We start from the raw sequence: 72089 nt of genomic DNA on the forward strand, positions 1-72089 counted from the left end.
TGCTCACGATGAAAATATATTGGATCTAATGGTAACAAATAGACTTGACCTCTTTGATGCTTCCCACATCGGAACGGGCATCAGCGACCATGAGGCGGCTGTGGCAACTATGATTATCAAAGTACAAAAGACAACTAAAACAAGCAGAAAGATACATCAGTGCCGTCTTGTCTCAATGAGGAACTTAAAACTTTCAGCACAGGGCAGGAAAATGTAGAGGACCTATGGCTCAATTTTAAAAGAATAATTGACCATGCACTGTTTGGACATGTACCCACTAAATCAGTTCATAATGGGAGGGACCCTCCATGGTAGACAGTCACTGCAACGAAACTTCTAAAGAAACAGAGATTACTGCATAATAGGTGTAAAACAAAGCATAGTGTGACCTGGTTGTCAGTCAAGGGAAGGCAGGATTCGGTTACGATTGTGGACGGGGCCGTAATCAGTTACTATTCGTTTCCTTTCACAGTTACACACATTTATTTTCAAAACAGTAATTCCAGGCCCAACAATAAATAAAAAAACCACACGTTATTAATGAAGGAATAAACAGCTGTGTAAATAATAGTGTTTTCAGTGCGTTCCAATGTAGCAAATCACCATAAAATACAGATAGAGATGTTGTTGTTGTTATGGTCTTCAGTCCTGAGACTGGTTTGATGCAGCTCTCCATGCTACTCTATCCTGTGCAAGCTTCTTCATCTCCCAGTACCTACTGCAACCTACATCCTTCTGAATCTGCTTAGTGTATTCATCTCTTGGTCTCCCCCTACGATTTTTACCCTCCACGCTGCCCTCCAATACTAAATTGGTGATCCCTTAATGCCTCAGAACATGTCCTACCAACCGATCCCTTCTTCTGGTCAAGTTGTGCCACAAACTTCTCTTCTCACCAATCCTATTCAATACTTCCTCATTAGTTATGTGATCTACCCATCTAATCTTCAGCATTCTTCTGTAGCACTACATTTCGAAAGCTTCTATTCTCTTTTTGTCCAAACTATTTACCGTCCATGTTTCACTTCCATACATGGCTACACTCCATACAAATACTTTCAGAAATGACTTCCTGACACTTAAATCTATACTCGATGTTAACAAATTTCTCTTCTTCAGAAACGCTTTCCTTGCCATTGCCAGTCTACATTTTATATCCTCTCTACTTCGACCATCATCAGTTATTTTGCTCCCCAAATAGCAAAACTCCTTTACTACTTTAAGTGTCTCATTTCCTAATCTAATACCCTCAACATCACCCGACTTAATTCGACTACATTCCATTATCCTCGTTTTGCTTTTGTTGATGTTCATCTTATATCCACCCTTCAAGACACCATCCATTCCATTCAACTACTCTTCCAAGTCCTTTGCTGTCTCTGACAGAATTAAAATGTCATCGGCGAACCTCAACGTTTTTATTTCTTCTCCATGGATTTTAATACCTACTCCCAACTTTTCTTTTGTTTCCTTTACTGCTTGCTCAATATACAGATTGAATAACATCGGGGAGAGGCTACAACCCTGTCTTACTCCCTTCCCAACCACTGCTTCCCTTTCATGTCCCTCGACTCTTATAACTGCCATCTGGTTTCTGTACAAATTGTAAATAGCCTTTCGCTCCCTGTATTTTACCCCTGCCACCTTTAGAATTTGAAAGAGAGTATTCCAGTCAACATTGTCAAAAGCTTTCTCTAAGTCTACAAATGCTAGAAACGTAGGTTTGCCTTTCCTTAATCTTTCTTCTAAGATAAGTCGTAAGGTCAGTATTGCCTCACGTGTTCCAACATTTCTACGGAATCCAAACTGATCTTCCCCGAGGTCGGCTTCTACCAGTTTTTCCATTCGTCTGTAAAGAATTCGTGTTAGTATTTTGCAGCTGTGGCTTATTAAACTGATTGTTCGGTAATTCTCACATCTGTCAACACCTGCTTTATTTGAGATTGGAATTATTATATTCTTCTTGAAGTCTGAGGGTATTTCGCCTGTCTCATACATCTTGCTCACCAGATGGTAGAGTTTTGTCAGGACTGGCTCTCCCAAGGCCGTCAGTAGTTCCAATGGAATGTTGTCTACTCCGGGGGCCTTGTTTCGACTCAGGTCTTTCAGTGCTCTGTCAAACTCTTCACGCAGTATCGTATCTCCCATTTCGTCTTCATCTATATCCTCTTCCATTTCCATAATATTGTCCTCAAGTTCATCGCCCTTGTATAGACCCTCTATATACTCCTTCCACCTTTCTGCTTTCCCTTCTTTGCTTAGAACTGGGTTTCCATCTGAGCTCTTGATGTTCATACAAGTGGTTGTTCTATCTCCAAAGGTCTCTTTAATTTTCCTGTAGGCAGTATCTATCTTACCCCTAGTGAGATAAGCCTCTACATCCTTACATTTGTCCTCCAGCCATCCCTGCTTAGCCATTTTGCACTTCCTGTCGATCTCATTTTTGAGACGTTTGTATTCCTTTTTGCCTGCTTCACTTACTGCATTTTTATATTTTCTCCTTTCATCAATTAAATTCAATATTTCTTCTGTTACCCAAGGATTTCTACTAGCCCTCATCTTTTTACCTACTTGATCCTCTGCTGCCTTCACTACTTCATCCCTCAAAGCTACCCATTCTTCTTCTACTGTATTTCTTTCCCCCATTCCTGTCAATTGTTCCCTTATGCTCTCCCTGAAACTCTGTACAACCTCTGGTTCTTTCAGTTTATCCAGGTCCCATCTCCTTAAATTCCCACCTTTTTGCAGTTTCTTCAGTTTTAATCTACAGTTCATAACCAATAGATTGTGGTCAGAGTCCACATCTGCCCCTGGAAATGTCTTACAATTTAAAACCTGGTTCCTAAATCTCTGTCTTACCATTATATAATCTATCTGATACCTTTTAGTATCTCCAGGGTTCTTCCATGTATACAACCTTCTATCATGATTCTTAAACCAAGTGTTAGCTATGATTAAGTTGTGCTCTGTGCAAAATTCTACCAGGCGGCTCCCTCTTTCATTTCTTAGCCCCAATCCATATTCACCTACTACGTTTCCTTCTCTCCCTTTTCCTACACTCGAATTCCAGTCACCCATGACTATTAAATTTTCGTCTCCCTTCACTATCTGAATAATTTCTTTTATTTCATCATACATTTCTTCAATTTCTTCGTCATCTGCAGAGCTAGTTGGCATATAAACTTGTACTACTGTAGTAGGTGTGGGCTTCGTATCTATCTTGGCCACAATAATGCGTTCACTATGCTGTTTGTAGTAGCTTACCCGCACTCTTATTTTCCTATTCATTATTAAACCTACTCCTGCATTACCCCTATTTGACTTTGTGTTTATAACCCTGTAGTCACCTGACCAGAAGTCTTGTTCCTCCTGCCACCGAACTTCACTAATTCCCACTATATCTAACTTTAACCTATCCATTTCCCTTTTTAAATTTTCTAACCTACCTGCCTGATTAAGGGATCTGACATTCCACGCTCCGATCCGTAGAACGCCAGTTTTCTTTCTCCTGATAATGACATCCTCTTGAGTAGTCCCCGCCCGGAGATCCGAATGGGGGACTATTTTACCTCCGGAATATTTTACCCAAGAGGACGCCATCATCATTTAATCATACAGTAAAGCTGCAGTAAAGCTGCATGCCCTCGGCAAAAATTACGGCCGTAGTTTCCCCTTGCTTTCAGCCGTTCGCAGTACCAGCACAGCAAGGCCGTTTTGGTTATTGTTACAAGGCCAGATCAGTCAATCATCCAGACTGTTGCCCTTGCAACTACTGAAAAGGCTGCTGCCCCTCTTCAGGAACCACACGTTTGTCTGGCCTCTCAACAGATACCCCTCCGTTGTGGTTGTACCTACGGTACGGCTATCTGTATCGCTGAGGCACGCAAGCCTCCCCACCAACGGCAAGGTCCATGGTTCATGGGGGGGGGGGGGGGGACAGATAGAGATAATGTTTACAAAAACAAGCCACTGTGATCACAGCAGAAGGCCTTACACGCCAAGAATGGCTATAAATTAATAATGTTTAAGAAGTCGCTGCAATTACAACTTACAGGTACTGAAATATTGAAAAGTAAGTGGCCACAAACACAGAAGAATGTATCAGACACCAGGAATGGCAGTAAATAAGGTTTTAAGGCTTACTGCTAAAATACAAATATCGAATTATTTTTCAAAGCAAATGACCACAATCACAGCTGAAGGCCTTTCACGCCAGGAACGGCAATTACATAAAAAATTTAGAAACCTGCTGTAAAACAGCAAATACAAGAAAATGTTAATTAAAAGAAAAAAGCAACTGATCCAGATGGTGCTCCAGTAATCGACCTCTGAGAAGGTCCGGCAACGATGAGATAGGCAGCCAAGAGTTGCATTCACTTCACAAGATGACAACTTAGACTAGCGGCAGTGAAACGAATGACTAATGATAATCTTGCTACAGCTGCCTGACGTCCTATAAACCAAATGCAACGATGGAACAATTCGCCAAAGCCAGAACCGACGGTCTGCACTACGTCCCAAGAATACTGTGTTTGCAGCGCCCAGAACGAGAAAGCAATCACTACCAGATTTCCATCCGATTCCACAAACCCGAAAATCTGGACAAACAAGTCACAGTACAGAACACCAGACAAACAAACAGTAACTAAAACTCCACTCGATTTGTATGCGAGGCAAAACCGAAATGTAACCAACCAGAATCAGCAACCACAAGTCATTGCGGAAACAACATTGCCAAAACCAAGTACCATACCAAATGAGTGACATCAAATTCATTAGGCACACAAACGCACACTAAACTCACTGTGACAACTCTGACGATGGTTGGCAGAATGAAACAAATCTCTTCACTCCTTTATTAATTCACAGTTGAGTAACCACACCGTCTAATCACTGAGCCACGTGTTTTTAACACAGTAGGTTCTTCAAGTACTAAGCAGTACGCAGATCCTCCAAACGGCACATGATGGGACGATGATAATCTGTCACAACATCACATACATACTACTGGGCCCAATTGGGGGACTGACTCCGCACTACTTGTACCGAAATGCACTCATCTTAAGGTTTGCAGGATCTGGTTTACGGCGAGGTCGTGCACCCTGGTGACCACAGCCCTTCCATCTGGCAGTCCATGCATGCCACCAGCGGTCCCGGCGTGTTTGCGCACTGCGCGGACCTGGCTCCTCCTGAGTCCCCAATCAAACTGCTACACTCACATGACACAGAAAAACAACGACGTCGCCCCAAAGATAGGACAACAGTTACTACATATCGGTAACCGCCGCTGCTGCCACTAGTGGACATGCAACGCTTGTGAAACCGATTGACGCCAGTCAACACGAGAAGGCAGAAACCTACAAACAGCACCAACGGGAGTCGCAGCACGGCTCACATAGTGCTATAAATAGATGTTGAATGAAACACATTTGGCTGTCAAGAGATCAATACGTGAAGAATTCAGTCACTACCGTAGCAGAATATTGTCAAATGACCTTTCACAAAACCCGAAGAAATTCTGGTCGTATATAAAGTTGGTGCCCAGTCCCTAATGAATGAGACGAGAACTTAAACTGGGGACAGCAAAGCAGAAGCTGAAATGCTTAACTCCGTTTTCAAATGTTCCTTTACAAAGAAAAACCCAAAAAAATTGCTCCAATTTAATCCTCGTACTAGTGTCAAAATGAATGAAATCAGTATTAGTGTCAATGATGTTGAGAAACGGGCAAAAACGTTTAACTTGGACAAAGCTCCAGAGCCCGACGGAGTCCCTATCAGAGTCTACACTGAATTTTCAGATGAGTTACCCCTACTTCTAACTGTAATTATCGTAGATCCCCCTAACAGAAAACAGTGCCCAGTTCTTGGAAGAAAGCACAAGTCACGCCACTTTACAACAAGGGTGGTAGAAGTGATCCACACAACTACCGACAAATATCCTTACATCTATTTGCTGTAGAATCTTAGAAAGTATTCTGAGCCCAAACGTAATGAGGTATTTCGAACAGAATGACCTCCTCGGTGCCAACCAGTATGGATTCCGAAAATATCGATCATATGAAACCCAACTCGCAGTTTTCTCACATGACATACCGAAAGTTTTGGATCAAGGCAGTCAGGTAGATACAGCATTTTTTGATTTCCGAAAAGCATTTGAATCAGTGCCACAACTACGCTCATTAACAAAAGTACGATCATATGGGTATCGAGTGAAATTTGTGACTGGATTGAAGAATTCTTTTTTTTTTTTTGGGGGGGGGGGGGGCGGATGGAGCATGTTGTCTTGGACGGAGGGTCGTCGTCAAAAGTAGAAGTAGCTTCAGGTGTTCTCCCAGGAAGTGTGTTGGGACCCTTGCTCTTCATGTTGCATATTAATGACCTTGCAGAAAATATTAACAGTAAAATCAGGCTTTTTGCAGACGATGCAATTATCAGTAATGATCTAAAAGAAGCTGCATAAATATTCAGTCAGATCTTGATTAGATTTCAAAGTAGTTCAGAGATTCGCAGCTTGCTTTAAATGCTCAAAAATGTAAAATTATGCACTTCATAAAACGAAATATATAGTATCCTTTAACTACAATATCAATGAGGTCTATGATGAACACTCGCCGTCAAAGACAACACAATGGGTACTGCTACTAAAGAAATCTTCGTGCCACTCGCATTACTGGGATCCTTTTCCATATGCTTGTACCTTCGGCAGTGTAGCACTATGTTAAATCCTTTAAGAAAATCTACAAATACGGAATCCGCCTGTTGCCCTTCATTCATGGTGCTCAGGATCTCACGTGAGAAAAGGGCAAGCTGAGTTACGCACTAGAGATACTTTCTAAAACCGTGCTGATTTGTGAACGGAAGCTTTCCCCTCTCAAGGAAATTTATTATATTCGAACTGAGTATATGTTCAAGGATTCTGCAACAAACGGATGTTAAAGGCATTGAGTTGTATTTTTCCGGGTCAATTATTTTGCCCTTATTACATATAGAAGCCATCTGCACTTCTTTCCAGTCACTTGGGACTTTGCGCTGGACGAGATATCAGCGATAAACACAAGCTAAGTAAGAAGTTTGTACTTTTTGTACAATCGAATTGGGGTTACATCAGGTTCTGGCGACTTATTTGCTTTTAATTTGCTTATTTGCTTGTCTCTCTACGCCAGCGATGCTAATTACTATGTCCTCCATACGGAAATCTGTGCGTTGGTCAACTGTCAGTATGTTTGTACGATTCTCCTGCGTGAACGATTTCTTACATGTTACATTTAAACTTCGGCTTTACTTTTGCTACCTTCTACGGCCACACCACAAGCCGTAGACCTACTTAGCGATTTTAGGTAGGACCAGAATTTACTCTGCTTCTCGACAAGATCAGTTGGTCAGGTACGACGGTGGCAGTTGTAGTAAGCTTCGCGCATCGATCGTTTTACAGATGCACGAATTTCAATTAGCTTTCGCCGGTCTTCATTTGCGCGTTCTCTTTTGGACCGAGAGTGAAGCAGCTTTTGCTTTCTCAGCTTCGTTGTACAAACACGGTGGGTCTTTTCCGTCCTTAATCCACTCAATCGGCACATACGTCTCCTATAATTTACAATACGTTTAAGTTTTGCCCATGATTCCTGTACGTCCATCATACTAGAACTAAATGATGTCAATTCATTGCGAAAGTGGGATGCTAAAAAATGTCTATGTGCTGTTTCTAACAGAATACTCTCCTAGTCTTCTTGACTGCTTCATTAACTTTAGAAACCAAAGTCGCTATGATGACAACATGGTCATAATCCCTTTCTCTATCCTGCCGCCGTAGATAAGGCCAAGGCCGCGCGGAGTGGCCGCGTGGTTAGAGGCGCCATGTCACGGATTGCGCGGCCCCTCCCGCCGGATTTCCCGAGTCCTCTCTCGACCATGGGTGTGTGTGTTGTTCTTAGCATAAGTTGGATTAAACTAGTTTAAGTAATGTGTTACGACTGATGACCTCAGCAGTTTGGTCCCTTAGGAATTCACACACATTTGAACATCTGATAAGTCAGGTGTGTTTGTAGCTACGAGGTGTAAAATATTTCCATTGCGTGTGGGCTATCGAACTAGCTGCTCCAGATAATTTTCGGAAAAACATCAAATATATCGGTATGCAATCGACCGTTGCTGAATAATAACTCGTATGATAATATTAACAATAAAACAGTTATAAAAAGAACAAATAGAAGCTCCAAAAATATTGCAATGTACACAATGTAATGAAATCGTAATCCTAATCACGTCATGCTGGTACTTGAGCACCAGGAATGAGCACCACAAGCGTGATCCTGATTAGAGAAACAATTAACTTCTTTCGCAACAAGCGGACGGACGGATGTAAAACGGTATGCTTGAAACAAATTAGAACGGTTGATAAAGTATCGATGTATCGATGTTTCTCCAAAACGTATCGACGTATATCAGCTATAATTTACCTGTATATAGATATACCGACATTGAAATGGAATATTTATTCAACAGTTTTCGGTAAATATCTAAGTTGTTCTTCTGAAATTGTAGTAGAACATAATTTTATTTACACTCTGTGAAGCTGTCTCACTACTTTTCGAGCTTTAATCACATCCAGTCTTTCTCTTTGATTGTGTGAAGCAATTATGTTGTGTTGTTGTTGTGGTCTTCAGTCCTGAGACTGGTTTGATACAGCTCTCCATGCTACTCAATCCTGTGCAAACTGCTTCATCTCCCAGTACCTACTGCAACCTCCATCCTTCTGAAACTGCTTAGTGTATTCATCTCTTGGTCTCCCTCTACAGTTTTAACCCTCCGCGCTGCCCTCCAATACTAAATTGGTGATCCCTTGGTGCCTCAGAACATGTCCTACCAACCGACCCCTTCTTCTAGTGAAGTTGTGCCACAAACTCCTCTTCTCCCCAATTCTATTCAATACCTCCTCATTAGTTATGTGATCTACCCATTTAATCTTCAGCATTCTTCTGTAGCACCACATTTCGAAAGCTTCTATTCTCTTCTTGTCCAAACTAGTTATCGTCCATGTTTCACTTCCATACATGGCTACACTCCATACAAATACTTTCAGAAACGACTTCCTGACACTTAAATCTATACTCGATGTTAACAAATTCCTCTTCTTGAGAAACGCTTTCCTTGCCATTGCCAGTCCACATTTTATATACTCTCTACTTCAACCATCATCAGTTATTTTGCTCCCCAAATAGCAAAACTCCTTTACTACTGTACGTGTCTCGTTTCCTAATTTAATTCCCTCAGTATCGCTCAATTTAATTCGACTTCATTCCATTATCCTCGTTTTGCTTTTGTTGATGTTCATCTTATACCCTCCTTTCAAGACACTGTCCATTCCGTTCAAGCGCTCTTCCAAGTCCTTTGCCGTCTCTGACAGAATTACAATGTCATTGGCGAACCTAGAGTTTTTATTTCTTCTCCATGGATTTTAATACCTATTCCGAATTTTTCTTTTGTTTCCTTCACTGCTTGCTCAATTTACTGATTGAATAACATTGGGGAGAGGCTACAACCTTGTCTCACTCCCTTCCCAACCACTGTTTCCCTCTCATGTCCATCGACAGTCAGCAGCTCGTGGTCGTGCGGTTGGGTTCCCGGGTTCGATTCCCGGCTGGGTCAGGGATTTTTTCTGCCTCATGATGACTGGGTGTTGTGTGATGTCCTCAGGTTAGTTAGGTTTAAGTTGTTCTAAGTTCTAGAGGACTGATGACCATAGATATTAAGTTCCATAGTGCTCAGAGCCATTTGAACCATTTGTCCCTCGACTCTTATACTTGCCATCTGGTTTCTGTACAAATTGTAAACACCCTTCCGCTCCCTGTATTTTACTCCTGCCACCTTCAGAGTTTGAAAGACAATATTCCTGTCAACATTGTCAAAAGCTTTCTCTAAGTCTACAAATGCTAGAAACGTAGGTTTGCCTTTCTTTAATCTATCTTCTAAGATAAGTCGTAGGGTCAGTATTCTTCTTGAAGCCTGAGGGTATTTCGCCTGTCTTATACATCTCGTTCACCGGATGGTAGAGTTTTGTCAGGACTGGCTGTCCCATGGCTGTCAGTAGTTCTAATGGAATGTTGTCTACTCCCGGGGCCTTGTTTCGACTTAGGTCTTTCTGTGCTCTATCAAGCAATTATAGGTGGCACAAAAGGAGAAGTCTTATTGCATTGTGGGGTGGCGGTGTGAATGGAATAACAGAATTTCCGATGTGAAGAAACAGCACACCAGCTGCGTTAAAAAATAATTTTAAGCACTTAGTGTGCTATTTCTTCACATCGGCATTTTTCAAAATTAGCTCCTGAAAATGATGAACAAAAATATAAATGACAATATTGGTTTTTGCAGAGTATGGAGACGTGTCAGGCGAAATTCTGACGTAACGGGCGCACGGCGCTACCAACAGAAACTGCAACGTTTAGTTTCACCTGTCAGGTCGCTGGGGTCGGCAAAAATGAAAAAAACAGGGAAGTCGACATGAAGTGCTACGGACAAATCCGACTTGTGACGAAACATAACGACGGACCCATCCTACACCTTTTTTGTGCCACTTACATGCAGTTACCAATATTAGGAATATGGTAATCGCTTAGAGTGAACGTGCATCCTCTTCCTTTCAATTCTTGCTCTAAGGAGGATAAGAAGCCTGGTAGCTTGTTGATGTACACAATATCTAATAATAATTCAATGCTTAAATACACTCCTGGAAATGGAAAAAAGAACACATTGACACCGGTGTGTCAGACCCACCATACTTGCTCCGGACACTGCGAGAGGGCTGTACAAGCAATGATCACACGCACGGCACAGCGGACACACCAGGAACCGCGGTGTTGGCCGTCGAATGGCGCTAGCTGCGCAGCATTTGTGCACCGCCGCCGTCAGTGTCAGCCAGTTTGCCGTGGCATACGGAGCTCCATCGCAGTCTTTAACACTGGTAGCATGCCGCGACAGCGTGGACGTGAACCGTATGTGCAGTTGACGGACTTCGAGCGAGGGCGTATAGTGGGCATGCGGGAGGCCGGGTGGACGTACCGCCGAATTGCTCAACACGTGGGGCGTGAGGTCTCCACAGTACATCGATGTTGCCGCCAGTGGTCGGCGGAAGGTGCACGTGCCCGTCGACCTGGGACCGGACCGCAGCGACGCACGGATGTACGCCAAGACCGTAGGATCCTACGCAGTGCCGTAGGGGACCGCACCGCCACTTGCCAGCAAATTAGGGACACTGTTGCTCCTGGGGTATCGGCGAGGACCATTCGCAACCGTCTCCATGAAGCTGGGCTACGGTCCCGCACACCGTTAGGCCGTCTTCCGCTCACGCCCCAACATCGTGCAGCCCGCCTCCAGTGGTGTCGCGACAGGCGTGAATGGAGGGACGAATGGAGACGTGTCGTCTTCAGCGATGACAGTCGCTTCTGCCTTGGTGCCAATGATGGTCGTATGCGTGTTTGGCGCCGTGCAGGTGAGCGCCACAATCAGGACTGCATACGACCGAGGCACACAGGGCCAACATCCGGCATCATGGTGTGGGGAGCGATCTCCTACACTGGCCGTACACCACTGGTGATCGTCGAGGGGACACTCAATAGTGCACGGTACATCCAAACCGTCATCGAACCCATCGTTCTACCATTCCTAGACCGGCAAGGGAACTTGCTGTTCCAACAGGACAATGCACGTCCGCATGTATCCCGTGCCACCCAATGTGCTCTAGAAGGTGTAAGTCAACTACCCTGGCCAGCAAGATCTCCGGATCTGTCCCCCATTGAGCATGTTTGGGACTGGATGAAGCGTCGTCTCACGCGGTCTGCACGTCCAGCACGAACGCTGGTCCAACTGAGGCGCCAGGTGGAAATGGCATGGCAAGCCGTTCCACAGGACTACATCCAGCATCTCTACGATCGTCTCCATGGGAGAATAGCAGCCTGCATTGCTGCGAAAGGTGGATATACACTGTACTAGTGCCGACGTTGTGCATGCTCTGTTGCCTGTGTCTATGTGCCTGTGGTTCTGTCAGTGTGATCATGTGATGTATCTGACCCCAGGAATGTGTCAATAAAGTTTCCCCTTCCTGGGACAATGAATTCACGGTGTTCTTATTTCAATTTCTAGGAGTGTATATAGCATTAAAAGCAGCAGTCTGTTTACGATGAGCACTCGATACTTTTCTAGGCCAGTATGTCGATATTTTTACCGTCCACGTACCAACAAATTTTTTCGATATCTCGAGAGCCGATAAGATATCGATATATCGGAGTCACGATATTTTTAAAAATATCAACTGTCCTAAAACACACATTTCGAATACGCCATAACGTTGGGAAATTAACGGCTTTTGATGCAAAACAGTTTGCACTTGCTAGAATTCCTTTCAAGGAACGTGATACGATGTCCACCTCAAGAAAAGGTAGAAGTGAATTTTACTTCATTTGTATATCAGCTCTTCAGATGAACAAAGTGTAGCCTACTGCTGTGAATTGCGCCGACATCACTCTTGTTTGACCAACTCTACGTACGTGCGAAATGCCTGTATTCGCCTGATCTTCTTCACGTTCGAACTTCATCATTTCCCCAAGAAAATTTTAATTTACTTACACATACGTCCAGTATGTGTATCAACAGCTCCATAGTGCCAGACCCCATTTTACTTTTACACTTTACGGAAAACATTCTAAAGATAGCCATAATAACATGCCCACAGAATGTAATTGAATATTAACACAATCTGACTTTATTATGGTTTGACTTACATACTGTCCTCGTGACCGAAGAAGGGGAAGCTTACTACATAGTCAGTCACACCAGGAGGTAATTAAAGCATAAACTTATATCAAAACAAGAGGTGCTGCCACTAATTTTAAGACGAAGCACCATACGCAGCCTGTATTATAAAAAGCAGATGTACAAATATTTGAAATCGTGCTGCTCTGAATGATGATTCATGTTGTTACTGATAGTTACGATTCTACAGGAAGGTATCTCATTTGTTTGATGATTGTAGTTGAACCTTATGCCGTAGTTTTTGGGGGGTGTAGAGGTATTGCCTGACATACATAAGGTGATCAGCTTCACGGGAACCAATTTCAAGTAACTTCGTCAGCTGTCAGCGGACACATGTAGCGTTTAGCCGATACACAAATTGTAGGATTCGCGGTTTCATTCGCTCACAAAAGCACTGAGAATTAAAATCAGAAGAATTGATCCTGGAAAAATCAAAGAAAGAAATAAACTTTGCTAAGGATGTGTTGTATCTGTAAGAAGCAGATCGCCAACAGCACATTATTATTACCTAGTGCTAAATAAAGTTGGACATTTGTCACAATGGGTCCAGTGTATTCAAAAAGAATCGCAAAATTTCAGCAAGGTAGTGTAAGGCATTATGTTTGTCATATGATGATGTCCTTCATTTAAAACACTATGCAAGCCCACATCAAATAAGATGGAGGGCTACTGGAGGTAAGTTATTTAATTTACTGAGAGTAGTTAGAAAGCATTCAATAATCACCGCAGGGGAATTCCTCGTCTTTTGACAGAGAAAGGAGTCCGCGTTATAAACTCACTGGGTAACTAGTTAAATCCCGATTTATTTCTTTTTCTGTGGATTGTTATGGGAATCATGCGGAGATACGTACTGAGTTGAGTCATAAATATTGTGTGTAAATTTTCACTTATGTGCAACTATAAAGGAGGAAACAGTTCACCTGCATACCAAATATAGACATTAAAATATAGGTGACGTTAATGTGTTTGTAAATCAGAGCACTCAGAACAGACTCAGAAACTGAACCGACCTGGAGGCTAGTACCTAGCTGGCCCGGCCATTATATTATGATCTGAAAAACTATAAACGCAAATAGCTGAGCTTCAGCCCTACTTTTTCGAAGAAAGGGAAGGAATAAGGTTTCAGCACCATTGTTCTTTGTGACTTTTCTGGTTTGTCTTCCTTTGTTGAGCGCGTCGCTTGCGACCGCCTCATTTCCGCGTATTCGTGGGTGTCGGGGAAGGGAGCTAGCGCTCGCCGCGCCGCCAATCAATAACAGCTCTCCTTTCCGCTAGCCTGCGCCACCGCCGCTGCGGCCGACTGAGCAACTCCGGCGGACTTTGACCGGCGGCTGTTCGATAGCGGCCGTTACACAACGGACGCAGCGATTGGCTGCTCTCCCATGGCTGTGTTGTCTCGCCGCACGCGATTGGTCACTGAGGCGCAAATATATACCAGGCTGCGCTGTTCGAATGCTCAGTTGTTGTCCAGAGATCTACCGTGAACCAGTAAGTACACTACGAATATCATTTGCTACATGGCAGCCCATATGAGCGCTGCAACACGCTTTTTCGCTAACAATAAGAGCTGCTTTATGAGACTGGATTCAGTAAATACTTCACTTACAATAAATAAAACGCTAGAAATTTGCCACGGTCGCTCTTTCATTTAACAAACTGTGATATAAGCCTGATTTTCTTTTTAACAGTTCTTGTGTACTGTCTTGCCAGCAACCAACGCTCAGTGTGTCTTTATATCTACAATCTAATTCGCGAAAACCTTAGACAGTCATGTTGCATTTTGATACGACCGGCACTTATAGTGGCGCGAGCAAGACTGTATTCACTAAAGGCAAATATTTTTCATTTATTTGTGAGGTATTATTATTTTTCATGTAGAAGACAGACTCTGGAAAGTATGATGTTCGCTTATCATCATATAAATGTAGATCTTATGCAAGTAGATTAGCGAAAGTGAACTTGTATGCTGACAGTATGATACAGTTTCCCACAAGATGTAGGAACTCAGTTTGTCAACTTTACGTGTGCCGGATTTACACTGCACCTCGTTAACTTTTTTCGCTGCCTCTTTTATAGGTAAAAGAAAACGGAATACTTGTTACAGTATTTCTGGTTTTCCCTTTCTGTTCTCGTAATCTTGCCGTTCCTCTTAAGAGGATATCTGAATTTATGGTTATTTATTATTATTTATTTCGCTTATATGGATAGCAGCGTGTGCAATATCCCTACGAAGTTCAGTTGCACACACTGTTCTGAATTAACTCTTCTTTTTGTGTTAAAGTGAGTACTCTATAGTTTTCTATGATTACTTTTAAAAGCATCTGAATGCAAAAAGAAAACCACTTTCATGAGTCTACAGTATCTACGCACATGTGTATTAGCACCAATCTGCCATTATGTGCTGTTAACGCCCACTAAAATAATGGTGATGGCAACGGAAATGTTCGGATGTTTATTGGAGAAGCGTATTCCTTAATATTAATGTATCTCAATTTCGTAAACCGGTCCTACTTTTCATTCATTTGGGTGAATAACCACCGCCACGACATAGAACGTAGTGCAAGCAAGAAACCAGAGGGCACCGGCATCAAAAATTTTGAACACGCCGCGCTAATGTGGGCGGTGCCCTGACGCAACCATTAGCTTCATTATCGAACCGCCTGCCTTGTCTGAGCGCTGGGAGTGACATGGCGTCTGCTGTTAGAAAGTAAAGAAAAGCGTATTGAAAACGGAAGGAAAAAGTTTGCGAGAGAGACAATCAAAAAAGGAACCGGTTGGCATGCTATGTGCTGTTATATAGCTCATATAGGTAGAGATAATGTGTCAATGGAAGGAGGGGGGAGCCAAAGAATACGAATATATAGCACTTGCTCCTAAGAACAATGGAGTTAGGTATACAGTGGCGAAGAGAGCGACAAAGGATTGAAAGTTATGAAAGATACCAACACTCATTGCGATTGTAAAAAAAAGGAAGAAGCACAGACATATGATAACACCAACGGAGAAATTATGTCAAAATTGCGTTCTGTCAATCTTTAAATTGCTTTTCACTTGCACATCTCGAGGTTGTTCGAAGTCATACCATGGTTTTAAGTGTAAACACTCTCCTAATTCTCTTAGGGTAAAACACTGCCTCTGTTCTGTGAATTTCTTTAGATACGGACTAACTTAATGTGTCTGGAAGATTGGAATAATATTACTAAAACAGTTTGCTTTTAAAGCATGGCCGATTTGATGCGACGTGCGTAATATTTGTTTCTTATGACCTACAAGTTTATTCATTATAAAATTACATCAATCTGTTGCTTTCTTTCAATAAATTAAGTCCAAATTTTTGTAATTGCCTTTGTCTTTAAGTCCAAGTGTAACTGATAAACATTCTAAGTTTGTTGTTTTGTGATGGAGTTGGTTGGCAGCGAAGCTAGTACGCCAGGTCCCTCACAATTACATGAATGAAAAATCTCTCTTCTTTGGTAATTACTTCAGTAGCTCAACGAGAGGGGCTATTTCCAATAGTTTCACTGACTCTTTTAGATGTGTCGAAGCGGGAAACACTCTTGCGTGTAGATTTATCTCAAATTTTTCCATGACGATTTTGTAAGACAGCAAGAAGTTAAAAACAAGCTAAACACGCACACACAATTACGTTCACTCCTGTCTACTTATATTGAAAATCTATTTCCAATTTAGAAGACTACCATTGAGAGATGTCAAAGGCAGAAAGTAGTAAATAACAGTAGTTTTGTGTTTGTGTCTGCACGTTTTTTTTTCCTACATACGATTTTTTTTGTAACAAAGAGCCTCATAAGAATACGTAAGCAGTTGTAGATCGTTTTCCAGAAGTGACAGCGTTGCAAAATAAAACAGCCACCGCTGAAGCAACGAAGTTCTGGAATATCAGCAGTACGAGTTGGTAATCCCATTTTCCTTTATCTACTCCCTTTGCACGAGCGGTGCGCAGGTGGGGATTACACAAAGCGAAGCGTGCCGTCAGACGCGCGAAGCTGACAGAGTTTGAATTGCAGTGGAAGAATTTTCTGTGGTAATCGCCATTATATGTCTAGGCTACCAACCACAATGATGGGAGAGGGGCAAGAGGGGGCATTTGCCCCCTCTCCCCCCACCCCCTACCCCACTCGCGTCCCTGGAATCTGGAGTACAGTTTTTTTTCATCGCAGAGTTCTCATACATTTCATTTTTCTGGTGGGATATACAAAGATTTTTCTGTCATCTATAAAATCTAGTTCTTGTTGCGTGGCCCCACTCAAAACTGACCAACTTATTTATATGAAAAAAGAGAATTTTAGACTCTTGGTGCCACTCTCTTCCCCCTGGATAAATCTCTGCGGGCCCTCATGATTGTATGATAATTCAACTCTCGTAGACAAGTCTTTAGATGTGGAGTGGGAATTCTACATTGTTTGATTAATGATACTGTAGTGCACGTGGTTCACCACTACTTCGCTGCGGTGTATGGATGATGCAGCAGATGTATAATTCTATGACAAGCCTTGAGAACTGCTTGTGTACTAAAGTGTTGGTGGAAAAGAATAGTTGCTGCCTAAAATTGTATACTCCTTTCGATTAGTACAAAAGAGACAGTCGAACGTAAGGCGTCCGTCCGGTGGATGTATACATACCGTTTATCTACAGCCTCGTTTTTTCCAGCGGGAGTTGTAGGTTGTCATTTTTAGACCTCAGATGTCAATATTCGAAGAAGAACTTTGCGATTCGTCTGAGATGAGAGTGTCGGAGAAACAATCAACGTACTGCAGTTTAGAGACGCTTCCAGGTTGGGTATGTGCGTTATGGAGAGCTTGTGGTGTAGTCTTTGTGAGGACAAATTTGACGCAGTTCTTCACGATACCGTATCCTGTGGAAGCCTCTTCGTCTCTGCATGTCTGCGGCAACCAGCATCAGTTTGGACGTGCTTCCTGTATTCTGTATTCAAGCCTTGGTCTTCTTCTACAATGTTTGCCCTTCATTTCATCAAATGCCAAATTAAGTATTCCTTGATGCCAAGGGCGCCCATACGATAGTTTGTTTGGGGGGGGGGGGGGCAAGACCCCGGGCATTGAGTATTTTTGATATTTTGGAAGACGAATGGCGATTTAAAAAGTTCCAGCTCAGACCCTGTTAAATACATGTGTGATACCCACTTTCCAATCATTTTATTGAAAGAAAACCACCTTATTAGACTATTTTTTTTTTCCTTTCCGTGAGAGCTAGGCGGATTGGGGGGCGGGGGGGGGGGAGCAGCTATCCGTTGGTCCCAGGCATAGGCGCCCTTGCTTGATGCCTCAAGATGTATCACATCAACCTCTCCCTTCTTTTAGTCAAGTAGTGCCGTAAAGCTCTTTGCTTGCCTGTTTGGTTCAGTAGCACTTCATTAGTTCTCCGACTTATCCATCTAGATTTTCACCATCTTCTGTAACATTACACTTCAGAAGTTCCAGTTACCTTCGTGTCAATAATGGTTACAGTTCACAGTATCATTTCCTTATTAGATTATTTTCAGAGCCAGTAGTTTCAGTAAAATTTTCTAGCTCTGAAATTTATATTCGATTCTAGAAAATCAGACGATACGGCAGAAAAGTTTTGCTGTTTCGTCGGCAAAATAACTAACAATGGTAGAAGTAATGGGGAAAATGAAGACTGACAATAGCAACAAAAGGTTTTCTGAGGGAGAGAAACATGTTGACACCGAATATGGAGAGTGCTATTTTCCAAATTCTGAGAGTCCACTTTCCCACACGTGTCTAGAATCATACCGTTTCCTACAGATACATTTCGAACAATGATCACGACGATCAAATTAATCGACATAACATCTCAGTACACGGTCCCGTTGGTGGTGTGCCCTTGGCTTCCTCCTACCTTTGAACAGACTCCATCTATATCTACGTAAATACTCTGCAAGACACCTTATGGTGCATGGCAGTGTGTACCTCGTCCCTTTCCTGTTCCACTCGCAAATAGAGCGAGGGATGAAAGACTGTTAATACGCCTCCGCACGGGCCCTAATTTCTCTTATCTTCGTGGTCTTTCGCGAAGTGTACGTTGGCGGCAGTAGAATCGTTTTGTAGTCAGCTTCAAATGCCGGTTCTCTGAATTTCCTCAAAAGTGTTTCGCGGAAAGAACTTCGTCTTCCATCCAGGGATTCGCGTTTTGAGTTCACAAAGCATCCCAGTAATACCCGCGTGTTGATCGCACCTGCCGGTAACAAATTTACCGGTCCGCCTCTGAATTGCTTACCTCTCTTCCTTTAATCCGACCTGCTGGGAATCCCAAATATTCATCAGTGTTCAAGACTTGGTCGCACTGGTGTTCTATACGCTGTCGCCATTATAGAGGGCCCGCACTTCCCGAAGATTCTCAACAATAAACGAAGACTACCGCTCGCCTTCCCTACTAATGTTTTTGTTGTGCCCGTCCCATTTCAAATTGCTTTGCAGCGTTGCGCCTAGATATTTAATCGAGGACCGTTGTTATTCACAATATATATAAATGAACTTGTGGATAACGTCGGGCGTTTACTGAGACTTTTTGCGGATGATGCTGTAGTATATCGAGAGGTTGTAACAATGGAAAATTGTACTGAAATACAGGAGGATCTGCAACGAATTGACGCATGGTGCAGGGAATGGCAATTGAATCTCAATGTAGACAAGTGTAATGTGCTGCGAATGCATAGAAAGAAAGATCCTTTATCATTTAGCTACAATGTAGCAGGGAAGCAATTAATTCCATAAATTATATGGGTGTAGGCATTAGGAGTGATTTAAAATGGAGTGACCATATGAAATTAGTCGTCGGTAAAGCAGATGCCACACTGAGATTCATTGGAAGAATCCTAAGGAAATGCAGTCCGAAAACAAAGGAAGTAGGTTACAGTACACTTGTTCGCCCACTGCTTGAATACTGCTCACCGTGTGGGATCCGTACCAGATTGGGTTGATAGAAGAGATAGAGAAGATCCAACGGAGAGCAGCGCGCTTAGTTACAGGATCATTTAGTAATGGCGAAAGCGTTACGGAGATGACAGATAAACTCCAGTGGAAGACTCTGCAAGAGAGACGCTCAGTAGCTCGGTACGGGCTTTTTTGAAGTTTCGAGAACATACCGTCACCGAGGAGTCAAGCAGTATATTGCTTCCTCCTATGTATATCTCGCAAAGAGACCATGAGGATAAAATCAGAGAGATTAGAGCCCACACGTACCTTCTTTCCACGATCAATACGAGACTGGAATAGAAGCGAGAACCGATAGAGGTACTCAAGGTTCCCTCCGCCACACACCGTCAGGTGGCTTGCGGAGTATGGATGCAGATGTAGATGTAGACATGACTGTCAAGCAGCACAATATCAGTGCTATACACGGACATTACGGGACTGCTTTTCCTACTCATTTGCATTATATCAGCATTTTTCTACGTTTAGAGAAAGCTGCCATTCGCCAGGTATTCCCGTACAGCCACTCAACGACACTTTCCCGTGCACCACAGCACCTTCGGCAGACAGCCGCAGATTGCTGTCAGATCATTCATGTATACAGGTAGTAAGAGCGGACCTATCACACTCCCCTGTGGCTCTCCTGACGATACCCTTATCCAACCTGTTCTTGGGGGACCTACAGTGGAGTCACAGTTATCCATCCTCCACGAATAGGACACGAAAAGAGGAGGGGATTCTACAACGTTATGTGCCCTACACCGAATAATGTCTGGTGGTTTGCAATGAACAAATGCAGAGTAGGCGCGCTGCTGATGAACACGTGAGGCAGCGAACCTGTGGCTTTGGCGTCCACATAAAAATATTGGCAGGCGTCCAGCGCTTCCTGGATAGGTAGTCTCGTTTGGCAGGACGCCTGGCCGAACAAGCACCGTGTTGCGTCAGGCGCAGGCCGCTCCGCGCCAAGCTGTTATAGCAGCCGCTCGCTCGCGCCTTCTAACGACTTCTCTGTGGTCTTATTTCTGTCGCGTGTCAGAAAGGCGCAGTCTCATCAAGGCTACGCGCCGCGTCGCTGCTGTTGGCAACACTGGACTTTGTGCCCACGGCTGCGGTCACTCACAAAGGGGTTTGACACGTGCTTCGGTGAGACAAAGGACCAGATAGTTCCCTAAAGGCCCCCTTACACGATTAAAGTTTTTCAAACTGTAATATGTTTGATCATACAATGTAAGCTTTCACGGCCGGTATTGTCTTCACTTAAAACTTCCGGGCTGATAGGCCGTGGTCGAAGTTTTATACTTCGACCCAGGCCCCCACAACCGCACGAGTGGTCGACTGTGAAGAGCGGACAAATTGAATAGCTGGGCGGCGGCCATTAGAGTGGTAAACTGACGCGCGGAGTTCGAATGTTTATACATCGCTTTTGGTTATAAAATGCCTTCCCTTGAGTTAAGTCACAAACATAATAACTCATTTAAATGCTTTACTACAATATACTTTTTAATTTACGAACAAACAGCAACTAGTCACTGTTCATGAATTTATCTTACGTACTACATGGAATCTGCCGTAGCTAAAAGTTATGGACTGGACCCCTAGCATTTTTCGTAGTTCATTTACGATAGATGTACGCAAAATGCATCAAAATACTCCAATATTTGCCCACTATATTAATAGATATTTTCTGACTCTACCTTGCTTTAGATTTTATGACGAGAAGTGCGTTATATACGGCATGGTGCTTTGGCAACTCACGACGAAATTATCAAGTTTCAACCTAACCTAGACCGTGAAAACACTACCTATCAGCCAACTTTCTTCAAAATGATCAAAACATATAAAATGGTATTCAGTTGGTCGGAAATCTTGCCTCCTGACAGCGTGTAACCATTTTTGTAACAGCTGTGGTTTTGAGGAAGGAAACCTGCAAATAGATGCACAGACATTATGCTAATACCGTGTTACAAAAACATTTATTAAGCAATTGCACCGACATACAAAACAACTTAAAATATCCACATTCCTGTGAAATGTAATATTCGTTCCTTTCTCGAATTTATTTGTACAATTAATCGCTGCACAACTCTTCACCATTGTACTTCATTTGATTGGAACGTATAGACAGTAGAATTACGAGTAACAAATACTGTATGTACGCCCCAACGAATATACAACGTTGAATCAGGGTCTTCATAAACAACAATACTACACAACATATCAGACTACAACCATTATAATGGCGTCCAGCCGAAGGTTCAAATTATCCCGCGACTGCAGCGCCATCAGTGAGTCTAGTTATTTTTTACAAGGTCTTTGCTTCGACCACGGCCTATCAGCCCGGAAGTTCTAAGTGTAATATGTTTGCAAAGCATTGGCCCTCTACTGTGCTGTTTGTGGTGTTTGTCGAGCATCGACCGTGTTTGATGTGTTTCCGAGAAATTTTGATTGACGGAAAGTTTGACAAGTTGGTTGAAGTTGTTTGCTTCGATGATTCGCCACATATGTTTAGAGAAAAATTGTTTTATGACAATTTATCTCACTTTATTGTGAGTTTTCACCACTATGAAAACTACGATCAAGGACAAAAACAAAATAGCCCGGACAATTACCGAAATAGTAGAGGTCACATCTTTCCCAGCCAGATATGACACAGGGAGAGATTATCAACAATATCAATATTTTACGCACAAAAAATACACAGGAGTGCAATGAAATAAAAGAAATCGAAGCTCTCCGTTCCTGCACGGATGATGTGGGCTATATGATAGCACGTAGTGATATTTTAATGAACTCTCGTTAGAGGAGCAAGTAGAAGAGAATGAATTTCCGTATACAGCGCTTGCCTTCTCTTATAACGCGAGGCCGAAGCAACGCTACACAGATAATTAAACGTAGAAACTTGATGTAAACTTCAGTTTCTGGGTGTAACATTCCCATTAACAAGTTTTCAGGTGTATATTTCTCTCTCACTTTAAACCATTCCGTGGACCAGCGTCTTGTTTTTTTCTTCGTTAAGCATAGTCCCAGAGTCAATGTTAGAAATATATCATCTGTGTCTGTAGCCATTCCCACAAGTGCCAAAATGCAGCATACATGAAAAGCGTCTGCTTCAAAAGTAAGGTTAAATTGACAAGCTTTCTTCGACGTGTCCAGGCTTGTTTGACACATCTGTGGCCGCGTAAGAGCGAATTTGGAGACAAGTTTTCTCTTCTGCGAGGGCCTTAACATGTTTTTGAAAGCTTCATTGTCCATTCGAAGAAAACTGATGTAATCATCGGGTTCCAAGAGCAATATTTCTTTTAGCTGAGTAGACCAGAGTCATGTTTACTTCTTCTTCTTCTTTAAACACTGTGACAAAGTCAATGCCAGGACTGCTTTGTCTGCATTTGTGGCCATTCTCACTACTGTTAAAATACTCATGAACATGAACAGCGTCTGCTTCTGAATGAGGTTAAACTGACAAACTTGTACTTGTACGAGTTTGTTTGACCAATCCGCGGCTAGACAGGAGTGCAACTGACACATGCGCAATCATGCTTGCGCCAACACGCTTGAACGTGTGTCATAAATCTGTGCAAGCATCATAACTACACAAATAGCTTGATGCTTGATCGAAATTCAGTTTTGGATGCTTGTGAAAGCAAAAAGCATGTACATGGTTGAGCGTGTGTTCCAAGAATAGAGACACTTGTGCAAGCATTTATCAGTTTTGAAATAGCCTTTACTCCACATACCCCTATGAGGCTGCTAAACAAACTCATGCTTGTACAAGTATGCTTGAGCCGTGTGGATACGCAAGGAATTTTTGCATGTTCGCGCATGTGTGTTTCGTAAGCATACGTCTGTTGCCATCTTGACAGTCCGATTTATCGTAAATCCGAGTAATCAGGTAATCAGATTACGGTTGAAAATACGTATAGAAAAAGGACTTTTCCACAGAGTACATTTAAATCCTTACCTGCCAAGTATTATGCTGAACACAAGCACGCAGTATTGCACTTCGCCGGAATCGCCCTTTGTTCTTTTCTTTTCTCATTTCAGAATTCTTGCAAATACTTGACCAGCTTAAGGCTTGTAACAAATGTTGACTTTTCCTCTCAAGTTTTTTCCCCTCCTATTGTTCTCTTTCCCTTCCACGTGGATTTCTGGTTATCTCAAACACTGCAAAATAGCATGCAGCGTTCTAGTATAAAAATATAAAAGATATTTACTTCTATTTGTCATAAAGTGGTGTACAACAGCATACAGATCAATAAATTTCTTTCCCTGACTTTATATCTCACTTTTTCTTTGTACTTCTTTGATATCACTGTTGAACTTCCTCTACTAGTTCTCCCAAATTTCATGTAAAAATGGCAGCACATTATGTGCTCCTTTGGTTGGCCTAGGGCTACTAATGTGTTTTTGATGTTCCAGACAATAAGAGAAGCGTCGTAATCATCACCATCACTTCCATAATGCGTCCACTGTTTGATAAAGGCCTCCGATAGACTTTTCCATGGGATACAGTATCCAGCTATAGGCATCCGTGTTGTTGCTCCTCGTTTTGTAATGTCATCTTCCTACTTTCCGCTGGGTTTTCGTCTGGGTCTTTTCGTATCTCTTGGAATCCAGCAAAGAATTTCCTTGTTTCATCCGCTATCCATTCACCTGGATACATGTTCCTCCATGTCGTTTACACTAGCCAAAATTATATCGCCCACTCAAGTCTGTTACCTGACTCGTTTGCAGTTCCTAACGTTGCTTATTGAACTACCATTATGGTGCTATTGTTATCTTTTCCCTATTTTAAGACGCAATGTAACGTTAGTTGGAAGTGGGATTTAGAAATGGTTCTGTGGGTATAACAACTTAGGAGTGAGTGTATTCCAGAGGATTTTACTCCCGTAATGTGACGATGTTTCCCGCTTCTAGTTATGTCGGCAAGCGATTTGTAGCGGAGCTAATATGCAGCACTCTGATATGGAAGGCCAGTGCTCGTAGACCTGGTACCTTCTCTTCTTATATAGGTTTTTCTGAATTTTGCCAAAATCTTTCCTGGCGCCACGCAACTTGGTTTTCTTCAGAGGCTGATGCCAATTGGATGTTTTATTGATCGGCAATTGTAACTTGAATAAATACGGCAAATAGGTGCTAACACTGCTACGTCATCAAGGTCATCTATCTGCAAAAAAGCTTAATCAGCGACCATATGCAGTAGTAGGAATGAAACGACCACATTCATCTAGCCACAGAGAAGGCAGATGGTTTATGGGAAGAATCGAAAGGAAACACAATTCGCCCATGAATGCGGCCGAACCAATCAAATGGTTCAAATGGCTCTGAGCACTATGGGACTTAACTTCTGAGGTCATCAGTCCGGTAGAACTTAGAACTACTTAAACCTAACTAACCTAAGGACATCACACACATTCATGCCCGAGGCAGGATTCGAACCAGCGACCGTAGCGGTCGCGCGGTTCCAGACTGCAGCGCCTAGAACCGCTCGGCCACTCCGGCCGGCCCGAACCAATCCCTAGTTCGTTCACTTCTTGTATAGTGTTGAGTTTGTGTCCTTTTCCCTTCTGGGCAACTGTACATCAAACCTCAATCTTCGTTCTGCCCTTGTTCATCGATCCATGATCGTGGCCAGGTTCAACTGCCGGAAGAGGTGGAGAAATTTCAAAGAAGAGCGATTCGTCTCAGATTTGCGTCTCTGCCGATGCGTTACAGAAATTGTAACCGTCATCCCATTATATTTTGCTGATTCTTGATTGAAACAATTTTCTTTGTGGCGGTCAGGCGAGGGTAAGGAATGTTAAATACGGAGAACACGCTTCGTACGAAACCTGACCGTGTTGTCTAAAACGCAAATGTGTCTCTTTTTCTTTACGAATATTAGTCACTAATTCCCCAGGTTAAGTGAAAGATCGCTTTGGAAAAATAACATTTATCCCATTAACTTCGTTTATTGAGTTAGTAACTAACGCACATCCTAACACCGGTTAGACCCACCCATGCTCATATTAGCAGATAAACTCAATTTCACTTTCAGTCTGTAGTTTGACATTTCTGTTAAGTTTTTCTAAATTGATCTCTCGCGTTAGAACAGTTCACGATAGCCATGATAATATAGCCAGCCAACGGAAGTTGTTGACTAAGAATGACTGACTTCATATGTAATTACGCGTATCCTCTGCGCATTAACCGATAAATCACTCACTGCTTCCTTATCATTCGCAGGAAAATTTCCTGATCCATATTTTTTTCAAATCTACATGCAGTTCTTTTTTTGTACGAATCGACAGCATACGACCGTTCCACGCGAAAGATGAGCAACATCGCTTGGGAAACATGCTGAAAAGGCGTGTTCACAGACGAATGTTAAGCGAAGCAGCAATGTGTAATGGGGTACGAGTCACTACGTCGTTAGCAGTAGCGATAGTAGTGCCCTTTACAAAATGCTCAAAAAATGCGAATTGGAGACCAAACGAGACGGCGCTTTGATGAACACTGGACTCACTTTCAGGAGGACGACGGTTCAGGTTCCCGTCCGGGCATCCAGATTACGGTTTTTCGTGATTTCCCTAAATCGGTCGTAAAGTGAATGTCGGGACAGTTCCTTCGAAAAGAACAGTTCAGTTTCCTTCGTCATCCTTCCCCAATTCGAACTTATTGTGCTCCTTGTCTATTACAAGGTCCCTTGTCTATTACAAGGTCGTCGACGGGATCTAGACCCTAATCTGCATTCCGCTGGACTTACTCCATAGATGTACATCATATAAATAAATAAATAAATAAATAAATAAATAAACACACGCTCCGAATTAAATCCCGAGGCACTCCCGCGTGTTTGTGCTACCTCATGCGTTTCGTGTACAGTTTTTCCCCTTTCCATTTTTCCCTTTTTCTCGATGAATCCGGGTACCCTAGGGCAAGAAAGGCATAGACACGGTAAAGTGTGTTCTCTTCGGGGACTTCTGGACAGTTGCATTATGGACACACCACGCAGAAATTTGACTCGTGAAGCGATAAAAAAAAAAAAATTCCAGCATATTGCTGTGCCGTCTCAGCGCTTGGGAAGCTATAACTATGTTCCCTACGTATGATCGAGCAGCGTGCTTGAGCTACGTGCTTTGCGACTTCCTTATATCCATCCCTACGTATGATCGAGCAGCGTGCTTGAGCTACGTGCTTTGCGACTTCCTTATATCCATCCCTACGTATGATCGAGCAGCGTGCTTGAGCTACGTGCTTTGCGACTTCCTTATATCCACGCCATGTTATGGTAGTATTACGTGCGGACCACCCGTTTTCATGCATTCCGACCGTAAAGGTCCCACTCAAACGTGCCTAGCAATTGATAAAGCGATCGAGTGAGCGTAACGCTTACCAACGGGGCTCTAAGCAAGCGCATTTCTCCCACTGTCACTGCAATGTAGCCTGTTACAAGACACCTTCACACGACGGTGACTAACAGCGAACATCCATTACATTTCACATTGCCATGACGTAGATACCTCACGTTGCCGGGGTGTAGACACGTCATAGCAGTCTTCCTTCAGTCCCAAGGTACAAAGAGTAGAAGCTTCAACTCAACAGCGAATCAACATTTCTGCCGCATTGTTAACACTATCCTAGCAGTATTCATACCTTTCTTTCCATTTCCATTTCGTGAACAAACTTTACACGTTTCTTCGCTATCGCTCGGACTAGCGACTTCTTCTTCAGATTGAATTCCTCATGTATTGCTGCCAAGCATTGCTGTTGGTTTGTCATTACTTTCACTCGACAACGATATTTTGTTACGAGAAAATTACTAAATATACCATCAACAAGTTTGATAGTACTTTAATGCCTGTATTTACTATTATAACTACTATTATTATATTCAGCTCATGCTAAGTAGCCAAGGATTTAACAGATGTTAGAGTGAACATGAATACTCACTATTGCCAGGTGAATTAAGTGCATAAATAAATACATTGGTTTGATAAATAAATAAGTTCGTTTGATCTGGTTGACGGTAGGGGGTGTCTTTATTAAATTTAAAAAGATGCTACAAATATGGTTGCTCGTTTCGATAGGTCAGTAAAGAAATAAATATAAAATTTGAGAGTGCTTATTTTACGGAAACTTCAGCATGATATATACTAGAGTTCACCAGATCTTCCTGATTCTGGCTATCGGTTGAATAACTTCCATTTAAGGACTGACAAAATAGCTAGCTTTCGAATGTCGATGTCCTTTAACTTACGATCATCCGTTATTACCAGTCTAAGGAAAGGAACAGATTTCAGAGTCACTATTGTGTTGGTCTGACTATGCGCTCAAGGTCCGTCTGGAAAATAAGTTCAACGTCCATATTGTGAGAAACAAATTCACCGTCAATATTGTGGAAGTGAAAGCAATCTTGAGGGCCTTGGAATAAAAGAGATGAAATGGAACGATGCATTTCGTAATATGTATACAGTCATAGAGTTCCCTGAAATCCTTCAAGTGGATTTGCTTAGCATGGAAAATATCCCAAGCCAAGACTGTCTCCTCTACCTAAAGAGACTGGGAAAGCATATGAAATTCTTCTAGCACCAGGTTGTATGTTGATGGATTGCAACGGACCGGTGGACTTTGCAGCCAACCAGGACAATATTGTACCAGGTAGCTGCGAAAGTATGGTGTTTCCCTGCTTACAGTGACTTCAGCGTCAAGGCCGTCGGTACTGTGTCAGGGGGAGGATTAAGGAACACTACGCCATAATGGATGAACTCAACTATATGCCCGGCCGTAGCTTACGTCCATCCAGCAGCTAAGGCGATATGAAGAGCTGTTAACTATGTGCATCGTGAAACTTCCTGGCAGATTAAAACTGTGTGCCCGTATTCCAGAAGAATGATTCAAATTTGGTGACGAGAGCGCAATCCATATTTTGACAGGATACTTGTCATATGTTTCCTAACTCTTATGTATCATCCCAGGAGCCATGAAAATTTTTTCGAAGGGTCGGCTAGCTTTTCCTCAGTATAGTATGAGACTATTTTTTGGGGGGGGGGTTGGGTTGTTTGGGGGAGGAGACCAGACAGCGAGGTCATCGGTCTCATAGGATTAGGGAAGGACGGGGAAGGAAGTCGGCCGTGCCCTTTCAAAGGAACCATCCCGGCATTTGCCTGGAGCGATTTAGGGAAATCACGGAAAACCTAAATTAGGATGGCCTCCCGAATGCGAGACTAGTGTGCTAGCCACTGCGCCACCTCGCTCGGTGACTATTTTGGAACTTTATGTATTTATGTTTTGTACTGCAGTGTATATGAAGCTGACGAATGACATTGTTTGTATGTACATAGACATGGCTGCTTCTTACTGTTGCTTTGGACAACTCCTTTTTAACACTTTCCTTTTAATTTTTATTTTCACTGGCTATTTAGGTTTACGTTAATTTACTGTGCCCTTACATTAATTTGCTTCGCGCGCTTTTGACCTCTTCATGGTGCGCCTTAACGTAATATAAACAAAACTGCGGGTGGCACTATCAACATGTTGCCTTATTGTTGTATCTGTCATTTAGTTACGACCTGCTAGAACTGACAGTAGACTGTTGGAATTTGCGTCATACCGTCCTGTGAACTGAGAAACCCGTTTTCTCGTTGTGTACTCAATGTATGAGAAGCGTAGCCTAGATATAACGGGTCATTTAAGAAGCAGATTTCAGTTATTTATGACAGAGTCACAGACAAACTATAGAAGATAGACACATTGCGCATGCCACTGGATAAAGGAAGCTTCAGAGTTTTGACACAACTACGCCGTTGCTTGTTTGTAGCAACTTCGCGACTATACCACAAGAGAGATCATTTTGTGTGTTGAAATTTGCGCGAAGCCAGTCCATTGTTCAAGTGCAACGTGTATTCAGCCGTCGATTCTGCAAGAAGCCGTCTCTGCACAAGTGGATTTATGACTAGCACACAAAATTCTTGGTAGGTGGTTGCATATGCAAATGGAAAAGCACAGGCTGCACACGCACGTTTGATGACAAATGCCGAGCGTAAGACCTAACAGAGATGCATTCAGTTTCGCATCATTTTTAGGACCTTTTTTTTGTGAAGGCAGCTTTATCCACAACAAGACTCGTTCTTGATGTTTTCAATCCATAAATTTTCTTTACAAAATTACAAGTTTTGCAGATGTGGCCAAAATTATATTCCCAGACGAAAGGCCAGTTATTACGACAGAGAATAATTATTTCACTTTTCTTGTGTTATAGGTGTTTTGAACATGGCAACTAACAAGACACAACTCGCAATCGACTCTCTCTTTTTTCTTTTCTTTTTTTCCTGATGACAACAGCTCTGTTCAGCTGCACAGTTTGATTACGTATTTCACGCGCGGCGAGATTACAAGTGCTGTCGCTCTTGGTGCACCATATAAGTTTTTACCCTGGTACTGGATTACTAAATTCCTAGAGTAAAATAGCATGAGCCTATATCACACCGTCGGCAACAAAGCAGTATTCCATGTAGCTCTCACGTAGATATTCGATACCTACCAATTTTTCCACTTGAACCTGGTGACTTCTAATTACAATCCACTTCTTTCTCCGAGCAGTGTGCAGCGCTTGTTGAGGGACACGTTGTGCTGTAAGTAGTACAGAAGTAACGTTCATTTCTTTTACGGAGTTCCCGCCGGCACCGTGTTCATACATATTCTTGTAAAACGAGTCTTTCATTCCATTATGGACACGTCTCAGTCCGGTAATGTCTCACAGTTGATTTACTATACTCCAGATACAGATTAGATTGCTTGTGTAGCTACTGCTTGTGACGAAAGGAGGGAATCTCTAAGTGATTTTGGCGTCCTTAAATCACTGTTCTTGGCGTTTGCTTTGTGTACTATAGACCTACTGATACGAGGAAGATCCCACGACGTACCCCAGTGAAGTGTGGCGCATCTTATTTCGTATCACGTGAGAAGTGTTTTACGCTGTGTGCTTCTGACATTATATTGTTTGCTGTTGCACGGCAGCGGTCGGACTATCGGTTAGAGTTCACTGGGATTGGCCGATGGGAGTGCTATTGTTATAGAGTACAATGGAGACCAGTGAAGCAATTCTCTCGTCTATGTTTCACCTCCTGTGTGTTTGCAAGCTACCTGAGCATCCAGCCTCTTTACGGAGTCTCATGAGACGGAAACAAGAAATCACTTTAGCAGAAGAAGATGAAAAATTTAAACAGTTAATGCAGGTTCTCATACGTTCTTGTATTCTTTTTAAAGAAGTGGGTAAAACTATGACAAACTGTTAATACTTCTTTTCAATCTGTGCTTAAATGAGTCTGTTTTGTTTCCTTTTCCTTTAGTAACAGAGATTAAACGTTTGATAACTGTGAAAATAAAGGGCTAAATCCCAGTAATTGTTCACCGCGATGTTTGCTGCCAACCGTCCTCGAACAGATTGAATAAATATTGCTGGCGTTTGTCTCCGCTGCTAAGTTTACCTACTTGAAAATCTGTGTTACACGAGGTATGAGAACAAAGCACTTGAGCTGCTGTTGTCCTCGCTCCCGAACTGCGAGACAACACCTGCTTATCATAAGAGACCTCCTGTCTTTTTCCCACGCATAACGGATGCATAAACGTGCGGTTACTTCCTACTTTGACACGTCGTGTAAAAGTCATGTAGGTGCGTACTCCGCTTGTTGTTGACGGCGAGTCATGCGGACTAGAAGCTGTCACCCAAATTATACTAGTACGAAATTATTAACGTACGAATTCATATCAGTCTTTACTGTCACTGAAGGGAGCTTAGTCGAAAGGCAGGGTATCCATAGTATACAATCTCAGCAAGTACAGTGCCTGTTGACAGGTTCACATGGCTTTATCTGTTATTTATTGTCTTCTGTCACTGAGCTGTTATCGTCTTGTGTATCCAGCAAGTGTTAGGGCTCAGATCCTTGTGCTGAAGCAGAGCCCATAATCTCTTCACTGTAACACATTTTATCAAAAAACAATGTTTCAAAGTTAACTCTCGAACAGGCGCATGATAGAGGGCGAGCGGCGTACCTTGTAGACCATACTTACAGATCTCTTATCCGTCGCATCGGTGGAGCTATTATCTGACGAGTACCTCCTTTAGTAGTATTTAATTATTATTTCAACTTCATACTTCTAGTAGAATTCTATATATGGGTCCATAATATTTAAAAGTCTGCTAACTTCATCTTCTTCGTCAGAACTATCGCGTCATCCCCATCTGAATACCGTATTTCAGCATCGGAATTCGCATTGGATAGCTCGTAAAGATTATCTATTCTGACGGATTTTCGAGATATGAACAAGAAAGATGTCTTTTGTGCGTATTTTATTGACCACTTGGCACAAAACCAGGCGCAAGACAGTAGCTATATTAGTGAATGTAGAAAAATCAAACAGGAAAAATATTAGTTACCAGACGCACGGTGCATCTGGTACACCAGACGTGACACACTCGCTTTTAAACTTCTCACAGGCGCGCTTCAGATGTTAGACAACGGACACTATCTATCAGCATGGTAGCGGAAGCAGTAATGAAGGAATAGTCGTTGGCCCAGCCCACCAAAATTAAACTTAATTTGCATTTGGCGTAATTTATACACCAGCGCACCCACTCGAGGGTTAATAGGGTATTATTTTGCTTCACGCTTTATATAAACAGGGGTTTGGTACGAATTTTAAACGTTACATTTAATTAACACCATTTAAAGTGTTTTCATTACTAAGCTACAATGTTGTGATTTTATTTCATGTCAACACTCTAAGGCTTATAACTGAAAAATAATGCACTATTTATTTAAAAGTTATCATCACTATGTCACCGTTGTTCAGATCAGTAACCTAAACTACGTCTCATATGATAGATTTAAATGTCACAACCAAAATTTCTCGAACTTATGTGTCAAAGTCAAAACCAAAATACTGTTTGCCGAACTCTTTTCGTTCGTGACTCCCAGTTCATCACAGAATTTCTAACAATAAATCACATTACCATTGTCGGAAGTAAACATTTTAATATGGCTCTTTCGCAATACATTTAAGCGATCATTAATTCCATGTGCAGATGCTTGATCTATAACATAAGACATATTCGTAGTGCATGAAGTAGGTGGAGTTTGCTCTTCCGCATGCCTTCTCTCCCTTCAGTTGTACATGTGAAATGTTCTCCTCTGAAAGCAACCAAGGAAAGTTAATAAAGAATCTTCAGGCACATAAATATGGCGTATGATGAGGTTGAGGAAATGGCAACTATCTACTGTTCAGTGTCCTCGGGCATAGTTGTTCACAATGGGTGACTAGAGGAGTCACAGCCCAGGAATCTGTTGTAAAGAATATTTTACTCATTACAGAATTTTCCTGTACCATGGATAACTATCAATTCTCAGAATAAAATAAGCTTTTGGTGTCACCTGTAAAATTTAGTTTTTGTGGGCTAACACATCTCAAAACCGATCAGTTCATTTATGTCAGAAATGACAATTCTGGAATACGTCTTGTTCAGTGTTTGAAACCAATGTGCACTACAGAACTGATGGTGTAGCAAGAAAATGGTGGTTTAATGAGAGTGTGTATTGTCTATGCATCGTGTGGGGGAAGTCATGAGTTTAATATGCGTATTGCCTGGCACTGACAAACATCTCAACCTACAGCAAAGTATGTCAAAATTGCAGTTGATTGATGCTCAAGATGCACAAGAACTGCCTATTTTGTGTCACAAGTGGTGACAGCAAAACCCTTTCTGTATGTGGCGTAGTTAGTGACAGAAATCAGTACTTGTTCTTTCCGATCGACTTCCAATTAAAGATTCCAGAGAAAACTGTATTGTACATGTACTTGTACAGAATGGCTCATAAGAGGAGTTCACTCTTACTCACAAGGCTGCTCAGTTATAGTGGGCAAAAAAACAGCAGCAGCTTTCCTCAGGAAATATGGTTTCTGGCGAGATGAGTCACATATCTTTCTGTACGTGAATTGGATGTGGCATTGTATTCATTGTAAACTGTGTGTGCGTTGAAGGAGGTATAAAAGCAGTGCTTGATTAGAACACAATCTGATGTTCTGTCTGTGTGAGATGCTCTCTGAATCAAAGATGAGGTGCTAGGCAACTAGGTTTCACACATTTCCTGTTATCTGAAAGGTGACAGTGAAAATACTTCATTTGTCTTCCAAGCTAACAATGTTTGTTTTACCTTGTTAAAATTGTGTTTGAATTGTGTGAGGAATCTCCAGGACCCTATACAGATCTTACCTGACACACAAGGTCTCTGAGTTCAACTCCATTGAAAATCTCTGTTGCCGGTAGCAACTTGAAAAATGTGCCAATTACAATCAATACTCAAAAAATTCTCATCAACCATGGCCCTCCACATCACTGGATGCTCATTTCAGAGGAAACTTATAGAAAAATGGACAGGCTTCAAAATATTTTGCATCTAACTTTTAATATAACGTCTAAGGTTAATTGTAGCATCAGAAAAATGTGTATACAATCACATTATATTAATAAATTTAATGATGTGTGCCCATTAAGGAGTGTGTATACAATGTCAACCATTGTGGTTTTCTCTTTCAGGAGTATGCATATTCGCCTCAAGGCCCTTCTTTTTACTACGAGTATTGCGACCCTCCGTCTGCAGGACGGGCGCAAACATCAAGCGACCCGTTGTTCTAAGTACGCGTTTAACGACGACTTTAGAGAAAACCATCTTTAAACATTCTGCTTTGTGGTCTTTTAGCCGTTTATATGTTCATAAGTGGCTGGAAGAGGTAAGCATATTGAGATTTATAAATCACATTTTTATCTGTTTAATTGTTTGAAGGCTATATGGTATGCACACAACATAGAGACAGTGAGAAGAACACCCTGTAAATAAGGCCAAGTTAGCAAAACTTTCTTATTTTACGACCCATTCAATTGTACTAGCAGAAATTTCAATCCAAAGGTAGCAGGATGGTTCTCAGACCCGTTGTGTACACTTTCTGATGCAGTTTACTATTGTCCTCACAGGTGTTCATATTGAAGATGAACATTTTTTCATTTCTGGGACTGGAAAGAGAAGGAATGATTTCTGGAAAGTTTCACGTCTAGTCCTATATGTAGAAACTCAGTGTTGATATCTGAACATTAAAGATATTCTCCTTTGTCACTGACACAGGAATATTAAAACTTTCATAACAGTGTTTGTTTCCATTATTGACATGTCATTTGATATTATTGTCTCCACTAACACTGTCCATTCCATTCCCACAAGATGTTCTTAACTCACAAAGATGTTGCTAGAATGATATGCACTTTAAGTTTACGAATTTTTGTGGGTCAACATTTGAGTGTTTAGGATTTTTGAAATTGCAATCCCAGTACATATCCATGCCTATGGGATTTGTGGTCAATAACATGGACACTTTCAAAAGGAACTGTGATATTCACTCAATGGACACCAAATAAAATGCAGTTTTCAGTTTCTCAGCCATTTCACAGAAATATATGAATTAGTATTTTGTAATTTGTATTTCGACTGACTTTCAACAGAAATAAAAAATGTGACCAAAAAGCTTCAGGTTTTCAGATTGAAGTTGTAAGGCTTGGTTGTGTAACAAATGTTCATGACATGGAAATTGGACTTAGCTTTGGAAGAATGTTCATGTAACCTCAACTGTAGGGGATGCAAGCAATGGCCATAACATCTGTAGAAGCATACTGAAAAACAACAGCTGTTTTAGGAAAAAAATAATAACTCTGACAAAGCATATGAACAGTGTTGGAGGATGTTTAGGTGTCTACAAACTGTATTAGACAAGATTAAAATAGAGTGTTGAATATGTCTAGATAAGAGTGGCACAAGTAGATATCAGGGATCTAACATAGCACAGCACACCACTAAGAAACTTCAACACAAATTTTCAAAAGACAAGCGTATATGTACTATCCAAAGACGAATTCACAGTATTAAAAGTGTCTTAGGGAATTTTTCAATAAAAATTTAAAAATAAGTTTGTGGCTATTGTATAGATCTGTGTGCCAAGTGACATTCTAGGGATCATTTTATTTAAAGGAGTCTGTGCTTCCCTGCTGTTTACATTACTATTCCATCTATCTTACAGTTTTTCAGACTATAACCCATTTTTGAAAACTTGAATTGAGTGTATAATAAATTAATAGTTAATGTTTTAATTACCATGTATGATTTTTAAGCTACAAGAAAGATACAGTGCAGTATCTGTATGCTATATGAATTTTATAAGTTTAAAATGTAAATTCTACAATATAACTGGATAATCAGTTTTTTTTCAAATTAGCATCTTCCTTATTAGTTTACTAGGTTAAATTTAGCTGTCATAGGCATTAAGCAGTATGGTGAGAGTTTATGATTAATTCAGTGTACAACTTGAGTTTCTATGGTATGCTTCTATTTTGTTAATACAGGGTGTCTGAATTAAATATAGAATAACATAAATGCAATAATTTGAGAAGTAACTGAGATATTTATTGGTCATATGTTTCTACAAGTATGGCAACTCCATGTCTTTTTTAAATGCTTAATACACCTCGATAGGTGCACCATCAGTGTGCGACAGACATCTAACTGCATTTCACTTCTCTCCAAGTGTTTTTATAGCACTGCAGGCATAACATTTGCAATAGCTGCACAAATGTGATGGTGCAGATCTGGTAGATCACGAACTGGTGTCCGGTACACTTCATTCTCGGTAGACACCTACACATAAAAATCAAGTGGTGTAATGTATGGGCTCCAAAGGCACCAAACAGTCAACTGACTGTCTCTCCCAATCCAGTGATCTAGGAACTTGTGAACAAAGAAATCCCTTACAATGATCACAAAATAATATGGAACCATCTTGTTGAAGGATCACATCATGAGGAAGTTGTGGCACATCATACAACTGTAGGGTCTGCAAAGAAGAATGGTCCTGTAACCCTGACCCTGACAATCCACGCCACACATTCACATTCAGAGAGTCAAGTTTGCACTCTATTACAAAATGGGGTGCAATTGTAGATATTTACCATGTGGAATGTAGCCTTGCCCGAGAAACATATGAAATGTAGGAGTGCCTCTTTTCAACCACGTTAGCCAGCAATTGTCTCCATGAATGCCTTCTATCATGGCCTGTCCTCAGGCTTGATTTTGTGATGAAGGTGCAGTTTGTACACCCATAGCCACAACTGTTTATGAACAATATTGTGTACTGTTGAACAAGGTAACTAACTGTAACTTCCTACTTACTTTTGGAATTGACTGACGAGGGCTCATCTGGAAGGACAGTTGGATTAATTCAATAGTAGCCTCTGGAACTGTGTCTTTGGCATAGTGGCCTGACATCGAAAGTTGGTTGTCCCATTATTTGATTGTTACATGTGTAGGAACATTGTCAGTTGATCGTAGTCCATACTCATACCGAAAATGGCATTATACTAGTGTTAACAGACTTTTGCTCTGCAAGAGAAAGCTCACAGAATATCTTCTGCTGAAGAGTTCACGTGCCTGCTGATGGTTGTTTATGTGAACGAAGCAGTTATGCGCACATGCATGTGGTACCAACTGCTGCTAGCAAAGACAGAAAACATTTTGAGTGACCATACTTGTAGAAGCAAACTGCCAATAAATATCTCAATCACATCTCAAGGTATTACATTTTATATTATTGTATATTTAACCTGGGCACCCTATATGTATCTTGACTCATTCCACATGCCTGAAGATTCTTCTTTTTAATGGGATCTACAGAACATGATGATTTAATTAATGAATTTTGGAAACCATCTTCATGTATTCACACATTTAACTTTAGTTGTTTCTTTCTCATTATAGGAGAAGTATTATTACAGTGAGGATTTAAATTAAGCCAGATATCTACTCTTGTTGTCTGACTTTCCTGCTGACTAAGCAAAGCACAAATTTTAAAATGAAGCCTGCACTAAAGCCCATAGACCCTGATATGCCATTGACATACAAACTGCTGACAGCAGGAACTGCAGCATGCATAGCAGATTTTGCCACATTTCCTCTGGATACAGCTAAAGTTCGACTCCAGGTAGGCACTACACACACTATTTCAAACTATGTAGGGATGGTAATGAGCTTTTCAGATTATTGTGTTTTGAAATGTCACTAACATATACAAATACCCTAAATTTGCAATCTCTAATACATTCCTTCTACTGGGATTAGACACTTTATACATTAACTCATATTATTATGTTATTGCACTCATTACTTTTCTTTTGATGTGAAACATTTCATTAACAAACTATTTATGTAAAATCACACAGTGGAATATCTAGGATGGAATGAAAATATGGGAAGGATAGATATCTGCTCACCACATAGAGTAGACATTGACTCACAGACAGATGCAGTGAAAAAGAATGCGAGAAATATTTCTGCTTTTGGACAAAGCCCTTCTTCAGAAGTAGAAATTTCACACACACTAATGACGCAAGTGCAAAACACACACACACACACACACACACACACACACACAACCAGTATCTGTGCACTAAGGCCAGACAGTGGCTGCGTGTGTGTGTGTGTGTGTGTGTGTGTGTGTGTGTGTGTGTGTATGTTTGTGTGTGTGTGTATGTTTGTGTGTGTGTGTGTATGTTTGTGTGTGTGTGTGTGTGTGTGTGTGTGTGTGTGTGTGTGTGCGTGTGTGTGGTGTGGTGTGTGTTTTCCGCTTGCACGAATGTTTGTGATTTTTCTACTTCTGAAGAAGGACTTTGTCCAAAACCTGAAATATTTCCAGCATTCTTTTTGATTATGCCTTTCTGCAACTATGCCTCCTCTAAGTGGTGAACAAGAATCTATATTTTTCATATTGTTGTAGCTAGGTAAGTGTTGAAAAAAGAATTTATGTTTGTTGAAATAATGAAATTATTGTTAGTTTATATTAATAATACTGTTTTATTCTGCCCATTGTACCTGTATTTGTGAACCCCATATTTTCACTGTCGTATAATTTGCATGTTAATCAGGTAACATACTCAGAACTATAGCGTGTAAAAAAAGGATGAATGACTGATTTCATGTAATATAATTTCAACAACTAAATCTGTAGCGTGTTGTCATCACTCATTTTGCTCATTATAATATCAAGTCAATAGATCACTATTGTTCATAATCCTAAATTCCTGTGTTTTATGAACTATATTTTAATAAAACTTATTCTGAAAGCTTGTGTATTGAATGTAAAGACAATTGGTTACAACTGCTAATTAATGAATTTATCTTGAATTATTAGTAATGATTTTGTTTACTTTCAGATTCAGGGTGAAGGCCGTCCCCTTGTAGCCATGGAAAATGGCAGTGCACTTCTTGTCCGCACTGCAAATCTACGATATCACGGGCTAGTGGGAACAATAGGGACTATAGCTCGTGAGGAAGGTGCAAGGTACGTTATACTCCTAAACCCTCCCAACTGGCAAGTACATACTCAACTCGATTAGTTCTTTGAGTCAAATTATGAAGCCAGCGTCCTTAGGCTGACATTTGAGTACAGTTGATCCATATCATTGTCACACTAATCATATATGAGAGTAATAGTGATTTGGGTCACCAAGCCTCTGAATGTCACTTTGTGTAAAAATTATAAAGAAAATAGCCTAAGAACATGGCTTTCTTTGTTATTGGGGTACAGTGTGTAGTTCAAGTAACTGCACCTATGCCAACCTGTGGGGGGTGGGTCTGGGTGGAACCAGGAATTGGATGAGCTTTTATTGCAGGAGTTTGTACAACGGGCTGTCAGCGGGTCTGCAGCGCCAGATGTGCTTTGCTTCTGTCCGTCTGGGACTCTACGATTCCGTCAAGAGCCTGTACCAGCAACTGCTAGATGGTACGCGGGCACCAGCTCGAGCAAAGATGATCAGAATGCAAGCATAAAGAGATAACCATAAATTATGTCATACTTGACCCGATCCTCCATATTCCTGATCAAGAAATGCATGAGTCCAGGTTTGGTTTATCCTAACTGTTAATATCTTTCCTGAAGTCCTTTATAAAGATGACATTATTTATGGAGAATCTCTGAACTTTATATAAACTCAAGAACTCAGATTTTTCTGTATAGTCTACTGGAAGAACTGTTGAAGAAGATTAGCTGTTATTAATTCAGTTAAATGATTAATAAAAAAGTAATCTGCTTGTCAAGACAATGTGCTTAACATTTTTTCTGATAGTGATGTGAAAGATAAATGTTGCTCTTCCAGTACAGTAGATTGTACTGAACTAATTTGTCTGTCGTTTGTTCATCATTACTAACAACATTCCCTTAAATCCTTATTCCTTACCACTATTTGGGAAATCCTCTGTCTCAACAGTAAGTTCAGTATCTACCATATAAACGTAATATTGAATTAAATCTGTCATTATTGTATTTTCAACATACTAAATCAATTATTGTGTCAGTTTAAACTCAGTTTACTTTTCAATTTCACTGTGAAAAATTCTGTGTTGGTGATAAAATAGTTCCCTAGTATATTGTGGTTTACGTTAGCAACTAGAAATGCATACATTTCCTTGATAAACACTATCTCAGACAGAAATATATTGTTTACAGGTAACTCTCGGGCTGGTGGGATGCACATTGGAACACGTGTTGCAGCTGGTATTACAACAGGTGGTCTTGCTGTACTTTTAGCACAGCCTACAGATGTTGTAAAAGTTCGGTTCCAAGCTCAGCAAAGAGGGAATGCTGATGTACGATATAAGTCTACATTACAGGCTTATCAAAAGATAGCTACAGAGGAAGGAATGCGTGGTTTGTGGAGAGGTTAGTCAGGCCATGATATAATTGCTGTTAGCTGACTTTCATTGTTGGTTATAAATGTTTATATTATTCAAGTAAAGTATTTCTATTATATTGTAATGTATTACAGATTAATGAATATTGTTTAAAATCCATTTTTGAAAGTAATCAATCTGAAAATATTTTTGATACTGTTATGTCAATACCATTCACCAAGTTCCAAAAAACAGAAATGTGTAGAAAGACATAGTTGCTAGTTTACCAATTTCTTCATCATATCCAGTCTGTTAAGTCTCTCAGAGTTGATGTTGTAGGTGTAATTTCTTGTTGCTTATCCTCTGTCCTTAAACCTTACTAGTCACTTTTTATTTCAAGTATTTTTTATGCCATAAAGAAGGAGCCCATAGACCAGTATGCTAGCAGTTTTCCTAATACATCTCTTTTGCATGTGTATGTTTCCGTCTGCTGCTGCTTGATGTACTGATTTTCTCCATTTGTATTATTAAATTATATTCTGGAATGTAATGGTTGAAGAACATAGCTCTGAGATCCTACAATTTTTTGATGCACTAATCACAAAATTATTATACATCATATTGGTTTTCTAAAATCCCATACCATCTTATTTATTGTTTCATAATTTCTTGTGATAATGTGTCATCCCTGCAGTGTCATAGTCACATATGACTGTGTTGGCTGTTTCTAAGAGTACCTTGCGCTCCCATTACAGCTGCAGTTCGGAACAGATTTTCTGCTCTGCAATATAGTGTATATTAATGTGACACTTCATGACACGTTAAAACAATTTGCTGCACCGAGACAGTTTTAATCAGTCAAGAAGTTCCATCCGTAGTTCATGTGATGATACTAGCATATTCTCATGCGTACAAATCATCATGGTGATGTTAATAAAAATGAAGAGAAACTGTAAAAAAATTAGTTCTTCTGTAAGCAGCCTGCTTGCTGATGTATTAATCTACTAAGTTTTGATAGATTCTCTGCCAGTTTCCTTTGAAAACATTTGTAGGCTGAGTCCCGAAAGTTGTGTAAAGTTTGTAAGGTGTGAATAAAAATGTGATGAGTGGAAAGAAACACTTGTGAGTGCCTTATTTCTGTGTTAGCACTCTTTTATTCACATAAAGCAGTATTGCCAGGGTACTATCTTTGATGCCTTTTTCTTCATCTTTGTCTCCCTGTGTCATCACAACCAGTGATTCCCTCTCAGTGTAAGGTCTGAATGACCTGCCTCTGCTTTCCACCTTCCCTAAACAATCCCTCTTTCCTTCATGAAGAAGATACATGAAACTCCTGAAAGCTACTGTTAGTATTTTCTATTGTAATTGTTTCTTTTGGAAGCACTAAGAATTTCACCCCTTGATGACACTTACTTACCCTCTATTTTCAACAGCATCATATTTGTTTACTTTCCTTATTTTAACTCTACTATACCTTATTTTGGGACAACCTTGTTCATTCATAACAGATGTTTTCACTCTAATGTAAGGCCCTGTTCAATAATCATGGATTTCTGTTTCTGTACATCCTCCATCTCAGAATTTGTGGTTACGAATATGGAATCCTTCAACAGGAACTTCAGTAATGATCTGGTGAATGTTAGAGAGGAAAATAGTTTGCATTTGAATAATACTTCACTTACCACTGTGTAGGAAAGTGTACTCAATCATTCGAGGTTAGTTTTCACTGGCATTATAGTAGAATTAAAAGTAAGTGAGCAATAAATCCCATGTTTTCAAATCTAAGGTGAGAATTTTAGGCAAGACTCTTCCCTGTAATAAATTCTTTTTATTCTGTACAACAGTTTAGACTAGTTTAGAGCATTCCACTGAAACAAGCAAATAAGCCTAATAAACATAGGTTGGGAAACCAATATATTATGACTGAGTATGTGGACACCTTATAACAGAGTATCCAAGGATCCAAACTGCAGATTTGCAGTTGAGGATAAACACGTTAAAACTAGTATTCCACATGGCCACCGTTCATGCGAAGGTATGTTTCAGCATGTCACCTCATTGATGCTCATACATATTTAGAAATCCCAGCTATGTTCTGAGAACACTGACAACCATCCACGATGCATCCCCAGAATTCATCAACACTATCAACAGTAAGTTCAGTATCTCTCGTATAAAGATAATATTGTCACAGAAGAAGCTGAGTAGCACCATGGTATAATGGTTATGATACTAAACAGGTGCATTGAGGGTCATGAGTTCAAAACTCACCTGGACTGTACAGTTTTAATTTCTAAATCTGGTTCAAGCACATTCTAGAAGTAGCCACAAATTGACAGGATCATTGTACTGGAATGTTCTGTAGCTGTGTATATACTGTATGTGTTCTGGCCGGAGGCAGTTCGCTCTGCGCTCTTGTATGTGCAAGTGCTGAATAAACCTTCGTTAAGTAGTGAAGTTAGTGTCTGTCATTCATTTAATTACACCTTCTTGTACATGACATTATTCTTGGTGCCGTAACCCGGAAGGATGTCTCATGTGGTGTCACACAGTTGCTGTCATCATAATGTCCTCCTCTTCTTCTGTCTCTGACAGATTGCGAGCTGTTGAATATCGCTCGAACTCGGGTTTCTTGCCACATAAACGGTGGCTCTGTTGTGGCCTGATGGGCCACTGTGTCGTCGATAATGTGCGCTATCACAAGCCCCAATACCCAGCACCTCCACTAGAATAATGTCACAGCTACAGAACATTCCAGTGCAATGATCCTGTCAATTTGTGGATACTTCTAGAATTTACTCAAACTGGATATAGAAATTAAAATTGTACAGTCCAGGTGAGTTTTGAACTCATGACCCTCAATGCAACAGTTTAGTATCATAACCAATATACCACGGTGCTACTCAGCTTCTTCTGCAACACTGTTAAGTGAAATCTGTCATTATTGTATTCTTCAAAGCAAGCAGGGAAATTTTCAACTCTGAGACTTGTAAGCCCATTTGTTACAGCCCGTTTGATGTCTGAAATTTCTTAATGAAGCTTTCCTTTCAGTCACATTTTCACTTCCAGACACAAGAAAGTCGCAAGGCGATAGGTAGGGAAAATAAGGTGGATGTATGGCCAGATACTCGGTAACAGATAAAGCAGTATGGGGTCTTGCACTGTCATGCAATAAGAACCAGTCCTGAGAAAACAGGTTGCCGACATCAAATTGCTTTCCACAAACATTTTAAGACATTGATGTGAAGAGTTTAGTTTGCCGTTTGACGTGGAGGAACATAATCAGGATGAACTAATCCTTGACTATCAAAGAATGCATAGTTTAGCAGAAATTCTTCAGTGTGTGAGAAATGAGTTGTGCATTAAGTTTCCATTTTCCTAAATCTTTGTGTAAAATCTTATGATGCACATCACAGTTCAAATTAAGTTCTTCTGACATTGCATACACAGTTACACAGTGGTCTTCTTGAAATAACTGCCTTACGTGCTCCATGTTTGCATTGATATATGCTGTAGACATGAGACCAGTTCTCGAATCAGCTCACACTGAATCTCTGTCTTTACAAAACGTTTTGTACCACTCAAAAACACGACTTCTTGGAAGTGCCTTGCCTGCATATGCTTGCTTAATTATTTTCCACACTTCATTAGATGTTTTCCTGCGCTTAATGCAGAACTCAGTGTTCTTTTTTTGCTCACAATCAGCATCCACTGTGTCACTGTAACTAATACGCCCAGAACCCAGTGTGTGGTTATGCACAACCCTGCCACCTAGTGAAATTGTGCAGAAACATGGCCAAGATAATTTTGAGGCCGCACATATACCAGGTAACATAAAAACATTTGTTCCTTTTTAGTATTGAAAACTCAGAAATAAAAAAAAAATGTGTCTTGGAACTTTTATGACAAAGGGAGCATGTGACCCTATCACCTGATCACCATCATCACCTGCCCAAGTGTTAATGGAAAGTATCTGCTGATGTGCCTTTTCAGTGGTAGCATGTGGGTTCTGATAAGCCCAAATGTATGTGTTGTAGATATTCATAACACCGTCTGAGGTAAAGCATGCTTTGTGCGTAAATAGCACATGCATAAGGAACTGTGGGATCATTCCAAAATTGTGTAAGGATCCACTGGTAGAAGACAACCCAGACTGGAAAGTCAGGTGTGGGCAGAGCTTACACACTTTGTACGTGACATGGGTACAACTATCTCACTTGTATATGGTGGAGGGAGAGATGTGTTCTGCTGCAGCAATCCTTCTGGTACTTGTGTCCAGCATTTCATATATTTCTAATATATGCTCCTCCATTTGTGGTGATGACACTGTTCTTGGTCTACATGCATTTCACACGTTGAGTTTAAATGAACCAGTCTCATGCAGCCCCTGATGGGACTTAGTGGATGTTCTGGTATCTGGCTGTCTTCATTGAGAATACACTTCATGATACAATCACGCTGCCTCCTGTGCATTGCCATTAGCAGCACATCCATACATGAAGTGGATGTCAGACATTCCTTCACCTGAAAAGTGTGCAAAGCCATGACAACCATTTCAAATGCTACACATGTACACCGTGTTCGCTGTTCACTATGGAAACTGGTACCTGGAACATGAGGCTATGTTTATGCTCCACCTTGCTACCTGCATACCACCAGCATAGCCCGAAACTTGAGCTGTGACTGGTTACTTTATGGTCACTGTTCACTTCACACTAATGAAAGTAACATACTCAACTAACTGACAGTGACATGTCACCAGTGAAGCTGCAGCATAAAAGTAGCCTTAGACATTAACAGTGCTGCAACATAGGCATGATTACAGTTTTGCATAGATGTTATCAGGAAAACTATTGGTTTTTGAACCTTTGTTAATTAAAATTATTTGCTTGTTTCATTGTCATTGACTAATTCCTTTCATTTCTACCAATAACAAGCGAGGACCCCGTATTTATAGACACACACATCTAATGTCTCTTGCCCATGTATAGCTTGTAATCAGCATCCTGTGAAGCACACATGTAATGACAAATTTTCTGATAGTAAATCTTTCACATATTTCCTTGGAACATAACAAAATAATGTAATAAATAATATCACTCTTAAAGTGGCTCAGCTGACTGAAAAGGACTGTAGTCTTGTTACTTTGTATTAATAACAACAAATACCAAACATTAAATCATATTGTAACCCTTCATGTCCTTCACTGATCATTCCAGATGTTGAAACTGTGGGTAGAAACTGTTTACACAGTCTTTGAACAATAGGAAAGTAAGTTAATCTTCGGACCATGTCTGTCTGCCAGACCTCTTTCCATTCTGTCAGTGGTCCTCCAATACAGTTCAGTAAATGTTGCCTCTGCACCATTCCTTGTTGTTGGTCAAATTTATGCAAATCAAAATATTTTATTTTTGTATCATCAAAATTGTATAACTGATAAAACAGAATGAAGGAACATCTCCAATTTAATTCTGAATATTCTGTATTGCAACCCCTCTACCTAATGAATTTTACAGCTGATGTTTTGTCCCTTGCAAGGATTTTCATCTCCAGTCAGTGTTCCACAATATTGTGTGATTATTATGACAAAATGCACAACAGCAAATTATTGATGCTATTAGTATTTACATATATATATATATTTAAACTGTGTGCTTTGGCTTCACAGGAACATTCCCAAATGTGAGTCGCAATGCGATAGTGAATGTCTCTGAGATTGTCTGCTATGATCTAGTCAAGGACACCTTTATTATGTATAACATAATGTCAGACTCACTGCCATGTCATTTTGTATCAGCAGTGATTGCAGGTAAGTGCCTTAAAAAAATAATTTTCTGAATGAAATATTTATTGAGCACAGTCACAATACAAAAGTAATATAGTGCAAAGAATTGGTTTTTATAGCCACAATTATCTTTTCAGGTTTTTGTACAACAGTGGCTGCATCCCCAGTAGATGTAGTGAAAACACGCTACATGAATTCTGCTCCAGGAGAGTATAAAGGAGCTGTTGACTGTGCTGTGCGTATGCTGTCCCAAGAAGGGCCTGCAGCATTTTACAAAGGGTACGTGTTCCTCTCATAATTCTATAATGGTGAAAATAAACCTGTTTCGCATCTTGTGCTAAAATAATATGAAACTACTGATCAACTGTGTTATTAGATAAATGTTAACACTTCAAGGCTCTTGGAAACTGTCTTAATTTTTTTAAGTATACTTTCTTCATCAGGTTGTAACATAGCAAGTATACTTGTAGCACTCATTTCATAGCTTAATCTCTACTAATGCAACTACATTTTTGTCACAAGCATGTAACAACTTGAAAATTCTGTAAGCAAATGAGCACATAATTTCTTGAATTTAGAATGATAGATTGAATCCAGACTTTTATGAGAAGTTACAAGTGGTAATATGGGTTTGTTTCCATTATGGATTCAAAGGATCAGTCAAGTACTTTCATCTGCAAGGAGCATTTAAATGAATATACAAGATTATTGCTTTATACATGCCTAGTGATCAAAGACATAATTTTAGAAAAAATATAGGAATATTGACAGACAACAAACTTTAAGCGAAGGTGGAAATTAGATTATTGGGTTTGTGAAATTCCTTCACCAAGATAATTGTATAAATTGGAATAGATTGCTACCCAGCATATAGAGAAGGTGTTGAGCAGTAGCAGGCAAGCAGCATTAAGCATTAAGCTGGACAAAATCCTTGGTGAGACGATGAAAAAGACACACACAGATTGTGTATTATTAAGACACATACCAAGATAGTTTCTCTGAAAAGGACAGAGTTGATTTCCTTATCTATTTTTCCAACACCTGAGCTTGCGGTCTATCTCAAGCGACTATGTCATTCGTGGCATGATAAACCATAATCTTCCTCTTTTATACATGAGTAAACATTGACATTTATTAGTATGCAAAGAGCCTCATGTGGATCTAATTGTGAATAGCATTGTTGAGGAAAAGATAAGACAGAGAATGGTTTAGCAATATGGTATTCGAGACTGCAATGTATCTCCAATGAACAGATCATTCCAATCTGTCAACAAAATCAGTCTCTCACATGATGCAAAAAGTGTGCTGAAATGAATTGTATGCAGGATGAGAATGTATATTAGGTCCCTTATTTTGACAAGCAGTCACTCATAATGTGAGCTGTCCACGTTTATCTCATAAGCCAAGAAAAAACTTAAGCTTGACTGCATTCTTCTACAGGTTTTGAATGTCCCACTTGTTACAACACTCTGTGGATACCAGTTAAAAGAAATTCAAATGTTCCGCATTGCATCTCTTTATTTATTTGGTAACACTAATCATTTTTTATGACTGTTCATGATTAGGCTGAAGAGAGAGAATTTGCTATATGGCAATGCAGTTTTGGAGAGGCATTTTAGTGAGGTTAAGTACTGCAATATGATTACATAGAGTTAGTGCGCTGAAAAGTGCACGTCACGGCATATTTGAATGCCAGTATTGAAGATGATTACAATCTATATGACATGGTAGAGCAACATCATTGAAAAATAACTGTGGACAAAACTGTGGCAGAGGCAAATTTTCTCACAGGACTGTGTAGTCAGTATCACACAGTTGATGTCAGAACTTAATCAGTTGAATGAGCAAATGTTCCAATGATCACTGCCTAGTGCAACCTGCACAAATTGAACATATTTTTCTGAAGGCCTGTACAAACATGTATTAGTCACTAAGACCATGTCAGCATATTGATGCAAATGGTAACAATGTTGCAACTTAAATCAACAATAATCTGACAATAATAATGTCATATAATGAATCACCCAGAAAGACCTTTCCAGAAAATTAGGGTTTGCCTTGTTTCACAGATGCCAAAACAAACCATTGCATTTGAATATCTACTCTTAACACATGCAGCGAGGTAACTTTGTGGTGGAGATACAATTTCGTGATATCCCATTTATTCTGTTGCCACTCTTTAAAGACAGATTACAGCCAAGGATTATTAGGGGAGCTTTTGGTGAACAAGTAGAGTGAATGCTTCTGGTGTTCTCAAACAAGGGCACCATCTTCCAAGATGTCAATGTATCTTTTCATATTTGTCAGCAAGGTTTTATGAAGATGCTTGTGAACTGCAGTACTCTCTCTGTAGTTTGATCAGTTTTTGTGAAGAAAATAGATTTTTAAAAACATTTTCTTTCATGATGGCTGATGGTATTATGTGCTACATTCCACACAATCAGTATAAAATTTATATGCAAACATTTTCTAAATTTTAGTATCCATTTCATTTTATAGAAAGTATATGATTTCCATTTACGTAGTAACTTGTAGAGTGTCTTCTGCAGAAAGACTTAATAATGAGTCAAAACTCTTTCCATCACTGATACATAATCTGTTTCTTTCTTTCATTATTCTTTTTTTTCTGGTTTGTGTGGTGCATAAATCACCATTTTTTCTGTCACCATTCTGAATATGTGTAACCAAGACATTCCTACTTTGATCTTCCCAAACAGCCCATCATATATTAATAATATATTTTCTGCAGGTTTTATGGTAATATTTGCAAAATTTTATATTTTATGAACAGGAACGAAGGGCATCCTATTTGGTATCCACCACTTGTTGATACCAAATCACTGAACTTGTGTAAGAATATTATTTGTTGCAAAGAGTCATACTCATCTAAACTTCTGGTGAATTGAAAGAAACATAAATTGTCTTTAGGAAAGAATAAATTTATAATCTGTTGTTACTTTCTCATGATGATATTTTATTTCAGATTTATGCCATCCTTTTGTCGTCTGGTAAGCTGGAATATAGTATTGTGGATTACGTATGAGCAAATGAAGAAGATGGTGATCAGTGCTCATCATCTTGATAAGGATGACTAATTTCAGAAGACTTACATCAAAATTTTCTTTTCTCATAGAAAAATGTTAACAATTACGTTAGAATTTATTAAATGCAGTATTTATTACTGAGGTAGTATTGTGTATTCTGTGTACTAGGTGTCTGGTATATTAATTTTTCAACTCTACTATTGCAATCATTTTTCCAGCAACTAATCGATACTGTACCATATTGCACAGAAACTAAATTAAGCAGCAGGTTTTATTGCATGACAATGTAAGTGAGAAATTCATTTTAGAGTGTCTGTATTGTTTGTAGGTATATTATGAAGCACTTTTTGTTAGGAAAATGGAGGTATCAGCTTACAAAATTTTGCATGTATTAAAATTAGAAGAGGTTATATTGCATTAATCAAATTTCATAAGTACAGTGCAAGCCATAGCAAATTTTTTTGAAAATAATTTGAAATTGCAGTGGAGGCTTCTGCTTACACCATTTTCTGATTATCATTGATCAAAAATGCTAAAAAATGTTTTGTTCATTGCTTGATTGACTTATTGTAGAAGCAGTACTGATTGACAGAGATGCTGGTAAAATTATTGTGACTTAATATTATTTAGTAGATTGACTGTTCTCTGAAATTTTAGTTGAAGAAGGGCTTTTTAGATAGTGTTCTTTCACAGATTTGTGCTTATTATTTGTACATCATATTTATTATATATTTTATGTAATTAAAAAATTTTTATTGAGTTATTCACTTCTTTATAAGAACAAGACTAAGTTTACTTCTGCACAAGTCAAATATCAACAGCATAAAAAATATTTTGTGCTAGTTATATTAGTTTTTGCTCTGCTGTCATATGTCCAGGTGTATCACAAGTCAGCATTTTGTAATTTTCCATTACTACTTACGAAATTAAAGAATAGTGTATTTGTAAACTAATAATGTTGAAGACTGCTGTGTATTCATTCTGTTACATTTCACGAAACAAAATCATTGAAAAGCATTAATGTGTTCAGCATTCATAGTTATCTCTTTTTCCTTTAACATGACTGAACGAAGTGAGAAACACAATTTGTGGCAACTTCTAGTACTGCACGGTTCCAAGCATCACCCTTTATATTGATAATGGCTGTGCTAAGAAACTGATTGTTTAATACTGTCATTATTTTAAAATAATAGCGTCATCTTAGAGGCAATCTGGTGCAGCTTAACATGTAGAATCAAAATTGGGAATTAACTGTTCTCAATGGCTTTGATTCTAAGAATGAGAAGCAGTCATCTATCTCCTTCAAAATGCATAATGCCTATTTTGCAACTGATGAACTACATAATTATATTGATACAGTGGTTAACAACAGCCAAAACAATGAGTTTAAATATTGAGAAGAAGTATATTTTTGGATACCGTTTTGTCCATTCATTTACAAATGAAACTATGGGCCAACAATTAGTTCATTTAATCTAGATTCTCCATTCATTGAATGCAGTTGTTTATACATAGTTTTTTATATAGTAATTAAAATCAAATGAAATACGTCCTTGGATACAGCAAGTGGATTACACAGGTCCAAAAAAATGGTTCAAATGGCTCTGAGCACTATGGGACTCAACATCTTAGGTCATAAGTCCCCTAGAACTTAGAACTACTTAAACCTAACTAACCTAAGGACATCACACACACCCATGCCCGAGGCAGGATTCGAACCTGCGACCGTAGCAGTCCCGCGGTTCCGGACTGCAGCGCCAGAACCGCTAGACCACCGCGGCCGGCTACACAGGTCCAATTTTCAAACATCATTGAGATTATTCTGATGTTTGTAAGTACATATACTTCTGTTGTCTTATGGTCTTGATTGCTAGAACAGAAAAAAAGCAGAAGGAATTTTATTCTTAAACTATGTTTTGAAAGTTACTTGCTGCTGACAAATAAGAGGAAACCTAACGCACAAACTATTCATCACACATACAATACACAACCATATCTGCTGACAGCAGAGCAGTTTTGAAAAGAACCATGACTGTAGGACATGCCATAACACTTTTATTGTATTAAATAGCTTAATAATTTAAGGCATTCACCCTTTCATGGATGCTGACGGTATATCTAAAAAGCCCTAACCTATAAATTATATTCTTGAGCTTAGAAATCCAGCTGGAAAGTCACACAACAAATGTAGATCTGGCATAGGGAGAAGTTGAGGTGCCAATTGTATATATTTTTAGATACTATTTATCAAATACTGTGATCTTAATAACTAGTTTAGCACTGTATTAAAGCAGCTGTATCTAAATGTGTGAATTATAGGTATAACATCCGTTTTTATCAATTTTTTTGTATATAAATATTTGTAATTTGTTTGTTCCATTAGTGAACTGGCTCAGTATGTTTTTTTTCTGTTATTAGTGAATTGTGAATAAACTTATTTTTATATTTTCAAAAGTCTCTTTTTCATCAATTTCAAATATTTTTGTAAGTCATTTTCAACAAACATGTCCATTGCATTACTACATTTTTAAACAAAAAAGGCTAAAGAATTCTGTTTCATATGTAATTTTTCAGTACAGAAGTGAGCAACTGCTGTTTCACAGACTTTCTACTGTTTGAAGCTGCTTAAAAACATTCTTGCACTCTTTTAGGATCAGAAAAATACCATAGTTACCCAATTGCAAATTTGCTTTCATAATTGCTTTTGTAAATGTGCTTAAATGTGCCAAGTGATGAGATATATTTGTAGTTTATAAGTATAGCTTCTGTCCTGTAATGTGTACACTGTAAACATTCTGTTCCTTTGTGGTGCCTGTTTTGAAATGAGAAGCTGCAGTATGCACTGAAATTCATCATGCATTTTTTAAAGGTTTTGCTCATTTTTCTTAGCAGCTATGTTCTTTGAAATTGATTGCATCACAAATGAAATGCAACTAAGAGCATATCGAGTGATCAGAAAAAAAATCAGAAGTCATGACATTTTACACATATTGAACATAATCATTCCAGGCTTTTTGAAATGCATGTTATTTTTATCTGTAATTTATTGGAAAACATGGGAATTTTTTTAAAAGTAGTTCTTCCTATCAATGTGTTTATTGTAAACTGTGTTCTGCCAGTGGTTCTGGTTCAGTAGAAATATTTGGTCAAAAAATGTGGATATTTAAAAAAAGAATACACTAGAATTGAATGTTAACATATTAGCTGCAGAATGCTGAAAGAACTGTAATTACTGAAATTTAGTGCTGTACTAAAGAAATTAATAAATGTGGATGATTAGTGCTGGTCTTTATTTATCATGGCCTTGCCACATACATGGTACCAAATTGTACAATCTATAAAAATAGTTTGACAGTGATCTGCAATGCTCAGGCAATTAATGCAATAAAGTAGATATATTTTTGTACAGGTCACTATAAGAAACTATGCATAAAGTAACAAATACTGGAATAGAAATTATTGTGAAAATTACGACGACTCATGACATGGTTTACAATTTTGTACTGTTTTAAAATTATAATAAAAGTGAGAGAAATGATGTCTGTAATGTGGTTACACTTTGTTGCTGCTTTCATTAGAAAAATTCATTAAATACGTGTGTAATTTATCATATGACTAGGTCAATTTACTCGTGTGACTGACATATAGGTGATTTTTTTTTTTTTTTTTTAATATCAAACAATGAATGGACAAAGATAGAGAATTTATCTGAATACTTATAAGACATTTAAAAACTGGGAAAGAGGATCTGATCAAATGAACTGGAAATCCATGTTACACATAGGCCTCTACACGAGAAGCTATTATATCTGAAGTGAACTGCACAGAGTGTGTTGGCAGACAGCTATATGCTAATATAGATCAGTGAAGTGTGACTGAAGAGGTAAAATAAGAATTCAGTTTCTTTTCCATGTTACTTAACTTACAGTATAAATTTAATCTGTAGAGACTTGTTTCCAACAATGTTTTAAGGCCACGATGTAACACCTATAGACAAGTTCTTCGTAAACCCAAAATACCTTCAATGATTTAGATGTAAAAGCAGTAGTATATAGCTTGCCTGATGATGATGGTCAAAGGTTGTGTAAGATTACTGACCTTAACTGCCCGTAAGATTGTTTCGATTTCTTATCTAGTAGAAAGAACTTAGAGGTGTTTAAACAATGGAAAGTCCAGTGGCGGGAAAGAGTGGTCACTTGTGCATGAGGTGTCCCTACTTGTGTGAATGTGTGTGTTTTCTTTCCTGAAGAAGGCTTTGACCAAAACCTCAATGTGTAACAGTCTTTTTGTTGTGCCATATCTACAGTGAATAGCAATCTGTCCTTTCCATAATATTGGTAGAGGTGTTGAAACATTCTAAAAAATGAAATAGATCCTGTTGAAGTTAAATTTCAGATAAAGTACATGTATTGTCAAGGAACAGTTTAGGGAAAATCAGCTTTCCAGTGAGACATTTCACTGTTAGCTTTACATAGTAGGTCAGCTATTTCAAGGGCTCTAATTTAAATGCATGAGAGCCAATTTCTCTGAATAGAGGCTACTGACTCCATGAACTTTACTCGAGCAGAACTCTAAAAGTCAGAGTATAACATACTATACAAAACGCTATTAAATTTCATAACTTAACAAAATGAAGAAAAGTAAAAAGACATTCTCATCATAGGAATATTTCACCCATAAAGGACGGCATCATTAAGGTTGCAACTGTAGATAAATATAAATAAAATAGTTTTTTCTTTGGTCACTTACTTTGGCTCTATCTATTTTGATGGTCCACACCATCAATATCAGATGGAGAATTGTTTAATTTCATAGTTGACGTTAGCGAAGAGCACAGATGCCTTTCCACAGCAGGAGACAAAGTGCAAAGCACCTCTTGAAGGGAAGCTGAGTCAAAAAATGAATGCATACTGCTGCTTGTTGGATGTGCTGTCCACTGTACATTAGTCATTGTCACTGTGGCAGTGTAACAAAATGTACAGTGGAGAGCACATGCAACAAGCAGCAGTATGCAGCCTTATTTTCGTTATACTTCTCTTTGAAAGATGCAACATAACCTGCCTTGCACTTGGTCTTCTGCTGTGGAAAGGCATCTGTGCTCTTCAGCAACAATGACTATGTAATTAAACAATTCTACACCTGAAGATAATTATGTGAAGCACCAAAGTGCCTAGTAGGGAAATAAATAAGTGGCTGATGCAGAAACCTATTTTATTTATATTCCCTTTACATGTTTATAAATCCCAAAGCATATAGTGTAAAACATATCACATCAAAACTCTACAAACATTTTACATTTGAAAAAGTGGTGATCCCTTACACTGCCACTGTGCAGAACACATCGTTGAACACAATGGCTGTGTCAGAATCCATGCCATCTGGTCCTTTCTCACAACATTGGTTTCTCTAAATAACATGGATGGGAGTTGTCTTCAAAACACATCCTTCGATCCTATAATCCTCCAGGCCTCAATCTCTGCTAGCCCCTACCCCATACCCACCTCCAACCCTGTTCAGTGACTTTGCTTATCCTGCAAACACACACACACACACACACACACACACACACACACACACACACACACACACTACCACCTCTCCACATTCTCCATCTACCTCTGTTGTATATTGTATATCACCCTTGTCATCAACTCCCCCACATCTTCATGCACTGCACACTACTCCACCTGGCTGCAAATCAAACTAACTTTCTGTTGCCGCATTCTTATTCCATGCATGTGCAGCCTCATTCAAAACTGTCCACCATACTTCCCCTACCCTAAAGCACAGACCTCACCTCAATTGAGCTGATACACTGGTGAAGTTCTCTGTCTTGTTTATGTGCCTATTGGCACCTCAATTCAGCTATGGCTATTCTCATTCCTTATTATTATATATATTCTTTTTTATCACACTGACTACACATAGATTAGATAAAACTTTAAAAGTAAATTAGGATATGGAATCAACAGCACAAAAATATAAGGACAAATTGACACTGCAGATGAGGTAAGCACAATAAAATTTTAAGAAGTGATCCACAGCAGTATAAGTCATTAGCTGTAAACTGTTTCATATTCATTATACCACTTTCATACTTTTAAGGATATTTGTAGATTATTTGGCTTTTCACTACATTTTTGGAAACAACAACCTGAGTACACATTTTTTACACAAAGAAACAAAGGTTGTTCCTGAGTACTTAGCTACTTGTTCATTACAGTGAATACTTCTTTATCCACATATACATCATGTTTATGTACATAATAACCAATTTTCTTATTACTTCACTGGTAACTACATCATTACTTCATAAACCTCACCATTACTTTGATACTACTTCAAACCCTGTTTTGTCTTGACTTGAAAGAAAAGTATTTATTTTACAGAGTAACACTTCACTGTCACAGGTAAGAATGGGTAATCCTGACAGTTCCTTTCTTTTACATAACAGATAATACACAACTTAATTATAGCTATGGGCATGAAAGTTTTGTATACACAATAAAGCAAAGAATAACACAAAACCTGCAATTTTTACAATGCAGCATGGAATTTGGTATTTTCCACCCCCATGCAAAAATGCCGAAATCTGAGGGTGGCAGTTCACTAATTTTGGTAACCGATAGTTATTGAATGCTGAAACTGGATTCTGATTTTTTCCTAAATGTTGACAGTTGTGTTAAATGACAATTGATTTCCTGTAAGAAATTATGTATCTACATGTGTTATCAAACAAAAATCCCTACAACTTCCACCAATCTCCATTTTAGCAACAGTTTTAGTTGTAGGCATGCCATTGCCTGACAATTTTGTACATCCTGTCATACATAACAATGATGTCTCTTTGTGAGGTCTTTAATGTGATGTGTCAGTCAAACTACTTATTTTCATAGTCTGCAAGTATAAATATGAAAACCATGATGGAAAGCCCAGGATGGACTGCCAACAATTATGAAAAGGATAGATTGCTGCTCATTATAAAGATGATTTGTTGAGTTGCAGAGAGGCACAACAAAAAGACAGTTACACAGTAAGCTTTTGGTCAGAGCCTACTTCAGAAAAGAAAGGAAAACACAGACATTCACACAAGCAGGCATACCTCACAGTCACACAACTGCTATCTCTGGCCACTTTAGTCTGTCTAAAATGGTCAGGAAATGGTCGTGTAAGTGTGAGGTACGCCTGCTTGTGTGAATGTGCATGTGTTTGCCTTTCTTTTCTGAAGATGGCTTTGGCTGGAAGTTTATTGTGTAACAGTCTTTCTGTTGTGCCTGTCTACAACTCAACATTTCATCTTTTTGGTGAGTAGGAATCTGTCCTTATCTTAATTGTTAAACTTGCCAACACATAAAACAACATGGTGCCCGATCAGCTTTCATCATAAATTAAACTCCAGTCTATCTAACATATCAAACAGTCACTACAAATTGTATTCACAAAATATTAAAAATAATATTGACTAAATATTGAAATAAACATTCTTAGTATTATGTTTTACACCAGAAACACATCAGCATGACATCACATGTCCTATGCTGTCATTGGCCGACAGGATCAGACCGAGTGGGTGCTACGTTGATTTATGTACTTGTGAGGCTAAAGTGCTGTATTTGGCGATTCTCATATATACCATAGGGTACTAAAAAAGTATGCAGTTTAATTGTTGCACCATGTCAAAATTTCTCCTAATTGTGATATTTTTGGTATGATTTGTTGAGCAAAAATTGCAGGAAATCTAATGTACAGGGTAAATCATTAGCTGTATTCAAAGTTAAAAATAAAGATTGATTTAATACTGTGTGAAAATGAATTTTGGTGATTAAATCAGCAAATATTTGGAAAATTTTAAGGGGTGGAGCCAGAGTGGAGGTCAGCATCAGCAGCAGCAACAACAGCTCTCAGTTTGTAAACTGTTAGTACATATCATTTAGATTACTGATATTCTTACATGTTTCTTAGTAGAAGTGTTTATTTAGTGCTATTTATTTATCTGCATTTATTAATGCAATTTATTTTGTTGATGGAGTTAATAGAGTTTTCAATCATCTGTGTAGAGAGAGTTAATTTTGAGATGTAATTTTCCACTGCAGTAGTCGCTAGTGTCACTATATATTTACGTCATTTGCAACCCACTTGCACTTTCTTGTCTACCAACATGCAGTGAACTAGTGCCAGTGACATGCTATGTGTTTTATAATTACTTGCATTTGTCTTTTTAACAAATTTGGTAGTGCAAATCCTTGTTAAAAAGGCAACAGGGTGCAGGTTAAAGCAGCAGCAGAGAAACTGGCACATCATGTAGGACTCTTCACATGTCACTTTGTTTGCACATGTTGCCTGCTGTTGAGGCCTCCTCAAGCATGCCATTGTGGAGGAACTATGCTCGATGCAAAGTGTAACATTTTCTATGCCCAAGTCCAATAAAAATCTAAATTCTGATACCCAATGCAACTGATGCTACATATCCAATTTATGAATTTCATCAGTAACAAATGATTGATTATAATTCTGCAGTTCACTCCAATGTTTTGTCCCAAGGTTCCCTTATCCCATGGTGTATTTTCAAGGTACCAATGAACAACTCAAAAAAATCTCTATATTGTAATATTTCTTATGTACCGACACTTCACATTCCAAATTCACAATAAGAACAGCCACAGGCTATGTATTCTCACTGTCACCAACCTATTTTTTTTAAACATTCATTCACAAATGTAAAAGTGCTATTGGTCTTAATGCCCAGTATCAATTTCAGCTCATTCTGAACTGCCTGTCGGCATACCTCAAAAGTCTGTACACAGATTTGCCTCTCTCCATCACTGTAAGGGATGTGAGTTTATAAACTAATGTACTCAAACTTAAACAGAACACAGAAGAAGACTTAAACAGAAACAGTTTACAAAGCATATCACAATTTGGATTCCAGAGGGTTACTGAACTGGAAATGCTATTGACACAGTCTCATATCAAATATTGAAAGTTTCAAATAATAAAATACATCAGATGGAGTTTTTAGCTATCTTTCCAAGGTGTTTAACTGTGTAGATCACATTACACTTTTAAAAATCTTAAATTTTATGGAATTGAAGGCTTTATACACAACTGGTTTGACTTGTGCTTAACAAACAGAATGCATAAAATTGTCCTGAATAATTCAGACACTGTAGTAAAAATAGAAAATTTTAGTGACTGGATAAAAAATCAGAGGAGGAGTGCCACAGAGTTCAATTTTGTGACCTATTCCTTATCTATGTAAACGTCCTTCCATTAAAATCCAACAAGCAGAATTGATACTGTTTGCAGATAATATTAGTATCAGAATAAGTCCCATTAGAGAGAAAACAACTGTAGAGATTGTTATATTTTACAAGGAATTATTAATTGGTTATCTGAAAATGGACTGTCCCTAAATTTGGAGAAAACACACCAGCCTATATTCAGTTCTGTATGATTAACAGATTCATACAAACAATTAATGTAGGGCATGAACAGGAGAGTAGCGTAGAATGCTCCAAATTTTTGGGTGTACATATTGATGACAACTTGAACAGAAATAAGTGTATAACTGACTTTCTCAAACAATTACATTCATCTGCTTTTACTCTTCATATAACTGCTAGCCTTGGAAACAAACAAACCAACCTCCTGACGCAATTTGCACATTTCCACTCAGTAATGTCTTGCAGCCCCCATGAGCCATGGACCTTGCCATTGGTAGGGAGGCTTGCATGCCTCAGCGATACTGATAGTTGTGCCTTAGGTGCAACTACAATAGAGAGATATCTGTCAAGTGGCCAGACAAATGTGTGGTTCCTGAAGAGGGGCAGCAGCCTCTCCAGTAGTTTCTGGGGCAACAGTCTGGATGATGGCTGTTCTGGCCTTGTAACATCAACCAAAATGGCCTATCTGTGCTGGTACTGTGAACGGCTGAATGCTAGGGGAAACTACAGCCGTAATTTTTCCTGAGGGTATGCAGCTCTATTGTATGGTTAAATGATGATGGCATCCTCTTGGGTGAAATATTCTGGAGGTAAAATAGTCTGCCATTTGGATCTCTCAACAGAAACTACTCAGGAGGACATAATTATTAGGAGAGATAAAACTGGAGCTCTACAGATTGGAGCATGGAATGTCAGATCCATTAATTGGGCAGGTAGGTTAGAAAAGACAAAAAGGGAAATGGATACATTAAACTTAGATATAGTGTCAATTAGTGAAGTTCAGTGGCAGGAGGAACAGGACTTCTGGTCAGGTGCATACAGAGTTATAAATACAAAATCAAGAAGGGTAATTCAGGAGTAGGTTAAATAATAAATAAAAAAGAATAATAGCATGCATATGCTTCTATGAATAGCATTGTGAACGGATTTTTGTAGCCAAGATAGACATTAAATCACCAAACCTCCACAGTAGTATAAGTTTATAAGCCAACTAGCTCCGCATTGAGGAAATGTATGATGAGATAAATTATTCAGATAATTAAGGGAGATGAAAATTTAATAGTTATGGAAATTGGAATTCGATAATAGAAAAAGGAAGAGGAGGAAAAGTAGTAGGTGTGTATGGACTGGGCAAAAGGAATGAGAGAGGAAGCTGCCTTGTAGATTTTTGCACAGAGCATAATTTAACCCTAGAATGGTCAAGTGAAAAATAATGTCAAGAATGGTCGGGCTGGGTCTGTGGGACCCAATAAATAAATCACTTGTAGCAAATCACAAACAGTATGTTTAGATCAAATGTCAAATTTTTATTTTGATAAGATACTACTAAATGCTATAGTGACATTAGTTCAGCTTTTTGTAACATACAACAATTACTGTAAAAAAATCTGAAACATATACATCTTTGAAGCACTAAATATCAGTAAACTGAAAATACAAGTAAATTTGACTGAAATAAGAATATAAATGAGAGTAATTTGTAGAAATAAGAAGCAAAATTGATGAAATTTCATTGTATAAATGGAAATCATGAATTTGAAGAATAGTTCATGAAATATCATCCTCTAAAGTTATCACTTTTCAAAACAGTTGCTGCAAACCATTTCTGCATGTGCCAAGCATAACCACAATTTGCAAACTTTGCAAAAGTATTTAGTTTTGCTGTCCTTGCACTTGTAGCATTTTCCCCTTTTCCTTGGTTGTGGATCTTCGATTATTCTTTGTTCTTTGGTACTGGAGAGGTTAGAGGCAAGTCTGCAAATATCACGTGGGAGGTTTGGTTGGGTTGTGCAAATTGTCAAATATGGTGTTATGAGAGAATTTCCTAGTGTTCTGAGGTATTCTCGTCTAACTGATACATTTTTGTTGGCTTTGAACACAATGTAGCCATTGAGAGCTGCAATGTTCAACAACTGAAAAAAGAGACACAGAGGCCACCGTCCTGTCCCTCTAGCAACAGTATATTCACCACACATAGCATCAACGATGTCTACGCCGCCCTTGGTTTTGTTGTTGTACGTTATTACACTTGGTTTTTTCTTTCCACCGCTGTCACTATCAATTTCATCATCGTGGTACTGATTTGTTCCGTTTTGGTACATATGAAAGTAATGTGACATTTTCCTGAAATCCAAACATAACTGAGTACTCTTCTTTAGACTTTTTGGGTAAAAAGTCAAATGGAATTTCAGGCTTTTTTTTTTTTAATGTACCAACAACAGTAATATTCTTTTCTTGTAATAGTTTTTTGATGATTGGGTAAGAAGTAAACCAATTGTCTATCGTCAGATTTCTTCCAGACCCTTTTACTGGGTCTACAAGACAGAAAACAACATCATCTGCCTTATTACTGACTTTGTATGGTCCTCGGGGTTGTGCACCTGCATAAACTTCCAAATGTTTTACGTAGTACATTTTAGAACAAGCCAGGATGAAGACCTTGATCCCATACCTGGCAGATCTATTTGGGATATACATCCTGAACCTGCACCTGCTTCTGTATGGAACAAGCATTTCGTCCAAAGTAACGTTTTCTGATGGAGCAAAATATGCTTTGCAGTTGGAGACAAACATATCAAGAATGGTTCTTATGGCAGCAAGTTATCTTGTGCTTTTCTTTCTTCCCTTGTATGGATGTTGTCAAACCTGATACAATGAGTAAAAAAATCTGAACCTCTTCAGTGACATACTTGCACGAAAGATTTCTGTTCCTGTCCCATCTGTATCCCAAAAGTCTTCAATATTCATTTTACCACCATGCAATGTTCCAGCTAAGTAAAGTAGTCCAAAATATGCCTTCAGTTCATCAAAACTGGTAGGCCTAGCCATGTTCGGGTCACTTGCATAATTTTTTCGAACTGAATCAATATAGATATTGATTGATTCAAGAACTGTATCATCAATGCATTGCCAAAAAATAACTGCCATGATTCTAGCAGTGAATGTACATCCATCGCAGTTCGAATACTTCCAGGCAAATGCATTGTAATTATGTTGTAACATCTTGTTCGAACGCTTTGTGGGAAACACATTTTTCGCCATTTAGTTGCTTCATTCCTTCCTTTGTAATAGCATATAGGTGGCGTACCTGAGTCAGTTAGAGGAGCTGTACTTGAATCAGCAATAGCAGGTGCATCGGTAGCGGCAGATGACTGAACATCTTCCTCTTCATCACCACTTATTTCACTATTGCTGTCATGATAAATGTTTATTTCGAAGTCTGGATCCGCATCAGAATCGTCTCCTTCAGTCTGATCATCATACAAAATTCTGCAAATTTCACTGTGAGAAAGACTTTCTCTTGCCATTTTATATTGCAGATTACTGAAAATGATAATTCAGTGTTAGGACATCACATATAGTTCACAAAATAACTAGTAACTCAATGATTCACCAAAATAAAAACAGGGTTGCACCGACAGAAATTAGTTACATAAATGGTCGGGCAGGGTCTGACAGACCCGCGCGCTTTTTGAAAGACTGCAAAACAATGACTAAACAAAAAAAAACCTTATTCATGACAATAATGCTTTCTCTCAGATGTTTCAGGAAGGTAGCACGGCGCTCGAGTCAAATCAGCAACTATAAGAATATAAATTCAGTGAAACAAAAACCAGTGGGTCTCACAGACACAGCCCGACCATTCTAGGATTAAACACGGATAACATTTGGTTTAAGAATCATGAAAGGGGGTTGTATGTAGCGAAGAGACCTGGAGGTACCAGAAGGTTTCAGATTGATTATATAGTGGTAATACAGATTTTGGAGCCAGGTTTTAAATTATAAGACATTTCCAGGGGCAGATGTCGACTCTGACCACAATTTATTGACTATGAACTGCAGATTAAAACCAAAAAACCTGCAAAAAGGCAGGATTTTAAGAAGATGGGACCTGGATAAACTAAAAGAACTAGAGGTTGTAGAGAGCTTCAGAGGTAGCATTAGGAAACAATTGACAAGAACAGAGGAGAGGGATACAGTACATGAAGAATGGGTAGCTTTGAGAGATGAAATAGTGAAGGCAGAAGAGTAGGAAAAAGACAAGGGCTAGTAGAAATCCTAGGGTAACACAAGAGATATTGAATTTAACTGATGACAGGAGAAAATTATAAAAATGCAATAAATTAGGTGGGTGAAAGGGAATATAAACATTTATAAAATGAGATTGCTAAGAAGTGCAAAATGGTTAAGCAATAATGGCTAGAGGACAAATGTAAGGATTTAGAAGCGTATACCCCCAAGAACCATGGACCTCGCCATTGGTGGGGTATCTGTTGAGAGGCCAGACAAACATGTGGTCCCTGAAGAGGGGCAGCAGCCTTTTCAGTAGTTGCAGGGGCAACAGTCTGGATGATTGACTGATCTGGCCTTGTAACACTAACCAAAATGACCTTGCTGTGCTGGTACTGTGAACGGCTGAAAGCAAGGGGAAACTACGGCCGTAATTTTTCTTGAGGGCATGTAGCTTTACTGTATTGTTAAATGAATATGGCGTCCTCTTGAGTAAAATATTCCGGAGGTAAAATAGTCCCCAGTTCGGATCTCCAGATAGGGATTACTCAGGAGGATGTCGTTATCAGGAGAAAGAAAACTGGCATTCTACAGATTGGAGCGTGGAATATCAGCTCCCTTAATCGAGCATGTAGGTTAGAAAATTTAAAAAGGGAAATGGATAGGTTAAAGTTAGATATAGTAGGAATTAGTGAAGTTTGCTGGCAGGAGGAACAAGACTTTTGGTCAGGTGAACACAGGGTTATAAATACAAAATCAAATAGGGGTAATGCAGGAGAAGGTTTAATAATGAATAAAAAAAATAGGAGTGCAGGTAAGCTACTACAAACAGCATAGTGAATGCATTATTGTGGCCAAGATAGACACGAAGCCCATGCCTACTACAGTAGTACAAGTTTATATGCCAACTAGCTCTGCAGATGACGAAGAAATTGAAGAAATGTATGATGAAACAAAAGAAATTATTCAGAGAGTTAAGGGAGATGAAATTTTATTAGTCAAGGGTGACTGGAATTTGGTAGTAGGAAAAGGGAGAGAAGGAAACGTAGTAGGTGAATATGGATTGGGGCTAAAAAACGAAAGAGGAAACCGTCTGATAGAATTTTGCACAGAGCACAACTTAATCATAGCTAACACTTGGTTCAACAATCATAAAAGAAGGTTGTATACATGGAAGAAGCCTAGGGATACTGACAGGTTTCAGACAGATATATAATGGTAAGACAGAGATTTAGGAACCAGGTTTTAAATTGTAAGACATTTCCAGGGGCAGATGTGGACTCTGACCACAATCTATTGGTTATGAACTGTAGATTAAAACTGAAGAAACTGCAAAAAGGTGGGAATTTAAGGTGATGGGACCTAGATAAACTGACTAAACCAGAGGTTGTACAGAGTTTCAGGGAGAGCATAAGGGAACAAGTGACAGGAATGGGGGAATGAAATACAGTAGAAGGCAGCAGAGGATCAAGTAGGTAAAAAGATGAGGGCTAGTAGAAATCCTTGGGTAACAGAATTGATGAAAGAAGAAAATATAAAAATGCAGTAAATGAAGCAAGCAAAAAAGAATACAAACATCTCAAAAATGAGATCGACAGGAAGTGCAAAATGGCTAAGTAGGGATGGCTAGAGGACAAATGTAAGGATGTAGAAGCTTATCTCACTAGGGGCAAGATAGATACTGCCTACAGGAAAATTAAAGAGACCTTTGGAGAAAAGAGAACCACTTGTATGAATATCAAGAACTCAGATGGAAACCCAGTTCTAAGCAAAGAAGGGAAAGCAGAAAGATGGAAGGAGTATATAGAGGGTCTACACAAGGGCAATGTACTTGAGGACAATATTATTGAAATGGAAGAGGATGTAGATGAAGATGAAATGGGAGATACGATACTGCGTGAAGAGTTTGACAGAGCACTGAAAGACCTGAGTCGAAACAAGGCCCCCGGAGTAGACAACATACCATTGGAACTACTGACGGCCTTGGGAGAGCCAGGCCTGACAATCAGTTTAAGAAGTCATGGATGCAAAATACAAATGCGAATTCTTTACAGATTAATGGAAAAACTGGTAGAAGCTGACCTCAGGGAAGATCAGTTTGGATTCTGTAGAAATATTGGAACACATGAGGCAATACTGACCCTATGACTTATCTTAGAAGCTAGATTAAGGAAAGGCAAACCTATGTTTCTAGCATTTGTAGACTTAGAGAAAGCATTTGACAATGTTGACTGGTATGTTGTTGTTGTGGTTTTCATTCCTGAGACTGGTTTGATGCAGCTCTCCATGCTACTCTATCCTGTGCAAGCTTCTTCATCTCCTAGTACCTGCTGCAGCCTACATCCTTCTTAATCTGCTTAGTGTATTCATCTCTTGGTCTCCCTCTACGATTTTTTCCCCTCCACGCTGCCCTCCAGTACTAAATTGGTGATCCCTTAATGCCTCAGAACATGTCCTACAAACCGATCCCTTCTTCTAGTCAAGTTGTTCCACAAACTCCTCTTCTCCCCAATCCTATTCAGTACCTCCTCATTAGTGATGTGATCTACCCATCTAATCTTCAGCATTCTTCTGTAGCACCACATTTCGAAAGCTTCTATTCTCTTCTTGTCCAAACTATTTATCGTCCCCATTTCACTTCCATACATGGCTACACTCCATACAAATACTTTCAGAAATGACTTCCTGACACTTAAATCTATACTCGACGTTAACAAATTTCTCTTCTTTAGAAACACTTTCCTTGCCATTGCCAGTCTACTTTATATATCCTCTCTACTTCAACTATCATCAGTTATTTTGCTCCCCAAATAGCAAAACTCCTTGACTGGAATACTCTCTTTCAAATGCTGAAGGTGGCAGGGGTAAAATACAGGGAGCGAAAGGCTATTTACAATTTGTACAGATACCAGATTGCAGTTAAAAGAGTCGAGGGGCATGAAAGGGAAGCAGTGGTTGGGAAGGGAGTGAGACAGGGTTGTAGCCTATCCCTGATGTTATTCAATCTGTATATTGAGCAAGCAGTGAAGGAAACAAAAGAAAAATTCGGAGTAGGTATTAAAATCCATGGAGAATAAATAAAAACTTTGAGGTTCGCTGATGACATTGTAATTCTGTCAGAGACAGCAAAGGATTTGGAAGAGCAGTTGAATGGAATGGATAGTGTCATGAAAGGAGGGTATAGGATGAACATCAACAAAAGCAAAACAAAGATAATGGAATGTAGTCGAATTAAGTCAGGTGATGCTGAGGGAATTAGATTAGAAAATGAGACACTTAAAGTAGTAAAGGAGTTTTGCTATTTGGGGAGCAAAATAACTGATGATGGTCAAAGTAGAGAGGATATAAAATGTAGACTGGCAATGGCAAGGAAAGCTTTTCTGAAGAAGAGAAATTTGTTAACATCGAGTGTAGACTTAAGGGTCAGGAAGTTGTTTCTGAAAGTATTTGTATGGAGTGTAGCCATGCATGGAAGTGAAACATGGATGATAACTAGTTTGGACAAAAAGAGAATAGAAGCTTTCAAAATGTGGTGCTACAGAAGAATGCTGAAGATTAGATGGGTAGATCACATCACTAATGAGGAGGTACTGAATAGGATTGGGGAGAAGAGGAGTTTGTGGCACAACTTGACTAGAAGAAGGCATCGGTTGGTCGGACATGTTCTGAGGCATCAAGGGATCACCAATTTAGTATTGGGGGGCAGCATGGAGGGTAAAAATCGTAGAGGGAGACCAAGAGATGAATACATTAAACAGATTCAGAAAGATGTAGGTTGCAGGTACTGGACAGGATAGAGTAGCATGGAGAGCTGCATCAAACCAGTCTCAGGACTGAAGACCACAACAACAACAACAACAACAACCACTAGGGGTAAGACAGATGCTGCCTACAGGAAAATGAATGAGACCTTTGGAGAAAAGAGAAACACCTGTATGAACATCAAGAGCTCAGATGGAAACCATATAGTGGTTTCACCTGGCTTTTATTCTCGCTTGTTGTCCTCAGTGCAATGTACTGCACTGCTACCCTGATGGAAAAATGGGGTTTGTAATTTGGACACTGACTACTGTAAATAATGTAGCCGGCAGGTACACATTTGCATTTCACAGCCCCCCATATACACATTTAATATCGCCAGTGCACTATTTTTTAACTTTCCATAAGCCTCATTAATATTTCTCAGGTGAACACCCACATACTGCGACAATAGTTTCATGTTGAACATACACGAGCAGTAAAAGCCTAACCACATAGTTCACATTTCTTGAAGAATAGAAAGGTACGTATTGTGCAGACACTGTCATCATCTTAACACGTGCGGCCTAATTGTGTAACACTTGAAACTTGAAACTTTCTGGCAGATTAAAACTGTGCGCCTGACGAGGGGTAGAAATCATACAGGGAAGCCAAGAGATGAATACAGTAAGCAGATTCAGAAGGATTTAGGTTGCAGTAGTTACTTGGAGATGAAGAGGTTTGCACAGAATAGAGTAGTGTGGAGAGCTGTATCAATCCAGTCTTTGGACTGAATACCATAACAACAACAATGTCTTACGGAATAATTTTCTAGGGTAACTCATCATGTAGGAAGAAAGTATCAAATGCATAAAAGCAAGCAGCAGTAAGAATGATATGTGGGGCTCACCTGTGGCAATGATACAAGTGCCTCTTCAAGGAGTTGGGAATTATAACTGCACCATCTCAGTACATAGAGGGCTAGAATAAAAACATGAAAACAGAAAAAAACACAACACATTACCATGCCTAATAAGGTGTAGGAAATCTGCTGTCGTTAAGAACAGCTTCTGTCATCTCAGAACGGATAAATATGGGTCCTGTATTTCTTTCAAGGGAATCTCATGCCATTCTTCCTGCAAACAGTGGCAAATTCAGCTAACGATAATGGAGGTGGTTAGCGACCATGCACCCTTCTCTCTAAGTAGACCACAAAGGCTCAATAATGTTAGGCCCTGGTGACTGTGATGGCTTGTGCTAACAAAACCAGCCCTTGATGATGTGAACTGTGAGAACAGGGTTCTGTGTTTGGAACACTCTCAGCATGATGCTACAAAGTAATATGAAATGGAATGAGCATGTGGACTTTTGTTTACTGGGAGAATTCTAGGAAAGTGTAACTCATCTATTAAGGGAAGTGTTCCCAATGTCTGAAATAGTGTGCACATTCAGGTTGTGAGTGCTCTTACTCTGAACTCCTACTTCATGAAATACCGTTCAGACAAACCATGTAGTTCTTTCTTGATGTGACTTCTTTGCCCCTGCAGCTGTTCTTGTGCTGGAATAAGTAAACTGTTATCAAATGAAACTTTCTATTAAATGATAGAAAGTATTTCATCTGATAAAATTTATATTATACTTTCTGCTATAATTGATGATGTAAGAAACACCACATTTACAGTGAATGTTCATACACTTGATCTTACATTACATAAATGCAGTCTGACACAATGAGTGACAGTTCTCTATGAATCTGATAGGTAGTATGAATCTTCTTCTTTCTTCACTGATGTAAGTGCCATTATCATGACATGTCCATTTTCTTGGTGGTGTGCCCTTCTTCTCCTGGTCAGGATGTCTTAGCACAGACTGATTGCCCTGGGCAGCAAATACCATGGTGTGTGGAAGAAACTGCTTTTGTTGTCCCACCTTGGACATTTTCAGAATCCAATTACACATACAATAACAACTTCAAAACAGTTTATGGTTCTAAACTAGTTACCTGAAACCAAATATCTTCACTGTGGTGATAATTTTTTGTTAGCTAAGTAGATTTCGGGTAACAAATCACTTTAAGAAAAGTGATATGTTACACAATGTATCCCCATTTTTAGACAAATGATGTCACAATTATATTAAATAAATAAATAATATTTGTAGCTCTGAACAACTTTAAGTTTTATTTTATCAACTTTAAACTCCTTGAACTGGAATATATTTATGCTTAGCACTTGTATGGAGTATCAACTTCATATAATTCAGCTTTAAAAGTCTTTAAGTCAGACATAATCAAAACTGATGTGTATATATTGCCTCACTTTATTTGTACCTATAACTAGCCACAAAGAGAGCTGGTAAAGCCCTTGCCCCATTAATTCTTCCTCCCAATTCTTTATTTAAAACAGGATAAGAATTTATTGCTTTACAATGCTCATTGGACCTCAAGTAAGAATCATTTTCTATTACTATCCTAACTTTTCTTTAATTTCTTCTGGGAGCTGCTTGTATGTGCACTGTTCCTCTGGCAATCCTGCAAAAACAGACTGAAGTACCCAGATAAGGGTTCTGCAATGGAAACTACTGCATACAGAAAGAGAGAGGGTAGAGAAGGTAGTGCTCGTGGATAAGAAAGAAAGGAAACAGAAGACTAGGAATTGTAGAATTGAAGAAAGAAAGAAGAGACCCCACAAAGGCAGGTACCCATTCCACTCCCAACCCCAAAGATCCCTTCCTTGTAGTTACTTCAACAGGGGGCTGGAGGACAAAGATGTTCAGCAGTTCTACAGAATGGATACCACCAGCTTCACCTCCACAGGCCATGAAAACTAGTTATACACTCTACTATTAACAGCCCATGGAATGAGTAATAACACAGTAACCTCCATCTGGTTCATTAGCTGAAGCACCAAAGAAAATGTTGTCACAAAGCAAGAGTAGGTACAATTTACAAACAACTAGGAACCTTTTGTTGCATGGCCTTTCTATGCTCTTTTACTCCTTATTACCTACATTATGAGCAGCACATGAAGTTCAGGCACCTATGTCTCAATCATTACTTTACTCAATCAGTAGAACAATTAGAGCCCTACAAGACAGGTAGCCCTACACATTTTGCAACTTTGTAGTAAGCCTCAGAAGGAGTCATCAGAATTATGGGTAGAGTGTAACTAGATGATCTTGCAGAAACTTATTCAAACAACTGGGGATCCTCACCATGCCATGCCAATACATTTGTTTCACTAATGCCGTGCAGGATTAGCCGAGGGGTCTAAGGCGCTGCAGTCATGGACTGTGCGGCTGGTCCCAGTGGAGGTTCGAGTCCTCCCTCGGGCATGGGTGTGTGTGTTTGTCCTTAGGATAATTTAGGTTAAGTAGTGTATAAGCTTAGGGACTGATGACCTTAGCAGTTAAGTCCCATAAGATTTCACACACATTTGAACATTTTTTTGTTTCACTAATGTGCTCTGTGAACAATGATCATACAATGTGCAGAACAAATAGTGAATATCAAGATCATGATACAAGAAGTAAACATGATATTTACAAAGATACGAAAAATTTCAGTATGGTACAGAAAGGAGTACGTTATTCAAGCATAAAAGTATGCAGTAAACTTCTAGTTCATGTTAAACCAATCATTGAGGATAAGACTAAATTTAAAAAATTACTAAAACTTTGTCTTTTGAATCATTCTTTCTATTCTTTACAGGACTTTTTGACAATGTGTAATAATTAGTGGAAAGTGATTAATTTTAAGCATTCCTATAAGAATGACTATGTAGCACTGGTGTATCAACTGCTGACAATGCTTTTTATGTGAAAAAACGCAAAATTTGTTGTAGGACATCATGGAAGATTCACACTTCAGCCACTACAGTTGTATGAAGTTCTGCTATGTGGCAATATTATACATAGCCTTCGAAATAACATCTGTAATGGAGGTGCATTCCAGTCAGGAAGCTGTCATAGAGTTTATTTTGACAGAAAACCAGAACACTCATAGGAGCATTTACAGACCCTTGCAGAATGTCTACGGAGACATGGCAGTGAACAAAAGCACAATGAGTCATTGGCCATCATCATTGCAACAAGGTCATGCAAACCTGTCTAATTCCCGCACACTGGGAGGCCACGAGCAGCTGTGACTCCTGCAATGCTAGAACATGTGGACACTCTCATTGGATTGATTGATAGGTCACAATTGGACACCGTGCTGCTCAACTGGCTGTCTCAGTTGGTAGTGCTGACATGCTTGTTAACCAATCGTGGTACTCAAAGGTGTGTGCTGGCTGTGCTCCTTGCCGCCTAACACAACATCATAAAGAGCAATGAAGGACTGTTTATGCAGAATTTCTTGTATGTTATGAGGCTGATTGTGACAATCAGGCTGATTGAACATTGTCACAGGTGATAAAACATGGGTTCATCACTTCAAACTGGATAAAGAACAACAATCAATACGAGTGGAACCCCACCACTGCTTCTCCAAAGATAAAAGATCAAAGCCACACCTGCTGACATCTTCCCTCATGGTACAATGTTCAATTCTGAAGTGTATTGCGCTACCCTCAGGGAATTGAGGAAACAACTTCAGTGCGTTTCTCATCACAAAAATGTGAACAAACTTCTCCATGAAAACACAAGGCCTCACAAAAGTCTATGCACCTGAGGGGAGCTCAAAAATCTTCATTGGACTTTTCTTCTGTGTCCACCCTAAAGCCTGGATCTCACACTTTCTGACTTCCATCTGTTTGACCCAGTGAAGGATGCATTCCATGGGAAGCAGTATATGGATGATAGGGAGGATATTGAGGCAGCAAGTTGTTGGCTCCAACATCAACCAGTGTAGCAGTACCATATAGGCATACAGGCCCTCTGAGTAAGGTGGCATAAGGTTGTCATACTATATGGAGATTATGTTGAAAACTAGGATTTTGTAGCAAAAATAGTGGGGAATAATATGATGTAATGGAATCCTGTATAAAACCAACCCACTTTCAGAAAAACTGTGTTACATAAGGGGTGAATAAATTTTATTATCTTAGAAATATGAACTATGTTTAGTAAATATATGAGGTGTCTGTTCTTGCAAAAACCAAAAACTGTGCACATGCAGTGTCTGTCACCTTTGTCATTTACAGAAATGCAGAGTTTAGTCCCAATGTAATACTACCCATGATCCACATCTACATCTACATCCATGTTCTGCAAACTACAGCAAACTGCTTGGCACAGAGCATATTCTATTGTACCATTTATTAGGTTTTCTTCCTGTTCCATCACATATGAAGTATGGGAAGAATAATTGTTTGAATGCCACTGAGCATGCTGTAATTATTCTAATCTTGTACTCATGACCTCTGTTTGATGATACAAAGGGAGTTGTAATATACAGCTGGCTCTTGACACTTTGTTTTTTGACTTTCACGGTATAGTTCCTGTCTGCCTTTAAGAGTCTGCCAGTTCAGTTTCTTCAGCATCACCGTAACACACTCCAACAGGTCAGACAAATCCGTGACCATTCATATTGCCCTTCTCTGCATACATTCAAGATTTGCTATTAGTCCCACACCCTTGGG

General features: G+C 39.4%; 1 protein-coding gene across 1 annotated transcript; it reads left to right on the forward strand.

Moving 5' to 3' along the window:
- The first annotated feature begins 14223 nt into the window (after window positions 1–14223).
- On the forward strand, window positions 14224–52597 carry LOC126190769 (mitochondrial uncoupling protein 2-like). Its single transcript, XM_049931297.1, has 9 exons — window positions 14224–14289; window positions 34324–34517; window positions 37583–37805; window positions 39034–39161; window positions 39493–39602; window positions 40326–40538; window positions 46158–46298; window positions 46412–46553; window positions 49258–52597. Exons 3-9 carry the CDS (start codon window positions 37677–37679, stop codon window positions 49367–49369), a joined length of 975 nt encoding a protein of 324 aa, XP_049787254.1. The 5' UTR covers window positions 14224–14289; window positions 34324–34517; window positions 37583–37676; the 3' UTR covers window positions 49370–52597.
- The last annotated feature ends 19492 nt before the right edge of the window (window positions 52598–72089 follow it).

Source organism: Schistocerca cancellata, chromosome 6 (assembly GCF_023864275.1).
Source record: "Schistocerca cancellata isolate TAMUIC-IGC-003103 chromosome 6, iqSchCanc2.1, whole genome shotgun sequence".
Lineage (NCBI taxonomy): Eukaryota > Metazoa > Arthropoda > Insecta > Orthoptera > Acrididae > Schistocerca > Schistocerca cancellata.

What these genes read in the sequence shown, in the direction of transcription:
- LOC126190769 (XM_049931297.1), top strand. Translation starts at nt 37,677, where the DNA reads ATGAAGCCTGCACTAAAGCCCATAGACCCTGATATGCCATTGACATAC. An exon ending in GCTCGTGAGGAAGGTGCAAG is followed by an intron (nt 39,162 to 39,492) that starts GTACGTTATACT and finishes CTTTTATTGCAG; the next exon opens with GAGTTTGTACAACGGGCTGT. An exon ending in TGTATCAGCAGTGATTGCAG is followed by an intron (nt 46,299 to 46,411) that starts GTAAGTGCCTTA and finishes TTATCTTTTCAG; the next exon opens with GTTTTTGTACAACAGTGGCT.